The following is a 72089-nucleotide window of genomic DNA, read 5'->3' on the forward strand; positions in this document are numbered from 1 at the left end:
CACGGACTCATACGCGTATCAGGGAAACCATGACCTCTAGGGTTGGGATGAGAGCTGGTTCCCGGGATAGTGGAATATGTCTGAGATTTGGTGTTTTATTTTTAGTATGGAGATTTCAGGACACGCTGGGAGTGGATCCGGGTCAGGATCAGGAGCAGGAGAGGGAGTTCCGGGTGGGTCTGTACAACCCGAGGTTGTCAGCCAGATGAGTACGCACGAGTTGGATGCGAGGATTCGTGAGATCCTGCATGATGAGGTTGCTGCATTGTTTCGGGCTGAGCTGCCGGAGTTGTTTGGGTTGATCAAGACCGCCATGGTGGAATATTTTGATGAGCGCTATGCGGCTCTCACGGAGACGGCTGCCGCAGCGGCTACCGCAGCAGTAGCAGCGGCAGGGGGAGGAGCCAGTAGAGGTTTTCAGTATCGGGACTTCGATAATACGAAGCCTCCCACGTTTGATGGAGTTCAGGATCCGATCGTTGCTATGAGATGGTTATCAGATGTGGAGGGATGTTTATTCACGTGTTCATGCCCTGCTGATCATAGGGTGAGGTGTGCTTTGAACCTGTTGAGGCTCGGAGCAAAGGATTGGTGGAGATTAACCACGGGGTCGTACTCGGATGCGCAGAGAGCTGCGATTTCATGGGATCGGTTCAGAGAGATGTTCAGCACTCGTTATGTTACGCAGGTCGAGAGGGAGAGGTTGGCTCAAGAGTTCTTGGAGCTGAAACAGGATTTGGAATCGGTGACGGAAATTACCAGGATGTTTACTGAGAGGGCGATGTTTTGCCCTGAGTTCGCTTCGGAGCAGGCTCAGATGTCCCGGTATCTGAGTATGCTAAAGAGGGACATCAGACAGTTTGTCCCGGTACCTGGCACGTACGCCCAGCGTACATTGGCCTTGACCAAAATGGGGAGTTAACCCAGTACGCGCAGCATACCAGGGTGTACGCTTAGCGTAATAGCCAACTTTATCGGGACTTCATTTGTGACTTAATCCATTAAGTATTTACGTCCAAAATGTAGATCCAGGTCCTTTAAGACCTCCTAATCCATAAAGTCACAAACTTTATGTGCTTGCATGCATGATTGGGGTCAAAACATGATGTTGGTCTTTTTAACAAGCTTTATGACCATCAAACAGTTGCATGGTTGTGGCTTAACCATCAAGGTCTGATTTTTATGACTTATAGTGCCTCTAAGAGCCCAAAAGGATAGATATTATGGTCTGAAATCATAAAGATGCAAGAAGCCTTAACAATGGAGTCCAAAAGTGACCTTAAACACCCCCACAAACAAATCTAAGCACACAATGGCCAAGTATAGAACTTGATACCTCAAAAGAGTTAGAAATGATGCCAATCTCCTGGATCTACAAGCTCTTGGTGGATCCTTGCTTTTTCTTCAAGCTCATTTCTTTTCTAATGCACCAAAACTACACCAAGGTACTCTCAATTGGCTTCCAAATCACAAAGACACATAAATAGGGGTTAGGGTTTTCGTGGTGGCTGTATAAAGATGAGAGGGAGGATGGACCAAAGGCATAAGATCCTTTATATAGGGATCAAACCCTAAAAGTTAGGGCTTTAGAACCTACGCATGTGCGCGTACGCGTATGGCCTCCCCGCCCCAATCTCTTGAGTACGTTGCGTGTACCAGGCATGGTACGCCCTGCGTACTGCCTTTCTTAGCCCAAAACATAAAACCAAACAATCCTGGCCCAAACCAACAACCCATTAATCAATAAATCAAATAATATTAATACATGTAAATCCCGGATGTTATATATGTGGTTCAAAATAAACTAATACACACACGTTTGCACAATAGGTTGCATTTCTTGTACCTTTTATCATGTTTTTGTATATTATTTTGCATATTTTATCATGTGCACATTAGGTTGCATATCTTGCACCTTTTTATCATGTTTTTGTATATCATTTTTTATCATTTTGTCCTGTACACATTAGGTTGCCTTTTTTTTTTTTTGGGGGGGGGGGGGGGGGGGGGCGAGGGGAATGACTATTGAGGGTAATTAACTTTTGCGTTTGTACTCATTTGGTCCCTTTCCTTTTTTTGTATTCAATATACCATCGAACTTGTTGTTTGTGTTCACCATAACCCTTTTGACCGGATTTTGACCTGTGATAGTCGGTCAAAGGGTTATGGTGAACACAAACAACAAGTTCGATGGTATATTGAGTACAGAAAAAAGGAAAGGGACCAAATAAGAACAAACTCAACAGTTGGTTATCCTCCTGAGTCATTTTCCCTTTACTCATTTACAACAAGTCTCACATCATCTCCTACTGATATTAATAACTTTATGATATTCATTCTTGCTTCTCTTCAAAACATAACCCATGAAATGACACTATTTATACATGTACATCTTTGTAATGCACTTGAATATTTATTAGGGGAATCTTGACTTAGCAGGCGTATTTCATGACTACATTTACAATTCCAATCGAATGATTTATAGTATCATGAATTCTAGACAATTCTACATACGAGTGGAATCACAAGTGCTGTGATTTTTGAGTTTACTTAGTTTTAAGATGAATTCATGGGATGAGATACAACATCAATATGTACAATATCATGCTGCTTTTGCAGACATATCACCATAATATACCTTGAGGTAAACGTTTATGCTGATAAATATACCTCTCATACACAACCATATCCTTTTGAAGAGATGTGTTGACAGCTAACCACAGTAAGCATAGCATAGACCATGTTTTAACGAAGTTACCCCTCTGAAACGCTCTTCATATACGTTATAGCTAAAGAAGGTTGTAGTCTTTGATAATTTTGCAACTTTAATTTCATTAAACTTTTTAGGGAAAATGACTCAGGAGGGTAACCAACTATTAAGTTTGTTCTCATTTGATCACTTTCCTTTTTTTTTTGTACTCAATATACTACTTGTTGTTTATGTTCACCATAACCCTTTGACCGGCTATCACAGGTCAACAGGGTTATGTTGAACACAAATAACTAGTTCAATGGTATATTGAATAGAAAAAAAGGAAAGGGACCAAATGAGTACAAACGTAAAAGTTAATTACTCTCAAGAGTTATTTTTACATTTTCTCATGTTTTTGTATATCATTTTGCATATTGCTTTATACATTTTCACTTCATAATCTTGCATTGCATTACACCTTGGGATTATACTTTAAATTTGGTTACGAGTTACTTTTGTGTGAAAATTTTTTAATTATTGACGCGTGATGCAAGAAACGGAGCTTAGAATGAAGAAAAAAATTTAAGAAAATAACAAAGAAAATGTTCGAAATTTAAGTTTTTGAAGGAAAAATGTGGATAAAACAAGGAAAATAATTTGACACAGCCATGTCCTTTTGACATAGCCATATCACTTGAAGAAATCATAATAAAACATCATAATTTGGAATAACACGCACCATGTCACCTTTTGATGTTTACATGAAATGGTCAGGTACCATGTAACTTTTTAGGCATAGCATGACAAGGTTATACCCGTTTGTTTTTTTTTTTTCCCAAACATGGATTATTAGTTTTTTAAGTGCTATTTTCAGAAAAATTAAGTTGGTGGAAGTGGTGTTACACTTGTCATGCTCTATGTAGGCACCACTTAGATTTGTCACACCCCTTTAAAATTTTATCATTTACATGGTACAAGTTGCCATATTTGCCATGATATTTTTTTAATTAATTAATTTAAAAAAAAATTAAAACATACTACTTTTTTAAGACTAAAATTTCATTAACTTAAAAAAAGCACACACTGACACTTAAAAAACAAAACACATTTAAAATTAAAATATTACACACTTAAACTTAAAAAACATAACACACTTGAAATTAAACTAATACATACTTAAATTTAAAAAATGTAACACATTAGGAAAAAAAACTTAAATTAAAAAGCAACAAGTTTAAATTTGAGCAAATTTTGGGGATTGACTCATAATTTGTCAAAACTCAACAAACGGAAAATCTTTGTTAGTTTCAACACGGTAAGCTTTAAGAGCATTCTCTAGCAAAATATTTTCATTTTTACTATTTTCAGCTTCATGCATCGCCCTATGAGACAAAATGTTAAATTGAGTTGTAAGTGTGTTTGTGTGCCTCCATTTGGAGTAGATTTCTTCTTTACCTCGAGGAATTAGAGCTTCGCGGTTGTATTTTTCGGTGACTCTCCTCCAAAAGGCTATCATAGGGAGGTTAATGTGGATTGGGTCTTCCGTAACATCAACTCATGAACGAGCTAACAACATCTCTTCTTTAGGGGACCCAACACGAACAACACGAGCCATTAGCGATGAGGTTTTGAAGAAGATGAAAATTAGGGATGTCAACGGGGGCAAACGGAACGAGGATTGCATCCCTACCCACTCCCGAATTTTCCAGCCTCCCCACCCCCATTGTGTTTCCTCGTCCCCGATTGATTTTGAGATTTTTTTATTAGGCTAAAAGAAGTTGTCTTATGAGCTTAAAGAAACTATTATTTTGGGTTAAAAATAATTATTTATAACATAATTTTACATGCAAAAAACAAAAATGTTATCACATTTCAAAATGTTATAATAACAAATAATAGAACATGATTTTTTTTTTTGTTGACTCAAAATCCTTGCTAATATTTATTTTATATATATATATATATATATATATATATATATATATATATATATATATATATATAATATTAACGGGCCCCGACGGAGGTTCGAGATAGGACTGCCTATCCCCGTCCCCGCTCTTGAAATTTAAACGGGGGTTAACCTCACCCCCGCCTCGCCCTCGATTATTCTACAAAATATCCTCCATATGGGATCAAGACCCCACGGGTTCGGAGTCCCATAAGACTTTTTGACATCCCTAACGAAAATAAGAAATTTAAGAGAATTGAATTAAAAAAAATTGAAATAGGGTAAAGAATGAATAATGACGATGATATTTATAGTTAATAGATTGAGGGTTTAAAATTTGAAATTTTGAAGAAAAAAAAACAGTTATATTTTTTAAATTGAGTAGTTTTTTTTTAAAGAATGTATTTTTTGAAAAAAGGAATTTGAGTTAATGGGTAAAAAAAAAATCATTTTCTATCTTATCGGTAAAACATCACCGAGTTGCAGGATAAGATGCCGAAGCCACTCCAATGAGTTTCGAACCTTATTTTAAGGTGGGACAAATTTCTAGTCTAAGAAGTCTTAGTTTATCATGGTACATCTTTTTTTTTTTTTTTTTTTTTTTTTCAATTTTTATCTTATTATCTTTGATCGACAAAGAAGGTCATTCTTGTCTTTTGAAGACAGTTTAAAAACAATTACCAGAACAAATGTTGCAACTTAACAAAGATCACATTCAAAAAATGTACAAGAAACTCGTTTGATATTATCTTTACATGTACATATAATGTCTAAAACTTTGTAAAGTTTCTTCATCATCAACTTTTAGTTTTGTTAAAGCTCTTCTTTCTATTCTTCGAATCCATTCTTTGCTTACACCATACAACCTTCCAATTTCTTCAAGTGTCTTCCTTTGATACCCTTTAAGCCCAAATCTTAAAGCCAACACTTTCCTCTCCCTACTGTCCAAATCTTTCATCCGACTATATATTTCATTAATCATATAATTCTTCATTAAGTTTTCTTCAGGAGTCATTGTTGTCAAATCAGGTGTACATTCCTACACAAAAATGTTCATTTTTCAAATCCCATATACATTTCAAGAATTTTTTTGGGTATTTTCTATTTTTAAACATACGTACCCAAAACTTTGCATCAATACCCTGTCCAAATGGTTGATTGATGGATCCAACAACTCTAAGGCATTTGTTAGCAGATTCAATCTTAGCCAATGAAAGACCCGTGAATTTAGCAATCTCACGAGCATTTGGGCATCTTCCATCACCATTATCGAGTGCTTTTCGAGCTTTTTGTATCCGACTTATAGCCTTGCTCATTGTGAACTACAAAGACACAAAAAAAGTGTGAATTCACAACTTCAAAAAGGAAGAAAAATGATAAATGGAAGAAAAGAATGACATACAGGAATTCGTATCTCTCTAGCATGACGTGATAGCAACATTAGCAATGATTTTTTTATCCAATATTGAACATAAGTTGAGAATTTGTATCCTCTACTTCGGTCAAACCGTTCTGCACCTTGAAGAACACCAACATTTCCTGCCTAAAATTCTGTAAGCAATCTTTATTTTGACTGAATCGATAAAATGACAAAACTAAAAGTGCTTTTCTCTACTTTTCCAGTTTTCGATGCAATAAAATAAATTAATAAACAAAGAAAACCTGGATTAAATCTTTGAAGGCTATTCCTTGACCATTGTAATTCTTTGAAAGATAGATAACCAAAGATCGTGTACTTCTCAAAAGCTCATCCCTACAACACCAACCGAATTGCAAGTTTTCAAGCAACTCTTTCTTATCAACTCCTGCAGCTTCTGCCCAACTACTAAAACTAACCATGGGCCCCACTTCTTCTAAAATCATTCTAATCCTCTCCAATTCAGCAACCATCTGTATATTCATTAAACTAAATGAGAAACAATACGGATCAAGTTAAAGGGTCTGGTTGATAACCTCTGAATGGAATCATTCAGAGGTCACCTTTGAGTCATTCAGCATTCTGAATGGAATCAAAGGCCTCTTAATGGTTAAGGAACCCTACCTTTCTTAACCATTAAGAGGTTGGAAATTGGAATCAATCAACGATAAATGATTCTATTTTATCAAACAGACTCTTAACAAATAGGTTTGGGACTAACAAAATGTGACATTGAAAAGTAATCTATTGGAGTTTGAAAAGTCAAACCTTAACACCTTGTGATAGCTCTGCTTCGTTTCTAGTGAATTTGAGTTTTCCAATTTTAGAATTTGATGATCTTTTTGAAGAAAAGTTGACACGTCTTGAATTTTTACGGGTGATGGGATGTGAGTGAAATTCCACCATGCAGAAATCATTGGCTTTTGTTGATGTTCGTTCTCTTTGTGACTTTCTTTTTATCTTTCTTGTAGATGGGACAATGGGCTTGACAGTTTTTTCGGTTATAGAGTTAGTTGGAAATGGGTGTTTGGGTATTTGAGAGAAAGAAGTATGCAAAAACTTTAAAGCTCCAAGCTTTTCTAATTGAAACAATATGTCTTGTTCTAGTGTTACCACATCTGAATCAGCAAATGTATCCTCCAATGCAACAAGATTTTCCAAGAGTAATCTATATTGTGATATCTTGTTTGCTTGTAAGCTTGTAAGGAATGTTAATTTATCCTCTCGTAACAAATTTTCAACATTCTGAAAGATCAAATGATAGAGTTAAAAAAATCAAGAAATAAGCATAGATTATAAAGAAAGGTTTTAAATTTTGACATTTGAGGTGTCAAACACACTAAATTCAACTTCAATAATCTACATGAAATTGTTATAACGCGACAAGTTCTTTGATAATTAGCATCAAGCTTCATGGTTACTACATATAGGAAGATATTGGTGTTGATTAATTTCTATGTAAGTATCGATATTGACATTAACAACTAGTATGTTTGACCTCAGGGTCAACATTCGTGCGATAAAATGTAAAAAGGAAACATTTACATTGCGGGTTTCGGAGTAATCAATGTCCAAGATTCGGGAAGTAGATGAACATGTTCTTCCACTAATAGGATCACTGTAAGAAGTCTCGCTTTCCATTGATAGAGATGCCCTCGCTAAATCATAATGGATGTCTTTGCTTTTAACTGTCGAAACAAATTCAAAGGTTGCAAAAGAAAGTAAGTACCAATCGAAATAGAAACTGGAGTGTTAATTACCAAATTATATGAAAGCAAAGAAGTAAAGAACTAAAGATACATCTTCAAGATTAAACAGCACTAATTCAGTCATGAATTGAAAGAGTAACCATTCAAATAATGGGCAAAAAACATCTCCTTTCTAGGGCACAACAGCTAATGACGAATTCAAGATCGTTGTGTTTCAAATCGGAACGATGAAAAGCTACTGCGATCGAAGATTATGATGTGCGAAAAGGAGGAAACATTGAGGTGATGGATGCTTACAGGATGCATATGTGGATGACAAAGATGGCGAGTTGGAAGAGAGACGAGGTTGAACAGAAAGAACCCATTTCAAGTTGATCCTGAAACCCACACCCATGGTGAAAGATACATCAAAAGAAGAAGAATCGAAAGATGGAATTGATAAACGAAGTTGGTTTTGTTTGATTTTTTCAAGGCGTCAGCTCTTGGCCACTGGTTCCCCATCTCAATGTCATACATTAAAAAAGGCTTCCAAAGATTTTCTGACTGGCTGACTGCCGCTTGATAAAATATCTTGGTTAACGAGGAAAAGGATGATTGTGCATTGTGGCATTAGTGGTTGTACGTTTATTTTTAATTTCGCTATACAATTACCGACTTTTGGTTGGACCCGAAAAAACAAACGCAACATCAACAACCTGTTATTGAAAAATGACCCAAAAAAAATGTAAAATAGTTTTGTTTTGTAATTGTTTAGTCTTTTATTTATAAAATAAGCCTTTATATTTGATTTTTTATAATCATGAAACCTAGAGGTGAGCATTTGGACAGGACCTGACCGGACCGACTCTACTTGAACCGGACCGGTTTCGGAGAATATTGTGGAACGTGGACTGAACTGGATGAGACTTACCAGGTCTAGGTTTATGTCCGGGTCCAAGTCCGGGTTTTTCGGTTATTGGATCCGTTTGGACCGGTACAACTTTATATACATACGGTACAACCTGTTAAAACGCGTTTTTGAGTTTGATACAACTCGTTAAAACGAATATGTTGTTGAATTTGATACGCTACAACTCGTTAAAGTAAAAACTTTTTTGGGTTTGATGTGGTGCATCTCGTAAAAATGAATACGTTTTCGTTTATTGTATCATTTGGACCGGTCAAACTTTGATTATTTATATTTTATACCATTTGTTTGAAGGATTGTAACCTATTGAATATAACACCAAAACAACAAAATTATAGTTTAAAATCAATTAGAAAATCAAAATTACACACTGAAAAAAACTGCATGTCAGTCCGATTTAAAACAAATAAAATATGTTTGTTTAATGAATTTCACAGAATACAAAAGTTTAATTTTTTTGCTGAAATGCTGAAATATTTCAGCTTTGATATCTCATATTTGAAGCATTGTAACTCGTCGAATATAATATCAACAACAACGAAATTATAATCTAAAATTATCTACGAACTTTAAATTACATGTTAGAAAAAACTGTATGTTAATCCGAATGAGATATGTTTGTTTAAAAAATTTCACAAAATACAAAAGTTAAATTTTTTTTGTTGAAAAGCTAAAATATTTCACATTTGATACCTCATCTTTGAATGATTGTAACTCATCAAATATAACACCAAAACAATAAAATTGTAGTCTAACATCATCTACAAATTCTAAATTACATGTTGGAAAAAATCACATGTCAATCCGACTTGAATGAGATATGGTTGTTTAAAAATTTTTACAAAATACAATTTTTTTTCAAAAATAAGTCAGTCCAAAACCGGTTTTTACCTGGAACCGACTGGACCGGACTAGTTTTGCTGAAATCCTAGAATCGAGAACCAACACGGGGGTCCAAAATAACGGTCCGGTCCGGTCCGATTAATCGGTCCAAATGCTCACCCCTAATGAAATCTTTTTGATCGGTTATACCCAGATTATCGCTCAGATATGATTTTCCCTTTATATTGGTGAAATAAATTACACATGTGGCGTCCATATGGAAGATTACGTAGATAGGGACATATTACACCCATATTAATTAAGATAATAATGCGTAATTAGGGTTCGTGCCTCCATTACGTCACTCCACTTCCAACATTCATCTCAAGCTTCTTGAATCACAATCGCAATAAACCATATGATAGAATATGCAAATCCAATCTTGGATGTACATTATAATGGCACGTTTTCACTTACCCTATTGGTGTATTTTGATGCAACCAGAGCATCCATACAATACATGGGTGTATACGAGTTCCTTCCCCGATTTCATCTATTTTCTTGAAAAATTATTAACGACAAGTGCAAAGATATGTATTAATTATTGTCTACATGAAGCAAGTTTGGCTGAAGGATTGCATGTCGTACAAAATGAGTGTGATTTTAATGAGTTTCTTGAAGCTGCCAATGGAAATAAGAGATTGGATTTGTATGCGGATTACTATCATGAACCTTTGTTTGATTGGATTCAGGAGGAAGAAACAAACCTTGAAGATGATGTTGTTTCTTTTGATGACGTTGACTCCATTTTAGAATATGGTGATAAAGGTGAACATGAAGACGATGATGAAGTTATATCTCTAAAAAGAAACTTCAATGATCACTTCTTAAACAAACTTTATCCGGTAGAGAATGATAGTTGGTTGAAGAAGATGAGAATGTAAAAGGACCTATCTACCTAAGACATGATCATACTCAGGAATGGAACAAGATGAAGCCTCAATTAGGTATGAAATGTTATAGTAGTGTTGAACTTAAATACTCTCTTAGTTGTTATGCAGTAGCAAATGGTTATGACATTGGATATGAATAACAAGTATAGGCTAGTAGTTAGGTGTTGTAAAGGAAAAAAAAATCCAATATGCCCTTTTAGATTGTGTGTCTAACATCCCAAAATTACAATAAACTTAAACTTTTTTTAAAAAAAAAGTTATTTAATATGAAGTACAAATCATTTCACAATTTAAGCAAAACCGTTATCTTAACTAGAAACAACCTTAACAATAAATTTAACCATGTTCCAAAAACCAACGGTCGAAAGCAGCAGAATAATGTCAATCAAGTCAACACCCATAATAAAACATCAAGTCGACGAGTTGAATGCCCTGACTCGTCGAGTATGAACGAATTTGGCCGCGTGTCTTGGGTGACCAACTCGACGAGTTGGAGTTGGAGGATGAAACCCTAATTTCCAGGGTTTTGCACCATATTTAAAGGGTCATTAGCCTCCCTTACAGCCCCCTTGAGCTCAGAAACCCTAAATCGTATTTACTCTCCATATTTGTGTGTTATGAGTAAGTTATGATTTTTATAAAATCATTAATTCTTACCACCGTTGGGCTTGAAAATGAAAGTCAAAACCGACCAAAACAACCAAAAGGGAAAGTTGCAGTACCTGTTGAGATTGTCACATAGATATAGAGAGGGTCTAGATTGGAGCACACACGAGGAAGTTATGATTTTTTTTTTTAAAAAATCATTACTTTCACGTCAAGTACGTGCCTCCGCGTGTTGCGTACCCGACACCGGATTCAGACAAATTGTGAGTGACGTGGTTGAGTAGGGAGGTGAGACGTGGGGACACGATGTTTGAGTGCACGCCGCGCATAGGAAATACACGACGCGCACCCCTAAAACTTGACTATAAATAGAAGGTTGTGTCATTTAGTTCCAACACACCTTCATTCACTTCTCTCTTTCTCTCTGGTCCGTGTGCTACCTCGTGGAGCGGTCCATGGAGTTTTGATCTCGTCTTTACCGTACATTAACGGTTTCAAACCCTAGAGTGAGTTCACGATCCCTATTTTACTGTTTTAAATGTTTTTAGGGGGAATACATGCTTATCAAATGGTTTTATAATAATATTTATTTTATAAATGTCAAATCATTTTACAATAAGTTATATACATTAGGATAGTATAACTATAGATACTATGTCTAGTTTTAAGCTATGATCTTATGTTTAAAGGTTATAATGCCCAATAATCTAGGAGTAGGTGTTACCTAGATGTTATAATGGTCAAATCCCTATAAAACCTCGATATCTAGGAGTTATGCTAGACAAGATTTAGGAAATGCACAATACTTAGTTGTTACTCTGCCAAAATATCATGTTAAAATAACCATAATTAGTCATATATATATATATATATATATATATATATATATATATATATATATATAAAAGGGAAATTGAATAATTTAACAACTTTTGTTTTTTTTTTTAATTATAACATTTTTTTGGCAAAATAACCACATATTCTGGAATGGGTTGTTCCGAAACTAATTCCAGATTATTTTCGGGTGGCCCGACCCATTTCATTGGGCCCGAAATGCCTATTCTGGAGGCATTGTATATGTTATGGATTAGGATTTTGAATTTCAAAAAGCGGAATATAATTTGAGGCGACAACTTCCTTCCAGAAAGGTGCATTCTGATTCCGATGTTTCGACTCAATATGAGTGGGGTCTTTACCTGGAAAAAAGGCTTTCACTATAGAAAATTCTCAAGTAGATGTTCCCTGAAATGGTTGCTCTTTCGATTTCCGACGTTCTGACTAGATACAACGTTCCGAATCGATTCCGACATGCAACTCCCATCTCTGACACGCATCGACACCCATGTCTGACATGGAAGATGAGCACTATGACCCCATTATTGTAGGGTATGTTTTTCATTTTCTGCTGTTACTTACTGTTCCAGATGTAGTAAACCACCTCCATAATGAATTAAAAATGTTCTAGTGTTTAAATTAAAGATGACATTATTGTAGGACCAATTGAAAAGTAGTTTAGATATGTAGTTATTGTTGATTTACATCGAAATGTCGTGTTCTGGATCTTAAAATGTCATTCCGGAAGGCTCCAGAACACGAATAACCATTCCAAAACACGATGAACGCATCCAGAACATCAAGAATAGGTTCGGAATATTGGTCATTTCCATTTCAGAATAAAGTGCTAACACCGTTTTTTATTTGTGCAACACAACATGATTGCTGATGCATCAATTATACTATCGTGTAAACCTAAAATCGGTGGTGAAATCTTTGTGACATTCAGAAACAGGACCGAATGTGAGACTATATTCTGGAATACATGTTTCGGGAGGTGGTTAGACATTCCTAATGTAGAGGAGATGGTTTTTGAGATTGGGGGTTACGAGTTGTCTTTTGGGAAGAAAGAATTTTGTCTCATCACCGGCTTCCGGTTTGGTGACTATTTTCCTGCTTCTACATCCGGTACTGCCTTTCGTTCCCGTGACTTTCCTATGGTCCCGAAGAATGTCTTGGTCAAATTAGACCACGCTAAGAAGGTGTTTAGAAATTCACTTAATGAGTTATCGGGCGAGGATGCAGTCCATATATGTCTTCTATATCTATTAGATAAGGGTTTCAATGGGCGTTTGACTAAAAAGCCTGTTACAGAAGAGTAATTCGTTTTGCTATCCAACCTCGATGAATTCAATAGGTATTATATCATCTATTTTATAATTAATGATTAATTAATTACTTATCATTACTAATATTTTTTAGCAATTAAATTGTTAACTAATTTTTTATATGACAGATATCCATGGGTGAGGATAATTTAGGATCAATTGTACAAACAACTACATACTGTATTCAATAAGGCTGAGAAACTTATACATCAAGGTGAACCGAAAGAGAACAAACCTCAAAAATTGACTTACACCCTTTAGGGGTTTTTATATGCTTTTATTTTTGTTTGCTAACATCTAACTATTCTTCATTTATTTGTTTGCTAACATTCAAATATGGCTTTTTAAGACTTTTCTGGTGAGCAGTTTATTTGGTACCCGACAATAGAATGTAATCCCTGGGGCTGTTGCATGGTTACTTTATTATTAAAATATTTATTTATTTTATAATTTGTGTTTATTTATAAATTTATAATTTTGTTAACAGGATAATAGACTCGTATCGAAGTTGGAGCCAACGGAAAACGATATGCTTGTTGAAAAGTGGGTTGTTAGCTCGGCATGGATTGATTGCCCTTATTTTCACGACCCTAAAGTTCACAGGGCACCTTCCCTAACACCATCACCTAAAAACTCCCCTACCCATGAGCATTGAGAAAAGAAGGCATGGATAGATGATTCATCTCACCCACCACGACCACCACCACCGCCCGCGGACCCATCAATTGACAAGGACTAAATTATTAGTGACTTGCAGAACGAGGACAGTCAATTGAAAAATGAGGTCTGTCACTGTCGCGAACAGTTGCGGTCTCAGGAGGAGCGTGTAGCAGAGCATGAGGCTACTTTAGCCTTGGTTCTAAAACTTATCAATAAGACTCCCGGAGACAGTTTTAATTATTTCATCGTTTATGGTTGTTATGTTTTTGCATCGTTTACAATTATACATTATTGAACCATATAGGGATACTACAATGACAATGAGTTATGGGAGCATGATTATGTCTTAAGCAGCCCCCAAAAGCCGCTAAATGTCGACCTTGAACAGCCGCTGAATGTCGGCCCTAAGCAATAGTCTCCGATTATTCACCCTTCGGATGTTACATATATTCTGAGGGATGATTACAAAACACCAGTGCAAGAACCTATTAGGCATTCTAAACACCAAAAGTTATATTCATATGGTATAAGTCGCCATGGATACAAATGAAGAGGAAAGGTGTTACACGACAACAACCAACATTGTTGGACAACCTTGTAGATCCAACTGTACACATTGTGTATAAAAAACGGGATGGTTCACTGTTGTGTGCTCATAATTATCTGATTGGTTTTTCTACGCTTGAGTTTTGGACACGCTTATATGCGGACAGTCATGGAGGATGGTTGTCATGTGATGTAAGTAATATAATTATTTGATTATTACATACTAAACTTCTAATAATAATATTTGCTTTACTGTAAAAAATTAATTGGCAGCACATTATGGTGTGGATCTTATTGTTGCTAGAGCGTAGGCGGAGGATGCTCGGTGGATGGTGGTGCCGTCAACTTTCAACATCGATGCATATCACTAGAGTGACATGGCTAGCAGATCTGTTTACACAGGTTGGGCAGAGTGTGATACAATATAATTTTGTTTGTATTACATTATCTGAGTATTTATATACTAATTAATTATTTCTAACCTTTTTGTAGCTTTACATCCCAATCAACATACCACAAGCTCATTGATTTTTGGGTTCTTTGGATTTGAAGACCTTCAAAATGACTACATATGATAATCATTGGAAGGGCGCTACTATTCGGAAAATGAGGATTGCTTTATACATCTGAGAGCCCGCATCCACAAACTGCTAATGGGATTATTCAACTACTGGGGTACCGAGCCAATATATTCAATCCCACTTGCGAGCTTCAAGATGACCCTGGAAAAGGCCCCAAGCGTACCACAACATATTGCCAACAGAGGGTATTGTGGGGTGTTTTGTGTTGGTTCCTGGAGGCATTGATCATCGGAAAATCGATTTATATAAAGGGTAAAACTAGTCCATGGGATTTGGGTTATCGTAAATGACTAGCGGAAATTTTTTGGGGTACAGTGACAAAGATAATTTAAACATCGTATTTGTAATATCACCTGTTGACACATCTTTTATTTAGTTTATGTATTTATTAGTTGTTTGTTAATTTTAATTGCATTTTATATTTGAAAAAGGTATACATCTTATAAAAAACAAAATTTATACATTTTATAAAAACAAAACTTATACATTTTGTAAAAGCAAAACTTACGCTAAAGAAAAACCACATGTTACACATAAAAAAAAATCTAGGTAACTGTATTTTGGAACCATTGTCCGGAGCAAGTTGTTCCGGAGAATGGGTTATTTTTCAAAAAAAAAAAAAAAGTTTTGGCCATTTTTGTCAAAAATGCTATTTATATATATATATATATATATATATATATATATATATATATATATATATCATTTGATGGTAGATACAAAGATAGTGTGTGTGTGTGTGTGTGTATATATATATATATATATATATATGTGTGTGTGTGTGTGTGTGTGTGTGTGTGTGTGTGTGTGTGTGTGTGTGTGTGTATATATAGAGTCAAGATCAAATAAGAAGAATTTTTTTGTCACATCCCGAAACCGAAGGCGGAAACATCTCGGGGTGGAGGTGACTTCATGTGAATATCATAACCAATGTACATGGTAAGCGAAGTAAAACACAAAACATTACATTAAATTACATAGATTTCATTACATCAGTTGAAAAGTAGAGTGTTACAAGTTTTCATAGATACATAAGTTTAAACAAAAGAAAGACGTAACTTCCATTCGCTCCGTCTTCTGCAAAAGGACGCGTGGTGCCTGTCTAAGTAGAACCTGAGAATACAAGCATTTTAAAAATCAGCATAAAGCTGGTGAGTTCATAAGCGGTTTTATTTTGTGAAAATGTACAAGATTCCTTTTGGTTTCTGAAAATGTTACGACCCAAGAAAATCCCAAATTTTCTTATGTAAAAAAAACAGTTTAGTTATCATTTCGTTATTTGATTCTTTTACGAGTTGTTACGTTATTCCAGAAAAATCTCATATTTTCCTAAATGTTTTAGTTATCATTTCTTTATTTAATTCGTTTACGAGTTGTTACGTTATTCCAAGAAAATCTCATATCTTCCTAAGTGTTTAGCTGTCCATTTGATACTTAATTAGTAGTTTAGATTTCGATGTACTAGTAACTACCTTACTTATAGTTTTAGTTAAGTATTATGTTATCTTAGTTATCCTACATTCGATTGTTGATTATCTGCTATACTTAGAGGTATTTTCGAATATTTTGATTCACTCAGAAGCGCATATTAACAGTATTTTCGAAGTTCTGGTGATTTCCAAAAGGGTACCTTAGACGTGTTTTTAGTACAAGTATTACTTGTACTTTGCTTGTATTCCCCCCTGAAAACAGTGAAAAACATTGAAAAAAGGTAGGGGTAGGAACTCACCGGGCGAGAAATGTGTCAACGAGGATGCTAAACGTCGGATCAAGGATTGAAAACGTGCGAGGTTCCTATGTAATGTTAAATGATACACAAATGTATCTAATCAGACTTTAAAACACTAATCAGATACGATTATACACTCCAAGACGCGAAAACACTTAAAATTAAGTGTTTGGAGTGACCCGGGTGACATTTATGGACATGAATGGTTTGGATATGGAGTTTACTCTCCAAGAGTAAACTCTAAGGAGTGTTCACGGCCCTAAACACCACATCCCCATGAGTTTACGGCCGTAAACTCATGGTGGGGTGTTCTTATGTGCTAAATGGCCTTAAATCAAATGAGAGGTGTTGCTAGGTTTGGTTCTAGGGCATTATCAAGGAATTAACTCAACCATATGGACTAAATGATGAGTTTACGACAGTAAACTAAGTGTTTACGGCCGTAAACTCTCACCCACATCATTCTTAAGTGTTTTGAAGGTCATTGATTTATCACAAGTGATTCTACTCAATTTTACAAGCCAAGGGGTGAGTTTAGGGCATCAAACAACCCATTTATAGGAGTTTACGGCCCAGGAACCCATTCTTGGAGGGTTTACGGCCGTGAACTCCTTATGGAGTTGTTTTAATTAAGTTTAAGGTCCCTAACTTGTTTGTGGTTGCTTCTAGACTTTATTCCAGGGCTTATGAGGTGTGTAAGTTGCATTTTAACACCCAAAAAGGAGTTTACTCCCCATGAAATGGTGTTTACGGCCCAAGCTTGTTCTTGGGCAGTAAACTCATGTTTACTCCTCAAATGTTGAGTTTAAGGTGTCCTAAGGCCAATCCAATAAGTCCTTAATCCATATCTAAGCTCCAATGGTGATTTGGAAGGGTTTTGAGTCTCAAAAACACCATTTATATGTGTTCACGGCCCAAGAGTGTTCTAGGGCCGTAAACACATGTTTGAGGTCCTAATTCATGAATTGAACTCAAAATTAAAGGCTAAGGATGATGCACAAGAAGCTAGGATGATTACCATGGTGTTTTGAAGCTTGAAATGGATGATTTTTGGATCAAATTCTTGAATCGAGGAGAGAGGTTAGAGAGAGAGTGAAAAGGCTCCAAATGAGTCTTAATTCACTTTATATATGGTTTGAACTTGATACACGGTGGAATTCTACCCGATACTGATGTTAATCGAGGCTTTTGGTCGCACCCGATTAAGTTGTCGTTACCCGATATGGTCGAAACTAAAAATTTTCTAATTACTAGTTTGGGGTGTTTTAACATGTTTCCAACATGTTTGGATACTTACAAGGTCAAATAAAAGTCTTAACTTAATTGACCTAATCCAAAAACGAAATCGGAATAATTCGATTAAAACGAGTTTTATGGACGAAACGGGTTGCGGCGATGGAATAACTTCGGAAAATCATAATGATATTAAGCTTCATTTCATACTGGAATCATAGGAATAACACACCCAAAGAAAGCACACCACTTTATCAGTCAAAATCGTGTGTTTTAAGAAACGAAAACGTACCGAATTCAAACTTGGTGGTAGGGTTTGCGAACAAGATCGAGTTGCCGGAGATTCTCCAAGGTGTTTTATGTTCTAAAAGGATAAAAAAGGAAAAACAGAAGAGACCTGTGGATGGCTTTGTCCTATGCGAACGAGAAGAGATTTATCAACTCTCTCACATCAAGATTATTTGAGTGGATTCTTGCAATGATCCGAGGTAATACAACCAACGATGTGTTGATGTTAACATGTGACCAACTCCCTTGTTATGCAAACCATTCGAATAAAAAACACCAAGATAAGGAAATAAAAAAAAATATCCAAAATTCCCTAGAATAATAAAAAAAAAAAAATCCAAAACAGTAAGAACGAATATAAACTTATTAAAACAAGTGTAAAGTTTGTGAAGGAGCAAAATACCTTGACACGTGCAGTATAGTGACCAGCTCCCATGTTGCCATAGTGATTGGCCAAGGCTCCAAAGATCCAGTTTTTTAGCTGCTCGTCTTATCTCTTTGCATTGAGGGCAGAACCACATGTATTCAGGTATCAATGGTTCCTCACGCAGGAAACCTTCTGTGCAACTATAAATACTCACTGCTAATTCTGCTTGAATTGGTAATGACAGATACATGAATGGATCAAATGTAACAATATCTTCTCACATGTAGGACAAATCAAAATCGACTTGTATTTCCCCTGTCAAAATATAAAAATAAATACTTAAACATTGTCATTATAAGTTTTTTTTTTTTAAAGTAAACTCACTTGGAAAACATCAACAATTATTGAATCGTTGCGAGAGATGTGATTTGCCCAGTATTCATCAGCAACTTGTTCATCGGGTCGCCAATCAATATCTTTCGACTTGTAATAAGGCTTCTGTTTGACCCGGTTCAGATCTTCATGAAGTCCATCCAACAAAAATGCAAGAAGTTCCTGACCCCACATAAAAATACAACTCAACATATATAAATATATTGACCTCAAAAGAACTTCAATCTGCTCCTTGAACACCAAATTTTCCTGAAACATATGTAAGCAAAAATTACAGAATTGCCCTGTCATTTTCTTTGGGAAGGGAGAAAAAGGCTTGCCTTGTGAAGGGTAGCTGCTGCTTCACCAGCAACACGTTCACTTATGGAATTCTCCAAAGTCTCAAGTACCCTCATAGCATGAAGCCCAACATCATCAATGCTTGTAGCACTTGTCATTTCTGTCACAAACAATTCAACCTATTCTGCACCACTTTTAGGGATGTTGTCATTATTAGTTGATGAGTTGTTCTCCAAAGAAGCAACACCTTCACTCTCAGTAGAAGAATCTGTGGTTTTAATTTTAATTAATAAATGAATCTTGTTTATTAAATATACCAAAAAAGAAAGTTCATAACAATAAAGACACATAATTTCCAAAACTCTATTTATTTGGCAATGGAAATGAAAAGAATTACTTTTTCATTTACTGCATCTGATTGCATGGGTAAACCTGAGATCCCATCCACATATCCAAGACAGAGTTCATTGAGACTCTTGATGGCAGAATCCAAATCATTTCCACTCCTTTCTAGTGCTTTCTCCAACAGTTGAAAACACAGTTTGTTTCTTTTAAACTGAAATTCATACACCATAACATAGAATAGTATTAATGTGATTTGAAGTTTGAACAACACTAGACATCATACATCACAATCCACAAATATTATAAAAGGTATTTAAGTGAAGTGGATCTGATTCAGGCCAGATAACAAACACATACAAAGACATTATGCATCTCAAATGCCTCCATGGGAAGGAAGTTGTCTGTTATATTGGTCAAAAGTCACAATGGTTCATTAAACATTGTGATGATTAGTATGTATATATATGTGTATGAATTGTATTTGTAAAAGTAACTGATGTGTGATCAATAAAGATAGTATTTACTTCACATAATCTCCCCCCTCTGATTAGCGAATGTTCCTTTATCTCTTTAATTTGATATTTCTCAATATTCGTTTACCTCTTTAATTTGATATTTCTCTAACAGGAATCATCTAACTCACTTGAATATAAACCTTGTGCGTTATATCTATTAGCAATGTTATATATTTTGGAACCATATTGGATATGAATTATCATTGTGGAGAAAAAAATCAAATATCACACAGAACCCTAACCCTTAATTCACTAATTCAACAGTGGGATTAATTTTGTATTTACGGGAAGATAGAGAGGAAGAAGATGAATACGAAAGTAAATACGTACCGTTGAATCTTTTTCTCCTTCTTCAACCTTCACTTTTGAAGAACTTCCACCTCTTCATCCTCTTATCCTCCTCCCACACAGAACAAGTGAGGATGCCAGAGCAGTCAACCATGTTACGTAATTGCTTCACCGCTGGGCCCCATCGTGAGTTGTAGCAGGGCGTTGTCAATGTGAAGAGTCACAGACCCCCAATCGTCGGTTCTATGAAGCATTTTGTGAGGTCCCCCATCGTGAGCTGCAGAAGAGAACGTAAGAATGAGGTTTAGATGAGATCGTCGCTTTAATACCCAAAAACATCTTCTAGAGATGGAGACAACCAAAACAGCTTCAATGGCATTTGGAAAAGGGAGGTAATGCAATAAATAATGCATCAAAGGAGTTCAGAAATACCAGTGCCATGAATTCCGTAACAAACGGAGTCGGGAAGATCAACAAAATGACCCGAGATTGACCCATCTGGTAACAACGCTATTGATGTCATTCCTTCCACTTTCGACTGTTCATCCTCCACTTCCTCTACTGCTACTTCTTCACCATCTTCTACTTTTTCTATACGTTCCATCAAAATGGAGGTAAAATTATACAAGGGTTTTTTTCTTTAGCATCAAATTTGACCTAACCGACCATTACCCAAAGTAAAAGAAGTAATACTTACGAGAGTGAGATAGAAAAAATTAGGTTCGGATTTAGGAACCCTAAATCATTGGCTCAAATTGATAACTAGGAGGTAAGAACCCCAAATCCTCAGCTCATTAGGGTCGAATTAAAAGTGTAAGAACTTGTTGGAACCAAGAATTAGGTTTTTGGTGGAGGTGATGGATAGAGGAATTGAGGAAGCTGTGGATGAAGACGAAGGCCCTAATTCAAAGAGGTAGGGAATTTTTGGGATGAACAGGTCGGGGTTAATTTTTTGGATTTCATTTTCCCCCTAAAAATGCGTGTTTCCTAAAAAAAAATATAAAGTGATATAGTTACCCGACGCACATTATTTGATAGGTGCCATCCGTATTTTTTTTTCTAACACTAATTTAGGGCGCGCAAAAATGCGTGTCCTCTATTCTTCAAATTTTGAAAAACTAAAATTAATTTTTAGGGCACGCACAAATGCTTGTTCTCTATCATTGTGTGTCATTAATTGCACGTCGTAAAAGACTATTTTTCTAGTAGTTAATCGACATCCTCTTTCTTCTTGTAGGGCAAAACCGCAATTCCTCCTGATTTCGTGTGTAAACATTCGTTTATAAGAATTGACTATGCCACATAATTGTTATTTAGTTGTTATTTATGCCACATATGCTTCCACATCAACAAAACATGTAGAGTGCGTTCTAAAGGACTTAATGTGTACATTTTAAAAAAAGTATAAGAGTTTATTTTACAAAAAAAAATATAAGTACTAAACGTGTAGAAAACGAGAACTATATTACCCTATTAGGTCATTTTCCCTCATATTAACTGGTCAACGAAAATTAAACGGGATAAAAAAAAAATAAACAAATTTTAATGTGCTATATTTAATGGTTTAAAACTTAAAGATATTAACTCAAGAAAAACGAGTTTGCATAAGAGATAATAAACACCCTCAGGTAAATTGACTGATATAAAAATAAACATGTAAAGATATGATCAAAGTTTTTCAATTTGTTTAATGTTTCAATCCGACACTATTCTTAGATCTAGTTTTGGCAGACTAAAGTTAAATTATATTATGTATTGTTGAACAAGTTGGTAAAAATATGTATTTTTAGTAAATTTTGGACACATTTAAATACATATATATATATATATATATATATATATATATATATATATGTTGTATATGTAAGTAATCCTTAGTGGGATGTGTCTCCTTTATGAGAGCTTCGAAACAATATATATAATGTGCCTAAAATGAAGTATGTGTGAATAAAATAATATTAATGCTAAACAGTTGAGTACGTAGAATAAAATTTGGCAAAACCATGTGAGTATAGGAATATGTCCTACATTGAAGGAAGAGTAAACTCTCAGTAGGTGTATAACCATGGTAGTGTAAGAATTTAGAAGCTTGTTTGTGTGGTTTTGCTCCAAGACTTATGTAAGTAGGGTGCATATTGTGGATTTCGCGGGGTAAATGCACCAAACTTCTATGTGAGTGGGCCCTGCTGACAGAAATGCATTCATGAATTTGCTAAATTTAATTTGTCAATTTATGATTTAATTGTGACAGATACAATGATCACTACCGACAAAATACTCTCTTCATACATATGAATTTTCTGCCAACATTTTTCTGGCAAGTGGTCATCTCTGGTAGTACACCTAATTAGGTTGTTGTATCCTAGGAATATACAACAAAATTGTTTAATGGAATCGTGTCAAACACGAGCACCAGTCACTTCATGTTAATTTGTTTATTTACAACTTCGTCCTTGGAGACTTTCTCACAAGAAAGATTGTAATGTTATGATTTTCACCTCATTTATTTAATTTTAAACACAATTTTATAACTATATCAACATAAGTCTTATTTTATTACTTATAAAATATCACCAACGTTACTTATGTCCAAATTGTCAAATTCAACCCGTTTAAAGTTCAAATGCAAAACTAATACCAAAACACACACCATAAACCAAATGTAAATGCAACATCATTGACAAGTCTCGAACTAGTATCATTAATAACATAAAACTAAGTAACTACTCCAAAAGAGTCTCAACCTCACCAAGCCATCGAATCAAGCTACCTGTTCCAATGTAAGACCTAAAACAACAAGCAAATAAACAAGTGCCATCATTAACATGAGTCAATACCAAATACATCTGTATGGAAACAAATATACTTCATACGTTATGTTTAGTCATGCAACCAGTTCATCCAAATCAACATACATTGATTATAATTATTAATATATAATGCATATATTAATATGGACATTCTTTTCATCGCAATAATTATTATTTATTTTCTTTGCTATAATTACTTTTAATATCCTTAACTAACTAGAGTCTAAAACTTCACTAACACCCCATAGAAAGACCATGTTATCTATTAACATGACATGGCGACCCAGTGCACCAAATGCGAAGTGACTCTCACCCGCAACATTGTCCCTGGTTCTCTGTGTTCATGAATCCAACTTTACATGTAAGATCATGATGCATTGTCGTTAAAAGGTGGTACTATGGCACTTCCAAACACATACCCCCCAAACATGATGCTTGATACGACGTCTTCGAGTAGCCAACATCACTCCAGTCCTCGTATACCAAGTGCAGCGAAACCATGTTTTGAAATGGTTACCTAAAAAACCACTCGGCATCGACTTGGCTTAAGCTCTTTTCCTCCAATGATATCCTTCCACTACACCATCTAATAGCGCAAGCACGTACTTAGGTTTCTACCCTTTTACCCCACTATATGTATTCCCCTTTATTTTAATTAATGTTATAATTAATTAACTCACTCGAATGATTCATACACACAACTCACCATTATCGGTATGTAATCATTCTTGTATTTTATTTATTATTTCAAGGCATATTACATCACATGTCATGCTTCAAAGGTATATACTCAAAATTGTCATATAACATCATATTAAATCATGTGAAGAGATGCACCTTTTAGAAACAAAGTTTTTAACATGCATTTCCTACCATCATTTAAACATGACAAAACAGAAACATGTCATACATAACATTATATTCTAACAACATAAATAATCGTCACCAATAGCATGATCCTAATACTCTTTTATAATGCACAAAACAACCATTTTAAGGATTATAGCATACAAAAGCTTCCCTAAATAATTTGTTTATGCATTACTTCATAAAATCATATTGTAAACATTACATAATCTTAAATTATAAGACACCATACAGCAATTAGACTATGCATATGGATTAGAGCATGAAGTGTCCAAACATGTTGTAACGTCCAATTGTCACAAACAATTATTTTTTTTATTTTAAAATAAGGTTAAATAATCATTTACATAAAACCAATTCATGAAAAACCATTTGTTCCAAATTATAGTTATTTGAAAATCAGATTATTACAAATAATGCAACATCTCTATGATTGTTGATGATTGTAAACAGTCACGCCTTTGCCTTCCCCACGATCATTAGTGGTACCTAAAAAACATTTAATCCACAACTATAAGCCAAAGCTTACCACACACCACAATATACATACAATGCATGCACACATGAACCTTCATCTATCTGGCCAGTCTCGCAAGGCCTAAAACATGTCTGGATCACTCTCCCAAGCCTACAGTATGACTGGACCCCATACTAGGCCTACAATACACTTGTGAGACAACCTGAAATTTTTTGCTTTGAAAGCCTAGTCAATCAACTCAATTGAGTGTCAGACTCATTTCAAATAAGTTCTAGCCTTGTTTAAAGTCATTCTAAGGAGTTTTAGCCTAGTACACTTAAGGAATGAGTGCTAGGAAGTACCTGTTAGAGACATTGTGCAACAAATCAAGCCTTAACCCCATCAAAAGGAGTTCACAGCCACAACACTTGAGTTTACAGCCGTAAACTCAAGGTGGGCCGTAAACTCCCTCATTAAGGTCTCATTCCCTTCATTTCCTTTCATTATTTCACTTTCACCTCAAGAACTTCCAATTCTCTCTCAAGTATCATCGAATCCATCATCTTAGATCATCAAAAGTGTAAGTGTTCTTCCTTTAGTTTATTGTTAATCCTTCTTAACTAGCTTCTCCCTAATGATTCATCCATGGAAATCAACTTTTCTTAGATCTTCAAGAAACACCAAGAACACACACTAGTGTTCTTGGATCTTAATCACCATTTCAAACCTCTATATCGTAAGTACTCTCTCCTTAGCTTGTTATATAGTTGAAACACTAGATCATAGCCTTAAAACTTCATCAAACTCATCATCAAAGAGAGTTTACGAACATGAGTTTACACCCTGGCCGTAAACCCTTGAAAGTGTGGTGTTTTGAGCCTTAAACACTTCTAGACCCTTGTTAACCCTTAGACCACTTGAACCTTTGAAACTCCTTGCCTTTATGATCCAAGGTGAGACCATTTGGAGATTTTACGGCCATAGGGTTTATGGTGTGGCCGTAAACACCTCAACACCCTCCAAAACATTGGTTTTTCTCATCCTTCTGAAGAGCAATGGTCCCTCAAGTTTCCCTAGCATTCAAATACCCTCTTATGCACATTATCATGAGTTTACACCCTGGACCTAAACACCGTTTCTTGGCCTTAAACATCCCTTAGTCCAATCACATGTGATTCCAACACTTGGTCAAAGTGTTTCCTAGTCCCGTGAGGTGTTTCCTTGCATTTGGTTGATTCCAAATGCTATTTTTATGTCAATATATGCCATTATATGTTATTTAGGATTCGTTAAGTCTCGGGACTTCATTCGTGGAGCTTCTCATCCTTACACACATATTCGTTTAAATCACCCACATCAGGTGAGTTCATACACCGTAATTAATATTTTAAACTGTTTTAAATGTTTTAAGGGGGGGGGGGATACAAGTTGAACACAATGATAATTGTGTTAATGTTTGTTATAAATATATTTCAAAAGATTTCTTATGTCTTTTATAAGTGGTCAAAACATTTCAAAAGCTCTTTTCAAGTTATGTTACTTTCTAGTTTATGAAAACTCCATTTTTAAAGTACAAGCATAACTTAGTAGTAAAATGAGTCTTTTCAATAACAGTTCAAGTAAAACATTAGTAAAATATAAAGGGTATAGTTCAGAGGTTCAATTCATACTAGATACAATACACGATAACAGGAAGAACATACTAAGATACTATAACAGAACGAACATACTAAGTTGCTATGGCATGGAACTACTACATGATCTAATTATACCAATGAATCACTAACTCTTTGTTCTAAACAAAAGGTGATAGTTATATTGGGTATACATGATTACATAACTTTAATGTGGATTACACGACCTAGCAACTAGTTTGCGGAATTCACGTTTGGTTACCATAATCTCTTGACAAGGAGAGCATATAGTATGGGTACTAGCCTTAACATTATGGCCTTAATAAAACAAACATGTTTTAAGGAAATCAATACGCCAGGTTGTCAGTTTAAAAGACAACTGAGTACTTTCATTTTCCCATTACTTTCATAAAGTGACAGTTCCACTTGAAAGTTAATGCAAACTGTTTTCGAGTCAAGATAGTTATAAACTAGGGAAAACTTACATTTTACAAACGATAATCAGAACAGACGAGTCTAGTACATTCAGTAGAAAGGGACCATAATGCTAACCTTATGATTTCTTAATGTATACATCAATGGATATATACTAATAGGATCCGACAGGTAATAGGATGTGTGTTTTCCGCTTCATTTCCTTCCTTGTTTGGTTGTGGGCTTAGAGCGGATTCACCCAACCTATTATCCATTCGATCTTAGTTATATATATGTTTCGTATATATTAAGTCATCATAATGGGTACCAGGTATGGGTCAGTTCATAGGACACTAAATGAATGCACATTTTTCTAGTACAAAACATACTTTCCAAATCAGAACTTTTGGTATACAAAACTAGAAACTTACCAGTAAAGGGTTTAATCCATTTTTATTAAACCAATATAACTTAAAGGACCTTAGGTGATTAATTATATAATACCTTAGTTTATACATCAGGGTTATATATAATTAATACCCGATAGATAGTTAGATGTGTGCCTTTCGCCTCATTTCCTGTTCCTTTTTTGGTTGTGGGCTTAGGGCAGATTCACACAAGTAACTATCTATTCGATATTAGATTATATGTAGCTAGTATAAACTAAGTGACTATAGAAGGAACCACTGTGATTAATATTTTGTTGTAAGAAATAAAGGGAAAGGATCTTTTCATCAAGTATAAAGGAGCTATTACAGTTAACTCTGTGAGTATCAAGTGAATACAACAGGGTTATATACAACAATGATCTAACAACCAATGGGATATGTGTCATCTGCCCTATTTCTTGTTCCTTGTTTGGTTGTGGGATTAGGGCAGATACACACAGTTGATTGCTTGTTTACTCTGAGTTTTATATAACTTGTATCCATTTAGTACTCATAGAAAGGATTCTAGAGTCATTTTTACTTATCTTTCATCAAAGCAGGAAATATAGGATTTTCTGGAGAAACATGCGAACTTTTCTAAAACATAACTTACAATTTACCAAGCTTTCTACAACTTACTTACATCACTAAAATCTTATGAACTCACCAACTTAATTATTGATAAACTCTTTCAAATAACTTGTATTATCAGGAAACTAGTAGACAGGTACTCGCGTTGGGAATTCAAAAGATGGAGCAATATAGCTTCAAGTCTTGTTTTGTTATTTGCTTATGTATTCTATGTTTTCTGAACACACACTTTGTAAACACTTTCTTTCTAATGAAATGGTTGTTTATTTACTTTGATTACTATGATGCATGTCTTGTGATACTAAACATGACGTCCTCCACCCGAACGTTTCTGCCGTTCTGGTTTTGGGGTGTGACAGATTGGTATCAGAGAATTGTTTATAGTGAAATAAGTATATCAACCAATAAAAGATATACAACTATAAATACAGTGGGGCTTAAGTGCTCTGGATAATAATATATTTTAAGAGTGTAACGATAAGTTACAAAAATACACCTACTTGCTTATACATGCATACATACTAGAACAAATATCACAAGAGGACAGAACAAAAGTATTTAAAGGTTGAATACTACGGTCAAACCTGAGCCTTTATATAATCGTATCTGGGATCAATATAATTTGATCAATTATATTCAATTGAGATGTGACCGACATGTGCTTGGGAGTGATGTGGTGTTGCAACGATGTTAAAACTTACCTAACTCTATACAAGGGATCTCTAGACTAGAACATGAAAGTTTGAATACTATAGGAGTATTCTATGATACTATAACACGAAACAATAAATAAAGCCTACATACAACCCCTAGGGTACTCCACTAGAAAATTACCCACCTACAGGTACTAACCAACATACCACTACTCTCATATCCTGACATATATGGATATACACTGCAACATATATTATAACGTGAAAAATCACGTGAAATGCAGACCCGGGAATAAAACAATGTTCTTACTCCTTGCATCGATCGCCTCTGTGAACCAAGTGGCACCAAATACAAATAAATCCCAAATCAATAATCGAAGTCCTTCAAGTTTGACCTAAAGTCAAACATGTCAAAAGTCAACAGTCAACGGTCAAAAAAAGTCAACGGTCAACCAAGTCAATGCACACGATGATGTGGGGACCTCTTGGCCACGACGTAGGAATACCAGGACAATATAGTCATGAAGCAGAGAACCACCACGTCGTGGCAAGCCCATTGTTACATCGTGGGAACTGGCAGATTTCCATATTTGTCATTAAGTGCTTAATCCTTACAGATCTAAGCCCAAAACTTCATATCTACTTCTTTTCAATGATTTAATGGATCATGTATCCAATTTATCCATTAAGACTCCATTATAAGGCTAGATTTACAACCATAAGTCCATTAAGTTCTTAATTGGACCAAAACTTGTGCATGGGATCAAGATTTATCCAAACTAAGGCATTATTCTCACTCAATAGAACCTATGGACCATTAGAGATCCATAACAAGATTCGGAGTTCCTCAAAATCCAATAGCATTCATAGAAAGAACCAAAACCACCCAAAAATGACCTCAAACTTGAATCTAGAAGAAGATGTGTCAAGGTAAGAACTTTATACCCCAAGTAGCTTAGAAAACTAAAGAGAATGATGGGTCCAAACCAAATCCTTGCTTCCTTGCTTCCTCGTGAACTTCCTTCTTCTCAAGCTTCATCAAAATCCAAGTAAGAAGCTTTAAATCAATAGAACAAGCTTTCTAATCCTCATGGAGGCCAAGTTTTTTACTGATGAGGAGTTAGAGGCTGAAGATGATTTCATAATCCTTGAGATTAGGTGCTTAAATAAGGAGAAAACCCTAAAAATCATGGTCTTGGGTTGTATCAACTACCATGTTGTGGCCTTCCTTTTTCCACGTCATTGCGACCATCCATATGCACATTTATGCATTAGAAATTCCACGTCGTGGCACAAGATTCTCCCATAAATCTTACCTCTAACCCCTCTAAGCTCTCATATGATCCATTTTGGAAAACGAGTCTTACACACATGCTTAAAAAACCACAAGAAATGACTCACATTTAGTCCAAAATAAATAAGTTAGGAACTGAGGAAGTCAAACTATATGAAAAGCACGTCGCGCTTACGCAACATACAACTTCCCGGATGTATGACCTTTGGTGTTTTAGATCGATTTCTGACTATCCATATGTGGATTTTAACTAAAAAGATGCTTACACGACATACACTCTAACTACTAATCAGGGTAATAACCCATAAATAATGGTCCATACTACATTCCATTATGCCAAGGGTAAAAGACCATTTTACCCTTCCCCTACCTGACCAATCTAACCTTGGCCCAAACCCATAACGAGCTAAGGCCAAAATGGCCCAAAAGGCTTTTTGGCGAGTATGCCAAGCGTACACCATGCATACTCCCATCGTACTAGACTATCACTGAAAGGGAACACGGGCAAAATTTGTTACGCCGAGCGCACCAAGAGGGTACGCCCAACGTACTCGTCAGATGTCCAAATCCTGCTATTAAGCTCTTAATGCTTAAAGAGATTTCATCCAACTCAAAGATCTCAATATAAGGAACATCTTAACTAACAAACTCGACTAATTGATGCCTTTGCTTGGCTCAAAGAAGACCAAAACCAAATTCTAACCTTCTAACTTCATATTATGAACAACAAATCATGCATGGTTGAACTAAAGCCATCAATATACTATTTTTATGCATCAGGGACCTCGGAACCACCAAGATATACTAACTTAAGATTTTGGAGTAACTTTTTACTCAAATAAGTTTACCCATGGGACCAAAATATGCCAGAACCCTAAGCTAACTAGATCTAAGAAATGAATCATCAAGGTTTAGACTTTATGCCTCCGAATGGATGATCAAGATGAACAAGGTCTGGATCTACAAGCTTCAAACCAACCAATGATTTTCCAATGAGCTCCTGTTTCTTCAATATGCACCAAAAATACACCAAATCACTTAAAAGGCTCAATACTCTCTCAAATGGGGCTAGGGTTTCGAGGGGACTGTTTTGGGACAAGGGAGACTAGTGATGAGAGAGGCCTTAAGGTTATAAGGTGTTTAAATAGGGTCCAAACCATAAAATTTAGGGTTTTGCATTCTACATGAGTATGCTAAGCATACTTATACGTACGCCCAATGTACGAGATGGAATCCACAATCAAATTAAATGACTTACGCCCAGTGTAACTATCAATTACACTTCGCGTAATGGTATTTCATGTAATAAAAAATTATTTAAAACTTAAGAAATTTACCTAGGAACCAAGCGTTACATATTAGTTAATTAAACTATTAATTAATTAACAAAACAAGTCGCTCAAATAAATATATTTTCAGATATGCTTCATTTTTATTCTTGCGTGTAACCCAAAAGGACACTATTATTTTTAGAAATATTACCAGACTTTGTTATGACTATGGACACTAATCTCCATTAATACGAGTTTGTGATTGAGATTGAGATTTAAGAGTTTAGGATTATGTCAAGGAGAATTTTCAATTGGCATTTTTTGAAGAAATGAAATTAAATTATGAAAATAAGGGTTTTTATACGTCTAAAACTATAGGTCCATCAATTTCACATGACTTTGAAAAATAGTAAAATACCTGCGGAAACTCAGAAACTGACAACTTGTTTGTGTTTTTCACATGGTTGACATTTTCACACCCCAACTATTAAACTGATGTCTATTTGGGTCTATTGCGTAAATTTAAGTCTTGGAACAAGCTTCTGAAAACTAGTTACTCTTATATATATATATATATATATATATATATATATATATATATATATATATATATATATATATATATATATATATATATATATATATGGCGAATCCTCGTGCATTGTGCGGAAATATAATTATATAGTTAAAATAATAACTCTTAAGAAATTATTAATTAATATTTCTACTTTGAAACTAATATTAGTAATAAAGCAAACATATAATTAACATATTAGTTTTATTAAACATTATGGTTTTAAGTTATGGTGATGTATATCATTATTTCATGATTTTATAAACTGCTCAAAGTTATCTAAATATTATATATATATATATATATATATATATATATATATATATATATATATATATATATATCCAAAGATTCAACAAAATTAATTTTTTAAATCTTTATATTTAAAACTACTAAGTTTTAAGTAATAAATATATATAAATTAAAAACTCTTGAGTTGTGGTGAGAGTTTCAAATGAATATATTATTTGGAATTGAAAACTTAACAATAATATATCAAATTAATAAGGAAGATGAAGAATTATATAAGTTATAAGTTTCAAATCAACATGGTGTTAATAATATGACCTTTATTATAATTATAATAATAATTATATATATATATATATATATATATATATATATATATATATATATATATATAAAAGATATTTATCATATAAAAATTGATTTTGATGTATCATTTTAATCCCTTTAATTCTTACACATATAAATATATAATTTGTAATTTATAACATACATATGTGGATATATACGTTAAACAAATCATATGTAATATATATTTTCTTAAATATCATATGTAATTTTTGTTGTATTAGGACGAAAAAAACACTTTCATATGAAGAACATATCACGATAAGTCAATCACGATTACATATATAATATTAAAAATGATGTTATCTTTTAAAAAATTTCTTGTAATTGTAACATCCGGATTTTACCAGGTATAATGTAAGTTTAATTGTATTATTTTGTAAGAGGGACTCGGCGAGTCAGGGCTCAGACTCGCCGAGTAGGGACGCGGGATTGAGCGAAGGTGCGCGCTTGGACTCGGCGAGTCCAGGGTATGGACTCGGCGAGTCTGCGCTGTGTTATGGAACCCTAAATCCCCGGGTTTGTGGCCTATTTAAGGGGCCTTATGGCCGTCATTTGCGCTCATCCAACCCCCAGAGTGTGTCCCTAGAGTTCTTGAGCGTTTGGTGAAGGATTGAGAGCAAATCTTGACCTTGTGAGTGTTGTTTAGCAAGAAGAAGGAGGCCCTAGGCAAGAGGAAGCAAAGGAGGTTGCTATTTCGTGGATTTGGAGCTTGGATCATCACTCTAGAGGTATTATTTTCGGACCATTTTCTGTTTGGTGAAACTTGATGCAAGTTAGGGCTTAATATGATCATTTATGGGGTGATTTAGTGCCCTTTGGTTCCCTCTTTGAGTTGAGACCATGGATCTGGATCCATAGAGGTCCAGAGGGCCTCACTCATCAAGCTTTATGGGTGGAAATGGAGTCCTTGGCCTTGTGTTGAAGTAGTAGAGTCAAAAACATCATTTGTGATCATGTAGAGGTTATTTATGCATCAAGATTGTGACTTTACGTGCTAAATAAGCATGGGGGGACTGGATCTATGGATTAGTGGACTGGATCTGGCCTTTAGAGCAAGATTGAGTCAGTGCATGGCACGGACTCGCCGAGTCCGAAGAACAGACTCGGCGAGTAGCTTGAATGTTGCACGACCACTCAGCGAGTGGCCTCGCCGAGTTGGGATGAGTGAACTCAGTGGGTCAAGGGGGAGTCAGAATGGACAGGTGGACCGAGTCAAACCGGACTCGCCGAGTTGTTCTTGAGACTCGGCGAGTTGAGTCGTGGTGGCCCCACAACTCGTGCCAGGTGGAGCTCGTCGAGTTGGGAAAGGATGCTCGACGTGTCAAGAGAGGATTCCAGGGAAATTGGTGATTGCGCTCAGACTCGCCGAGTCGCTATAGTGCACTCGCCGAGTCCGGTCAAGTTGACCGTTGACCAGCGTTGACCTAGATTGTCCTGTTATGGTATGGTCAACCCTAGTTGGGAAAGTGTTAATTAGAGATATATTGTGCTATAGGGGGATTTCAGCTCGGCAGATCGAGTGTTTAGCGATTTCAGGGTTACGGTTTACCGAGACACACGAGGTGAGTCTTCTCACTATACTTTACCTTGAGTAGGTAACCAGAGTTATGTGATAGAGTAATTGTATGCTATGTATGTTATGTGTTGTACTGCATTACTTTATATGTTTGATGTTGTGCATGTTTACAGAGTTAGAACCGGAAGGTTCACAGAGTTAGAACCTGAGGGTTCGCAGAGTTTGGGTGCACGGACCCACAGAGTTATAGCCTCGAGTGGCTAATATGTGTTATATGTAGTATTTTGGGAAACTCACTAAGCTTTGTGCTTACAGTGTTGATGTTATTTGTTTCAGGTGCTAGTGACGACCGTGGGAAGGCGCCGGCTTGATCCGTACACACACGTTTGGAGCTTGACATTTTGATCTTGGGATTTTGTAATATCTTGTTGAACAATTAAAAGGGGTTGTTTCTATGAATATTGATGAAATTATGCTTTTATAAAAATCAAAAAATTTGTTTGAAAAATCAGTGTTACAAATTGGTATCAGAGCCTTGGTTTGAGGGATTCGGGTACACCTTCGGGGGTATTTGAACTCAAACTGAGGAAATGAAGAGATATTTTCAAAATAAAAACCAAAATTTTCTAAGAGTAAAGGGTTTTCCAGGAAGAAACGTGTGTACGATCAGTCAGCGCCCGAACGGTGAATTCCCAAAATATCTTTTGTTATGTAATAACTATTATTGTGATGTGTGTGCATGCTAGAGTAGGCTAGGTATTGTTGATAGGGCTAGAGTGGCCTGTTTTGTGATGCCTTAGCTTAGGGAATGGTGAGCTGCTATGAGACGCTGAGAGTAATTAGGTAGCAGCTAGGGTTTTGTGTGAGATCTGTTCAGAGAGATTTAAGTATAATAGAGTACTTGGGGACTGGGATCCGAAGAGGACGATTTGGGGTGTGTACCGAGACGGTGTGGACAGTAGTATTGGGCCCGTACTACTAAAAGCACCGGAGCGGTACACAGTTCAAATAAGAATCTGGGGATGCCAAGAATCAAGGAGGGGTGGATTGTTGAACGTAAGAGTGTTCGAGTGAATTCTAATTATCGCATGTTGTATTTCAGAGGTTGATCATGGTGAGGACACGACACATGCCGGAGGATGCCGGATCTAGTGATGAGGACATTCGACAGATCATTCATGAGGAGGTGGCTGCAGTCATCAGAGCCGAGATACCAGAGATGTTCGGGTCCATTAAGACCGCTTTGATTGAGACGTTTGACGAGCGCTATGCCGCTCTTTCTGAGGCTGCGGTCGCAGCAGCTACCGCAGCGATTGCTGCGGCAAGACCCCAGGGAGGTGATGCGATGTTGTTCAGGGAGTTCAGCAACACCAAGCCACCAGAGTTTGATGGTACACAGGACCCGGTGGCAGCTATGAGGTGGATATCTGATATGGAGGGATGCTTCTTCACTTGCTCGTCCCCTAAGCATTTGAAGGTTCGGTTCGCGCTGAACCAGCTTCGCTTGGGAGCGAAGGACTGGTGGAAGTTTGTGACTGGGCATTTCACACCGACCGAGCTTGCGGCAGTGACCTGGGAGAGGTTCACTTCCATGTTCCGAGATGAGTATGTTCCTCAGGTGGAGAGGGAACGTCTGGCACAGGAGTTTCTGACCCTCAAGCAGGGTACCGAGTCAGTTACAACGATTACGAGGATGTTTCAGGAGAGGGCGATGTTTTGCCCTGAGCATGTATCCACCGAGCAGGCACGTATGAGCCGTTATCTGAGCATTTTGAGACGGGATATTCGGGAGTTCGCTGCGAACTCCTCGTACCGGACATTTGCCGAGCTTCAGGCAAATGCTCGGAAGAGGGAGATTGAGCTTGAGACTCAGGCCAGGGAGGAGGCGGAGTCTATGGGGAGGGATCGGCGGCCGGCACAGTCCCAGCCGGCAGCCAAGCGGGCCAAGCCCGCTGATCCCAGACCCGGGAGCCAGAAGGGCCGCACTTGTGGGAAGTGCGGCAAGGGTCACGATGGCGCCTGTCGGGCAGGGTCTTGCTACAAATGTGGCAAGGAGGGGCACATGGCTAAGGACTGCCCCAAGGGATTTGCAGTGTGCTTCCACTGCAACCAGACTGGACACCGGAAGGCGGAGTGTCCGCTGCTGCGCGGAGCATCTCAGGGGTCTGCTCCCGCCGCCATCAGAGCTACTGCTGCAGAGAGTCGGCCCGTGAAGGCCGAGGCACCGAGGGCTCGGGGGAGAGCCTTCCAGCTGACTGCGGAAGAGGTCCGCGCCGCACCCGACGTTGTGGCTGGTATGTTTCCTTTTCATTATTGTTTATGGTATTGAGATATTATGCTTATATCATGCTATGCTTAGGTAGCTTTCTTGTGAATTCTGTACCTGCTTTAGTGTTATTTGACTCGGGTGCGAGTCGATCATTTGTGTCTTTGGCATTTAGTCAGCGTATCAGTGTTAGTCGTGGAGTATTGAGTCGGCCCCTGCGGGTTTCCATAGCCGCCGACAGAGTGATTTGTGCTACAGAGGTCTTCCGGGGATGTGTATTGGAGATATTCGGGGTCGAGTTTCCGATCGACCTGATTCCGATTGCGATGGGTGATGTTTGTGTTATAGTGGGCATGGAATGGTTGAGCCGATTCGGTGCGGTTATCGATTGCGAGCGACAGTTGGTGACTGTACGAGATCCTAGTGGGGGAGTTCTTTCAGTATACGGCGAGGGTACACGTTCTGGATCAGCCTTTTGTTCGGCTGCTAGGGCGAGGCAGTGTTTACAGCAGGGCTGTAAGGGTTATGTAGCGTATGTGATGGATACGCGAATGATCTCCGAGAGACCGAGCTCTGTGGAGGAAGTTCCGGTGGTGCGGGAGTTTCCAGATGTATTTCCCGAAGAGTTACCAGGTGTGCCTCCCGCGAGGCAAGTGGAGTTTGGCATCGATTTGGTTCCGAGGGCCGCACCTATTGCTAAGGTGCCGTATCGCCTTGCGCCTCCAGAGATGCAGGAGTTATCCTCGCAACTTCAGGAGTTGCTGGGGAAGGGGTTTATTCGGCCGAGTAGCTCGCCGTGGGGAGCACCCATCTTGTTTGTGAAGAAGAAGGATGGCTCGCATCGCATGTGTATTGATTACCGGGAATTGAATAAGCTGACGGTCAAGAACCGTTACCCGCTGCCGAGGATCGACGATTTATTCGATCAGCTACAGGGAGCATCTTGGTTCTCCAAGATTGATTTGAGGTCGGGCTATCATCAGGTGAGAGTGCGGGACGAGGACGTCCAGAAGACAGCATTCAGGACGCGTTATAGGCATTATGAGTTTGTGGTGATGCCTTTTGGGCTCACTAATGCCCCGGCTGTGTTCATGGACCTCATGAACAGGGTATGTCGGCCGATGTTGGATCGGTCGGTGATTGTTTTCATTGATGATATTCTGGTATATTCGAGATCTAGTGAGCAGCACGAGGAGCATTTGAGGGAGGTGCTTGGGGTTTTGAGAGCGGAGAAACTTTACGCAAAGTTCTCCAAGTGCGATTTCTGGTTACGGGAGGTCCAGTTTCTGGGACATCTCGTTAACCAGAAGGGGATATTGGTCGATCCGGCCAAGGTTGACGCAGTGATGAGGTGGGAGGTGCCGAGGTCACCTTCTGAGATACGGAGTTTCCTCGGGTTGGCAGGGTATTATCGGAGATTTATTAAGGATTTCTCCAAGATTGCGGTTCCACTCACCAGATTGACCCGGAAGGGTGTGGCATTTGCATGGGGTCCCGAGCAGCAGACCTCCTTTGAGACGCTTCGCCAAAGGTTGTGTGAAGCTCCAGTATTAGCCCTTCCGGAAGGTATGGAAGGTTTTGTGGTATTCTGTGATGCATCGATCCTAGGATTGGGAGCGGTATTGATGCAAAGGGGTCATGTGATAGCTTATGCATCGAGACAGTTGAAGCCTCACGAGACGAGGTACCCCACACATGATTTGGAGTTGGGGGCAGTGGTGTTCGCCCTCAAGATTTGGCGGCACTACTTGTATGGGGTTCGTTGTACGATTTACACGGACCATAAGAGTTTGAAGTACTTGATGGATCAGCCTAACCTAAATATGCGGCAGAGAAGATGGTTAGACGTGGTCAAGGATTATGATTGTGAGATCTTGTACCACCCGGGCAAGGCTAATGTGGTAGCCGACGCGTTGAGTCGCAGGGCGGAGAGTACTCCCCTGCGAGATGTATGTTTGAGATTGACCGTGATAGCTCCAGTTCTGGACGCCATTCGTGGGGCTCAGGCCGAGGCCGTGCGTCCGGAGATGCAGAAGAGAGAGCGGGTTGTTGGGATGGTTTCTGAGTTTATATCGGATAGTCGAGGCCTTATGACTTATCAGGGCAGGATCTGGGTACCGTTTGTGGGCGGTACCCGTGCTACATTGATGGAGGAGGCTCATAGATCGAAATTTTCGATCCACCCCGGGGCCACGAAGATGTATTTGGATCTAAGGAAGGAGTATTGGTGGCCCTGTATGAAGAGGGATGTAGCATGGTTTGTCGAGAGGTGTTTGACCTGTCGAAGGGTAAAGGCCGAACACCAGAGACCGCATGGCAAGTTGCAGCCATTGGAGGTTCCCGAGTGGAAGTGGGAACAGATCACTATGGACTTTATCACCAAATTGCCGAGGACTGCCAGAGGAGTTGATGCAATTTGGGTGATTGTGGATAGATTGACAAAGAGCGCTCACTTTCTTGCCATCAGTGAGAGTTCTTCAGCAGAGAAGTTGGCGGAGGTTTACGTGAGGGAGGTTGTATCTCGGCATGGGGTGCCGATCTCGATTATTTCAGACCGCGATGTGCGTTTCACTTCCCGTTTTTGGAAGAAATTTCATGAGGAATTGGGTACTAAGTTGCATTTTAGTACCGCATACCACCCCCAGACCGACGGTCAGAGTGAGCGGACGATACAGACACTCGAGGACATGCTTCGAGCTTGTGTATTGGATTTTGGGGGTAGTTGGGACTCGTATTTGCCTCTAGCGGAGTTTTCCTACAATAACAGCTATCATTCGAGCATTGGTATGCCACCCTTTGAGCTATTATATGGTAGGAGGTGTCGGACTCCCATATGTTGGGGAGAGGTTGGGCAAAGGGTAATGGGCAGTACAGAGATCGTGAATCAGACGACAGAGCAGATACAGCTGGTCAGGCAGAGGTTAGTGACCGCTCAGAGCCGGCAGAAGAGTTACGCGGATAGGCGCCGGTCCGAATTGGAATTTCAGGTCGGCGACTTTGTTCTCCTGAAGGTCTCTCCTTGGAAAGGAGTGATCCGGTTCAGGAAGAGGGGCAAATTGGGACCCCGGTTTATTGGCCCATTTCGTGTGATCGCCAGGGTGGGCCGGGTAGCCTATCGACTGGAGTTACCAGCAGAGTTGGGACAGATTCACAACACTTTTCATGTATCGCAGTTGAGGAAATGTATAGCCGATGAGTCGGCAGTGGTTCCACTTGAGGATATTCAGGTTGATGCGAGCCTGAATTATGCGGAGAGACCAGTGGCTATTAGGGATCGGAAGATCAAAGTTTTGAGGAACAAGGAGGTACCTCTAGTATTGGTTCAGTGGCAACATCGGAAGGGATCAGAGATGACCTGGGAGCCGGAGGATATGATGCGGGAGCAGCATCCGGAGCTGTTTTAGAGCGGGACTTCGAGGGCGAAGTCCAGTTCTAGTGGGGGAGAGTTGTAACATCCGGATTTTACCAGGTATAATGTAAGTTTAATTGTATTATTTTGTAAGAGGGACTCGGCGAGTCAGGGCTCAGACTCGCCGAGTAGGGACGCGGGATTGAGCGAAGGTGCGCGCTTGGACTCGGCGAGTCCAGGGTATGGACTCGGTGAGTCTGCGCTGTGTTATGGAACCCTAAATCCCCGGGTTTGTGGCCTATTTAAGGGGCCTTATGGCCGTCATTTGCGCTCATCCAACCCCCAGAGTGTGTCCCTAGAGTTCTTGAGCGTTTGGTGAAGGATTGAGAGCAAATCTTGACCTTGTGAGTGTTGTTTAGCAAGAAGAAGGAGGCCCTAGGCAAGAAGAAGCAAAGGAGGTTGCTATTTCGTGGATTTGGAGCTTGGATCATCACTCTAGAGGTATTATTTTCGGACCATTTTCTGTTTGGTGAAACTTGATGCAAGTTAGGGCTTAATATGATCATTTATGGGGTGATTTGGTGCCCTTTGGTTCCCTCTTTGAGTTGAGACCATGGATCTGGATCCATAGAGGTCCAGAGGGCCTCACTCATCAAGCTTTATGGGTGGAAATGGAGTCCTTGGCCTTGTGTTGAAGTAGTAGAGTCAAAAACATCATTTGTGATCATGTAGAGGTTATTTATGCATCAAGATTGTGACTTTACGTGCTAAATAAGCATGGGGGGACTGGATCTATGGATTAGTGGACTGGATCTGGCCTTTAGAGCAAGATTGAGTCAGTGCATGGCACGGACTCGCCGAGTCCGAAGAACAGACTCGGCGAGTAGCTTGAATGTTGCACGACCACTCAGCGAGTGGCCTCGCCGAGTTGGGATGAGTGAACTCAGTGGGTCAAGGGGGAGTCAGAATGGACAGGTGGACTGAGTCAAACCGGACTCGCCGAGTTGTTCTTGAGACTCGGCGAGTTGAGTCGTGGTGGCCCCACAACTCGTGCCAGGTGGAGCTCGTCGAGTTGGGAAAGGATGCTCGACATGTCAAGAGAGGATTCCAGGGAAATTGGTGATTGCGCTCAGACTCGCCGAGTCGCTATAGTGCACTCGCCGAGTCCGGTCAAGTTGACCGTTGACCAGCGTTGACCTAGATTGTCCTGTTATGGTATGGTCAACCCTAGTTGGGAAAGTGTTAATTAGAGATATATTGTGCTATAGGGGGATTTCAGCTCGGCAGATCGAGTGTTTAGCGATTTCAGGGTTACGGTTTACCGAGACACACGAGGTGAGTCTTCTCACTATACTTTACCTTGAGTAGGTAACCAGAGTTATGTGATAGAGTAATTGTATGCTATGTATGTTATGTGTTGTACTGCATTACTTTATATGTTTGATGATGTGCATGTTTACAGAGTTAGAACCGGAAGGTTCACAGAGTTAGAACCTGAGGGTTCGCAGAGTTTGGGTGCACGGACCCACAGAGTTATAGCCTCGAGTGGCTAATATGTGTTATATGTAGTATTTTGGGAAACTCACTAAGCTTTGTGCTTACAGTGTTGATGTTATTTGTTTCAGGTGCTAGTGACGACCGTGGGAAGGCGCCGGCTTGATCCGTACACACACGTTTGGAGCTTGACATTTTGATCTTGGGATTTTGTAATATCTTGTCGAACAATTAAAAGGGGTTGTTTCTATGAATATTGATGAAATTATGCTTTTATAAAAATCAAAAAATTTGTTTGAAAAATCAGTGTTACAGTAATTTTGTTGTTAAGGATAATCCAACCAAAAAACAATAGAAACTAAATATAATCAAAATACAGAAACTACAATCAACTAAATAAGAAAATTGGATGGTTGAATCTATAAAAATAAAAATATTACATAAATATACATTTAACTACAAAGAAAAAAAAGCTCACATCCATCTTTTTTGCTCAAACAGAAAAACTCATATCTGTTTTCTGACTCTTTTTTTTCTTTAACACCATTTAATCGTAGAAACTTTATGATAATTCTTTAGTTTTCTTCAATCAAAATGGTTTTCCTAACAATGAAGACTCACATTGATATTACAAGCAAAACATTGATGTTTGAAAACACACATTTAAGATTGAGTAATATACACAAAGCGCATAAAAAGATTATAGTAAAAATTGAATATAACGAAAGAACATAAAAGATTAATTTGTGTTACTTGAAGTTTTTTCGACTATGTTTCGATGTAAGCTTACAATTTTAAAAGTTTGATTTTATATATTATTAGTGTAATTTAATAATTTTCATTATATCAATTACTTTTAATTGTATTTTTTTTTTTAATATTTACTTCATATAACTCAACATTACTTTTTTCATATATGAAATATAATGCAAATTATTAAATTACTGTGATAATATATCAAACCATATAAATAAAACTTTTAAAATTGCAAGATTACCTTGAAACTGTTGGGTTTTAGCCATAAGAACTTTCCTATGTGCGCATGCAAAACCCTATTGCTTGGATCTAGGCTTTCTAATAAACATGCTTTTGAATCCAAGACTTCTAATGGCTAATTAGGTTAAACAACAATATTAAAACAGATCTAGAATCATACCTTTGAATCCCTTGTTGATCTTGTTTGTCTTGGAGCTTCTAGAGTCACAATTGTCACTCCTCTAATGGCTTACAAACACCAATAGCAAGCAAGATGATTTAGGAGAGAGGAGAGGGGAGGAATTCGACCAGAGGTTCCTTGCTTTAGGTTGTGTGTCGAATTCCCTCATCCATAGGGGCTATTTATACTATTAGACTCCTTAAGGGCTTCACCCTAAACCCTAATTGGATAATCTTCTCTTAAGGCTATCCAAATCCATTCCATAGATAACCCTATGGACGATTTTGAGCTATCCTAAAGCTCTTAGAATCCGTCCAAGGTGTATCCTAATGGATTTATAGTCTAAAGTCTAACTATCAAACAATTGACAGTTTATACCCTCTTATTTAATTAATCTCTTTAAGTCACCAAATTAATACCAATTAATTTATGACTTATATTAATCAAATAGTTAAATATTATTCCTTATAATATTCACTTTCTCTTAATAAATCATCCTTCAAGTTGCTATGGTGAAGGCAACCCAAAAGGACCATGCACCACCGAATATAGTTATAGCCTTAGACACTATTCCAACAGTCTCCCACTTGGATAAGTCTAGTAACTATACAAGTACAATACGGTTTGCAATCGTAGCTCTCAAAGACGCTGTCAACTCTGATCTAATCAATCTTGTCCTTTAGATAAGGGATCGTACAGTCCTCTGTTAGATATCATGCTGACAATCCTATGGAATGGTTAGTCTAGCATTTATATTTCTCGATCTTCGATTTATTTGACATAGAACTTAATCGAACACATCAATTCAGTTCTGACCGGGCCCGGCACATAAGTCAAATCAAATCATCGAGTGGCCAAGATATCTCTTCTATCCTCTTAGGATAAAATTTACAGATAAACTTCGACTTATATGCATTTACTTATTCATTAACCAACTATACACAACAATGCGTTTTATAACATCAAGTTACTGATGCGTTTTCGCATTATCAATGCACAATCAATTAACAAATAATAAACCATATATCTAGGTTTTAAGACCATATGATATTATCGTCTTGCGATCACCTTTTATATCGTATTCCATAAAGTGATTCCAGCAAGCGCGGGTTTATTCCAATGCTCAAAACCAGTTCATAAGCACTCATGAACGTTGCAGCAACCCTTGCTATGTCTAACACCATTTAGACATTCTACACACCAATTCATGACAATCTTCATTCATATCTACTCCCAATATATGAACGATTGTGGACCATTTGAATAATTCGATTATTCCTAATAAACTCAATTATTCTGGAAGTCAAAACATGCAAAGTGAAACAATAGTTAAACAACTAACATGTGACAGTAACTTTACTCATAAATAAAACTCCTTTATTTAATCATCAAATGTTAATTACATTTATCTATTATACGTTTCTAATACTATCTAATCTATACTAATATCATCCTTCAGCCCAATACTCCTAGCATGCTGCAAGTGCTTAACCCTACTCAGTCCCTTCGTAAGCGGGTCTGCTGGGTTATCTTCTGATGATATCCTCTTCACTACGAGTTGTCCTTCTTCTACACGATGTCTAATGAAGTGATATTTTCTGTCGATATGTCGAGATCTACCATGATCCCTCGGTTCCTTGGTTAAGGCAACCGCACCTTCGTTATCACAGAAAATCTCCATGGGCTCCTTTATGGCCGGCACAACTCCAAGATCACCGATGAAGTTCTTCAGCCATATTGCCTCCTTCGACGCTTTGCTCGTTGCGATGTACTCTGATTCGCACGTTGAATCAGCTACGGTTTCCTGCTTGGAACTTTTCCATGTCACTGCTCCTCCATTTAGGGTAAAAACCCAGCCTGACTGCGAACGATAGTTGTCCCTGTCGGTCTGAAAGCTGGCGTCACTATACCTTCGTACCTTCAAGTCATCACTCCCTCCAAGGACTAAGAACCATTCTTTCGTCCTCCGAAGGTACTTAAGGATGTTCTTCACCGCAATCCAATGTGCTTTGCCAGGGTTCCCTTGATATCTGCTAACCATGCTCAAAGCGAAGGCTACATCAGGGCGAGTACAAGTCATAGCGTACATGATTGAGCCAACTGCGGAAGCGTATGGTACTCGGCTCATTTCTGCTATCTCAGCTTCGGTACTCGGACTTTGAGTCTTACTCAACTTGGCATTTCCTTGTATCGGTAGTTCTCCCTTCTTTGAGTTTTCCATACTAAAACGTTTTAGTACCTTCTCCAAGTAAGTATTCTGACTAAGTCCAATTAGTCTCTTACTTCTTTCTCTTACTATCCTTATTCCCAAAATGTAAGAAGCCTCTCCGAGGTCCTTCATAGCGAAGCACTTCCCGAGCCAGGACTTAACCTCCTGCAGAGTCGAGATGTCGTTTCCTATAAGTAATATGTCATCGACATATAGAACGAGGAAGCTTACTATACTCCAACTGGCTTTGACATATACACAAGATTCGTCTTCGCTTCGTACAAATCCAAACTCTTTGACTTTCTCATCGAAGCAAAGATTCCATCTGCGAGATGCTTGCTTAAGTCCATAAATGGACTTCTCAAGCTTACACACTTTATTCGGATGCTTCGGATCCACAAACCCCTCTGGCTTAGCCATGTAAACATCCTCAGCCAACTTTCCTTTAAGGAAAGCGGTCTTGACATCCATTTGCCAAATCTCATAATCATGAAATGCGGCAATTGCTAGCATCACTCTAATAGATTTAATCTTCGCAACTGGTGAGAAGGTCTCATCATAGTCAACTCCGGGAGTTTGAGTAAATCCCTTCGCAACCAATCGCGCCTTATATGTGTGTACGTTCCCATCCACGTCGGTCTTCTTCTTGAAGATCCACTTGCACCCTACGGTCTTACGTTCGGGCACGTAATCAACCAAATTCCAAACTCGGTTATCGTACATGGATTGGATCTCGCTATCCATCGCCTCTTTCCATTTCGCAGACTCTGGGCCTGCGATGGCTTCCTCATAGCTATTAGGTTCATCAAGATTTATTAGTGTACCATCACTAATATACGTGTCCCCTTCGGTAGTAATATGAAAACCATAAAACTGGGGATGAACTCTAACTCTATCGGAACGTCTAAGAGGCAAGGATTCGTCAATCGGTTCAACCGGAGTTTCCTCCTCGGGTTGAATGCCAGCGGTAGAGGTTCCTTCATCTATCGATTCTTGAATCTCTTCAAGTTCGATTTGCCTCCCACTGTCTCCTTGGCTTATGAGTTCTCGCTCTCGGAAAACTCCTCTCCTCGCAACAAAGATAACATTATCTTTCGGTCTATAGAAGAGATATCCAAAGGAAGTTTGCGGGTAGCCGATGAAATTACATCGCTCACTTCGAGGTTCAAGCTTTTCGTGAGTATCTCGTCTTACGAAAGCCTCGCAACCCTAAACCTTGATATGTGCCAACGAGGGAGCTTTCCCCGTCCACATCTCGTGAGGTGTTTTGGCAACCTTCTTAGTAGGGACTCGGTTAAGGATATGGGCGGCAGTCTCTAAGGCATACCCCCAAAAGAAGATAGGTAGTGAAGCACGACTCATCATAGAGCGAACCATATCCAATAAGGTTCGATTACGCCTTTCTGCCACACCATTTAACTGCGGTGTCCTAGGAGGCGTCAATTGCGAAACTATTCCACACTCCTTGAGATAATCGTGGAATTCAAGACTTAGGTACTCTCCTCCTCGATCAGATTGAAGCATCTTGATTTTCCTGCCCAATTGATTCTCCACTTCATTCTTGAACTCTTTGAACTTTTCAAAGGTTTCTGACTTTTGCTTGATTAAATAGATATACCCATATCTACTATAATCATCGGTAAAAGTCACATAGAAGCGGTTCCCATCCTTCGTGGTTGATCTAAAAGGTCCACATACACCGGTATGTATTAGGTCTAATAGTCCTTCACCCCTTTCACAAGTACTCGTGAAGGGTGACTTAGTCATCTTTCCAAGTAAACAAGACTCGCACGTGTCATCTTCCCTAAGGTCGAATGACTCCAACACTCCATCCTTTTGGAGTTGGGCTATGCGTTTCTTGTTGACATGTCCAAGACGACAATGCCACAAGGATGCTTTATCCATGCTAGTGGAAGAATCAATATTCAAAACATCATTTCCTAAGTTATCAACAATCATAACAGTTTCATATATTCCATTACATGGTATAGCTTCAAAGTAAAAGACACCATTTAGATAAGCCAAAATAGAACCATTCTCATTATTAAAAGAAAATCTAAATCCTTGTCTATATAAACCATGAAATGAAATGATGTTTCTAGCCATTTCTGGCGAATAGCAACAATTGTTCAAATCTAAAACTAAACTATTCTTAAGCACTAAAGAATATACTCCAATCTTGGTCACAGGCGACGATCTTCTGTTCCCCATGATTAGATTGATCCTTCCTTGCTCCACATCCCTACTTCTTCTTAGTCCCTGCACATTAGAACAAATGTGATAACCACAACCGGTGTCAAGAACCCAAGAAATAGCATGCTTAGAATCGTTAGATTTGATTGCATATATACCTGCGAAAGATGGCTTGATCTTTCCTTCCTTGATGGCTTGCAGGTAATCCGGGCAGCTTCTCTTCCAATGTCCTATCTTGTGGCAGTGGTGGCACTCTGCCTCCTTCGGGTTAGAGCAGGGCTTAGAGGGATCAACTTTGGTCCCACTAGAAGAGGAACCATCTCGGGCTTTCACCTTTCGATAGTTATTTGAAGAAGCTTTCCTCTTCTTTCCCTTCCCTTGACCAATAGCCAAGACAGGAGCAGCGGATGGATTGGGAGTTGGTGCAACAGACTTGTCCTTGAAATTGCTCTCAGCAACCCTCAAGAGACCTTGGAGTTTACTTAGAGTGACCTCCTCTTTGTTCATGTGGTAGGTCATCCTAAATTGATTGTACATCGGAGGCAAAGAGTGAAGCACCATGTCGATCGCCAAGTCTTCGCCAAAGTCAACATTTAACTTGCGAAGGCGGTCGACATACCTTTGCATCTTTTGCAAGTGCATGGTAAGAGATTCTCCATGACTCATCTTGGCGGAAATCATGTTAGTGAAGATCTCGTAACGCTCTTATCTCGCGTTTTGGTGGTACCTCTCCAACAAGTCTTGATGCATTTCGTATGGATACATATCCTCGTAGGACTTTTGGAATTCGGAGTTCATGGTGGCGATCATGATGCAATGTACCTTCGTTGCATCTCGCTCATGAGTTTCAAAGGCGGTGATTTCGGCGGGAGTAGCAACTTCGGGGTTGATTTTCTCGAGCTTCTCATCGAGTACATACTCTTTATCCTCATAGCGAGCAATGGTGCGAATGTATCTTATCCATTCGCCAAAGTTCGTTCCATCGAAGGTGACCTTTTGGCAAAGGCTCATCAACGTGAAAGAACTAGCAGCAGCGTTGTTTGCGTTTGACATCTATAGAAAGGACAAAGATTGATTAGAATAAGAATCCCTAATTATCACCCAATAAGAAAAATTAGGGCTAGGATCCAACAATAACATTTACATACTAGAAAAGGGATGCCGTAATCTAACATGCAAATAAATTGAAGGTAAGTGAATGACGATTCACTAATTCTCCATCACAAAACTTAAACTTTTAGTCCTAAGTGTTTTTGAGAATTCCTAGATTCGGATGAGATTCATTGAACTATTCAATGGCATGTTTAAATCTTGATATGCCCCTCTTGTTTGTGACTGGGATGCCGAGGATCACAAAGCGGGTGTGAATTACCATGCAAATTCACATGGTGCCTTCATTGTAACGATCACCTATTCGATGTGCCGGTAAACCACACACGCTCCATCGAACTATGATGAACAATGAATCACCCTTTGCCACCTTCGCTTAGAACCAATTAGTGTGCCGGTAAACCACACACGCTCCACTAACATCTTAGCAAGGTGCAAAGTGTAATTTCATGGGATTGCATCAATTCACTTTTCCTAAAGTAACTAAGATTGGGAAATTAAAAAAAAAAAAGTTTTAGTTACTTCGTATTTCTTATTATACTTTTAATGAGAGGATGAGGTTGCCCTATCCTACCCGTTCGGCTAACGACCCTCCACCAATCAAGCGAGCGGTGGGTGTGAGTGTACACCCATTAAGCACCATTTTATAGGCCGCAACCTTATACCCACCTTATAGATCGGCTTCGTGAATGAGGCCTACTAGTGGTAAGACTAGCATTTAGTTATACATATATATATTAATCTAGTAATATCATATAAGTATAGGGTTGCATTTTAAACTTTTTCAAAATCTAGGGTTTGAAATTTAAGTTGTCTAAATTAAAACTTTTAATCACAAATATAGATTTCAAAACTTTAGGGTAGGTTCTAAACATTTAAAACATGAATGATCAAATAACAAATAATTCCAATTAACAATTAATATTCTAATTATCTTTATTTGATTTATCTTGATTTCTTTGAAGATAATTACCAAAATAGTTAATTATTATCATATAAGGAAATTAAATATTTTATTAGATGATAAATATCTTTAATTAGATCAAGATAATAGTCATATTTATCAAAAAATCGGATTTACATTGATCTAATATGATTAAGGTAAGTTTCCATAAGATAATTATGAAAAAATCCCGAATCTGGCCATTCCTGACGCCTGGACTCGCCGAGTGCACAAAGGGACTCGCCGAGTCAGGCCTACTCGACGAGTCCACCTTGGAACTCGACGAGTCAGTGACTCAAAACCCAAAAAATCGAATTTTGCAGGTTTGTTTCAGTTAATCAAGCAACAATTTAAAGAAAACCAATCTAGGCTCTGATACCACTGTTGGGTTTTAGCCATAAGAACTTTCCTATGTGCGCATGCAAAACCCTATTGCTTGGATCTAGGCTTTCTAATAAACATGCTTTTGAATCCAAGACTTCTAATGGCTAATTAGTTTAAACAACAATATTAAAACAGATCTAGAATCATACCTTTGAATCCCTTGTTGATCTTGTTTGTCTTGGAGCTTCTAGAGTCACAATTGTCACTCCTCTAATGGCTTACAAACACCAATAGCAAGCAAGATGATTTAGGAGAGAGGAGAGGGGAGGAATTCGACAAGAGGTTCCTTGCTTTAGGTTGTGTGTCGAATTCCCTCATCCATAGGGGCTATTTATACTATTAGACTCCTTAAGGGCTTCACCCTAAACCCTAATTGGATAATCTTCTCTTAAGGCTATCCAAATCCATTCTATAGATAACCCTATGGACGATTTTGAGCTATCCTAAAGCTCTTAGAATCCGTCCAAGGTGTATCCTAATGGATTTATAGTCTAAAGTCTAACTATCAAACAATTGACAGTTTATACCCTCTTATTTAATTAATCTCATTAAGTCACCAAATTAATACCAATTAATTTATGACTTATATTAATCAAATAGTTAAATATTATTCCTTATAATATTCACTCTCTCTTAATAAATCATCCTTTAAGTTGCTATGGTGAAGGCAACCCAAAAGGACCATGCACCACCGAATATAGTTATAGCCTTAGACACTATTCCAACAGAAACATGGTCGAAAAACCTTCAACCAACACAGATTAACCTTTTTCTATTCTTTCTTTATATTCAAATTTTCCTTATGATCTTTGTATGTGATTTGTGTATGATTTTTTATGTGATTTGTGTGTATTACTCAAAACAATTGACAATTTTTGTAGTAATAAAAAATTAAAAACCATTAAATTATAAAACCTTTCATATACCTTATTAAATTGAAAAGTTAACGATAATACATCAAATTAATAAGGAAAAATTAAGAGTTATGTGAGTTTCAAATCAATATGGTATTATGAAGATGATATTTATTATAATTATAAGAAAAAAGATTTATATATATATATATATATATATATATATATATATCAATTAAATAATTAGTCAAATAGCAAAAGTTAAAGAATTGGAGATTTCAAATGAATATAATTCAAGATACATGGTTTATCTTGAATAATATTCAATTGAATGATCTCCTTCATAATATACAAATAGATAGGAATAGACAATATACCATCATTTCTAAACATTAGTATCAAGTGTTAGATAAAAATCATAAGAGAAAACACAACACAAACCTCCAAATATGAGAGCACAACCTGCATGTCAAAAAAAGAGAGAAACAAATGAGTTTAGAGCCAATATATTTGGAAGAGACATGATCTATTTTATTCTTCACGAGTATACATCTAGTTATAGAGCATTGTGTTTTATTTTGGTAAAGAAAACCCCCCGAGAGATAGGATATCCAGATAGGCGTTTATGGGAAAATAAAATAAAATAAGGAAAGAGTTTATGGATATGGGCTCTTATACTTGCTTCTATTAAGTTCCAAATATTTTTATTAAGTCATACAAAAGAGTGACTTAAAGTTGAAAAGACTTTGTTCAAGTTTATAACAAATTTCACGCATTATTATAAAAAAATCATATCCTGATTACCATTGTTGGAAGATAACCGATTTCTTCAACTGTTCATATTTGAATCATAAATATTTTAACTAAAAACTTTTGTAAAAAAATAATACTAATATTTTAATAGTAAACAACTGTATGAAAGTTTTTTTTGTGAGAAAAGAGTATATATATATATATATATATATATATATATATATATATATATATATATATATATAATGTAAATATTACTAATTAACAAATATAAACAAGGTTGTAGAACTCGTTACTCGGTACCTGTTCGGCCGACTACTGAGTAGCGAGTACCCAGGAGTACTCGGGAGTACTCGGATTCGGTAATTTATGTAGAAATATTTTTAGGGAAATTATATATGTTAAAATCATAAGTTAAAATCATAATTTGTTAGAAATATATAACAAAATTAGATACATATGAATACACAAAAGCTAAAAAACACATAATAGTCTCACTTCGTGAATAATTACTAAAAATTTAAGATATATATGTCGTAATAATCACATGTGTTTGTATTAAATAATAAATCATTAAGTATATTATACATATTAATCATCGAGTTGACCGTATTTTACAACACTTCTCAGCTCAATAAGGAGCGATCGGGGAGTACTCGGGATTCTGTAGCTCGCTTCGGTAAGGGGCCGAGTAGCGAGTACTCGGAGGAGTAATCGGCTAACTCGGCGATTTTTACAACACTGAATATAAAACATTTTTTTTTTGAATCGGCAAATCTAATATACTCCTAAACTAACAACACCTATTTCACCTATGTCCACGACGTGACTTGAACCCTCAACCTCAATGAGGAAGGGCACAACCTGATACCGTTGGGCTATAAACCTTTTGGTAACAAATATAAAACATCATTTATGTTTCAAATCAATAAGGTTTAAGAAAACAATTTACCTAATGACAACATTTATAAGTGATAAATAGATAGATAGATTTGAGTTGATTACAAAAATGATATTATACCACAATAAGACGAAATGCTTGGCTTTCGCAAGATTTAGCAGGAAAAAAAAAAGAATAATTAGCACCTTGAGAGAGTAATGGATGATGGATAGGAAGTTGTTATTTAACCTATATGACACCATATTACAAGATATATCTAACCCTAAACTCAATCCCAAAAAGAAGTACAACTCATCCCCAAATTATATAAGTATAACCAAACGCATCATAAAATGTCGTGAATTCTGGAATAATTATGAGTCATGGCGTATACACATAAAGATATATGTGATGAAATTTACGTTGATGCCATTATATTTTACAAATATCAAAACTACCACCCACCCACAGACCCACGTTGCAAAAGGAAGTGCAGGTAAGGCTACTTGGTTTGGATATTATTATTTTTTGTCTTGCGATATCACCCCAAGTCACAATATGCGACAAAAAAGGTAAAAAAAGATCTTCACGATAAATTGGCGAGATAACTAATTTGTCGTTTTATGGGTACGAAAGTGGACACGTGGAGCGTGATGGTGATATTTGGATAAGACGAAAGGACAATACAATATTTCCAGCAGTTAGATTATGTAGGACCTAGTTTGGATTAAATCCATACCGTCAGTTACGCTCCTCACAGACCGTCGTATTATCTACTCCCTTTCTGTATAGTTAGCTTTTAACTTAACCATAGTTAACAAGTCGATTTATATATCAGCTCCCTGATCAGAGAACAGAGAAGACAGGAAGAAATGGTGATCACTGGAAGAGAAACCCTTAATTTACATCAGTCAGTCGGCGCCGGCAGCCATCCATGGGAGATGATACTAGAAGTTCCAAGCACGAATGCCTTCTTGCCGTTCTCCGGTAGCTCCATGAACGACGACGGATCGGCCATGTTTGAAGAGTTAACTACGATGCAGCTCCATCACCTCCTTTCGAACGTGGAAATGGCGGAATATGGTGATCATGCTTATGAGGTTGGGGAGGAGTGCGGCGATGTGCAAATGGACGATCAGTTTTGTATGTATGAGTTCAAGGTGAAGAGGTGTGCACGTGGGAGGTCACATGACTGGACTGACTGTCCGTACACTCATCCCGGTGAGAAGGCTCGCCGCCGTGATCCACGTAAGTTTCATTATTCCGGTAATCCTTGTTCGGAGTTTCGCAAGGGGTCGTGTGTGAAAGGCGACTTATGTGAGTTCGCACACGGTGTGTTTGAGTGCTGGCTCCATCCGTCGCGCTACCGTACTCAGCCGTGCAAGGATGGCGTCCTGTGCCGGCGGAGAATCTGCTTCTTCGCCCACACTCCTGAACAGCTTCGCATCGTGCCGCCGAGTCACCATGTGTCGACTCACTCGAATCGTCCCGAGTCGTACGACGGTTCTCCGCGTAGACTGATAACAGATTCGCACTTCGGCTCGTCTCCAACTTCTACTCTGTATTTTCCCCATTGCTCAACGCCAGCGGATTCGCCGCCGATGTCACCTGTATCGGCTCTTGGGCCCAACCCATTCGCTGACCTTGCTTCCTCGATGCGGAATCTGCAAATTGGGAAGGCCAGGAGATTGGGGATGAGTCTGATGAATGGATCGACGTATAGTTCAACGCACATTCCATACGCTGTCCGACCGACTCCATCGCGTCCGTCGCTGAAAGCATTGGAGGTATGGGAAGAGGGTGGTGCGACGGAGGAGCGGATGATGGAAAGGGTGGAGTCCGGTAAAGGGGTTAGAGCTCAGATTTACGCAAAACTCAGCAGGGAGAACTCGCTCAGTGAGTCGTGTGGTGTGTGAACTCGGCATGTCAATTTGACCTTTAATTAATGTATATATATTTACTATTCAGGATTTAGGATGAGGATAATGAAAGTGGAATATTAAAAAAATATTAAATGGCTGTAGATCGTAGTGCCACGTGGATTTTCTTTTTGATTAAGTAATGTCGCTTTACTTTCAACTCTTTTTCTTATGTATGAAACTACCTAGTTAACAAAATGGCGCTTATACTTTATTAGTCTCATAGTCTGCCTATTTAAACATAAATTTTAGTTTTTTTCTTAATCGGCAATTTTATTAAATACAGGATATGAATTTTAATTAAAATACAAAATGCTGGAATGTGTAGAAGATCCAGACTCCACAAAGAATGGAGGAGGGGATGTGTCATCGTTGGACACTTGGTCTAATCTTATATGTCTTGTGAATTAAAATTTTAATATATTTTGGACTTATATGGTATTCCTATAAGTGGATAAGTGTACTTTCGAGTTTGAATGTGAGGAAACACTATTTAAGAGGGGAACAAAGTGATGGGTTTAAATTTGGTTTATTTGTTTATTATACCATTTAATTTGTTATTCCTATTAATCTTGAGGCTGGTTATCATCTGCTTTATCGGTTTCCTTATTTAAAATATTTAATTTATGGATGACATGGCGTATTACGTGGACCTAGAACACATTTCATCATCGTTTCTCTTTCACCGCTTTCTCCTTAAACTAGGGTTCATAAAATTGAAGACAATAGTTCACTCGAAGATTAGGGTTACGAAAATGAAGAGAATTGGTGAATGCGATAAGAAGATGGCCTCCGATTTCATACGACATAAGTATTTGACAGTTAATGTACATTATAATGGGTTGTCCGCACCAAAACCATTAGTGCACTTGAGTGGTGTTGTTTCAATCTGAGATGTTGATTTTGGTGCAATGGATCTCAAAGAGTTTCTTTTGTTTCTTCAAAAGTTGATTAAAGGTAGTTGCAATAATGTCTATTACTGCACTATAAATGAACTATTGGCAGGAGGTATTATGAGAACTGGAATGATGCTGATTTAATGAAACAAATCCTCCATAGTGTCTTATTTACTTCTAGAACATCATAAAAATGAATTTTTGGACATGCATGTCCATTGCATGTCCCAAACACCAAATAGAGCACAAATGAAGGAAATGACACCAAATCTCATGCAAGAGTTCTAAAATTCAATCATATTCCAGATATAGCAACTATACTATTCAAAGGACACGAGAGATCCATAAAGTTGACAATTTTATGGATTTCAACCACTACATCATTTTGTATATGAAAGATTAAGCATAAAAACCTAGATCTAAGCTTATGTACTCATAAATCAATGAACTTGATACTCATAAAAGATCCAGGAGGTGTGAAAATGCTTGATGGAGTGTAACACTTGTTCCAGGTATTACTTAATTTATTTAAGATCTAGGGTTTTGGTGTGTGGACTCATCGAGTTGGGGGATCAACTCGTCGAGTAGAGGGCATTTCAAGAACGTGGGATTTACACCCTACTCGACGAGTAGGCGCTGCAATGATAAAACCTTATTTTAGGGTTTGCACCCTATATAATCTCCTTATGAGCCTTGAGGCTGACCTCCCATCGGCCTCCAAACCCTAAGAACGTCTGTGTTAACCCTAATCCCCATTCGCTTCCATTTTGTGAGTTAGAGTGACTTTTGAAGCTTAAGAAGAAGGAGATAGTGAGAAGATCCAGCAAACCAAGCACCCATCCTTGAGCTTAGTCATCTTGTGGACTGTTGTAAGTCTTCAAGACTCGATTGTTATCAAAGAATATGGCTTGATCTTGAGTTTACTCTTCATTTCCCACCTTTCTTGTTGAATGCAAGGTTTGCAACTTTATGAATCTCTAGAGCAAAATGGTCCCAAGGTGGGCTAGATCTGGCCTTTGGTTGAGCAAGGACATCATGCAAGGGTTTTGGGGCATATTTCCCTATTTTTGGCCATTTTGACCTAGGGACATGCATTGGACATGCATGTCCATAAAGCCACCATCTTTGGAACGTTTTAAGGACTAGGAACCTTTCTGGAAAGGATGGATTTCAGATCCTTAGAGTTTTGGACCAAATGGAAAAGCTTTGGAGCTTCCCAAAATTTGAAAAGGGCCTTAGAGCATTTGGAACGGATCTAGAAGGTAAAGTTGGAAACTTTATCCTTCTAGACACTGTAGGGCTTTAGATCTAAGCCATGGAGTCCCTGGATTCGGTGAATCATCACAACAAGCAAAAAGGAAGGGGGACTCGGCGAGTTGCTCTAAGAACTCGACGAGTCGGATCAAGTTTCCCCGCCTTCTTAATATCAAGTGAACTCGTTGAGCTAAGGAAACAACTCGGCGAGTTGGATAGGGTTTGATCAGGTTGTCTGGACTCGGTAGGAACTTGACGAGTGGTTAGATGCACTCGATGAGTTGAGGTCAGCATGGATTGTTGACTTTGACTTTGTCCAAGGTTGACTAGGGTTGACCTTGAGGGTAATTCTGGGATTCTAACAAGTCTATCTTATGATGTTTACAGGCAGTTGAGTGAGAGAAACATGTGGGACATATCTGGTTTTAGCTTGTCAGTTCAGCATTTGAGAGAGGTGAGTCTTCTCACCATATTAATGGGTCTAAGGCACCAATGCCGGCCCATTTTATGTTATGTGGTACACTTGCGTTTGTAGAGGTATGTGGTATGCTAGTTATTGTATGTTATTGCATGGAAGACCCCGGGGGGAGCCCGTGGCAGTTGGATATAAGACCATATGGGGTAGCCCATGGCATTCCCAAGTAAAGACCATGTGTGGTAGCCCATGACACGATGGTGTAAGACCCTGGGGGTAGCCCACAACATCCTCACAGGTTTATGTATGTGTATGTAGTGTGTTAGATACTTATGTGATGTGATATGCTAGGTTGATTATGTATGTTATTACATGAAAGACCTCGGGGGGTGGGGGTGGCAGTTGGATATAAGACCATGTGGGTTAGCCCATTACATTCCCAGGTAAATACCATGTGGGGTAGCCTATGGCATGATGGTGTAAGACCCTGGGGGAGCCACGACATCCTTACAGGTTTATGTATGCATGGCTTACGTGGTAAGTGTAGCTTTATAGCTAATATGATATGTGTTATGTAAATTGTGTGTGAGGTATGCTCTGGGGGGACTCACTAAGCATTAGCTTACATGTTGTGGATTTTTTTCAGGTACATCAGATCTTAAGGGCAAGGGCAAGGCGTGATGACATGATGTGCACTCTCACACATGCATTTTACGGGACACTCTGATGTTTTAAATAAAGTTGTAATGAATGTGGATTTAAAAATAATTGTTTTGGGATTTAATGGTTTATGGAAATGTGTTTGATTAATTAAAAATGAAAAAAAAAATCTTTTAAAATTTTGGTCGTTACAAGTTGGTATCAGAGCCTTGGTTTGAGGGATTCTAGCACACTCTTTGGTGTGTTAGGACTCAAACTAAGGAAATGGTAAATTGTTTTCAAAATAAAATGAAAAAGCTTTTAAAGAAAGGAAAAGATGAGAGTGCAACGTGCGTGATCAGACGAGCCAAGTAAGTAGTTCCCCAATGTGTTAGCCATGTTATACTAATGTTTGAGCTTTGTTAATCATATGGAAATTGCTATGTGTATGCTTTTAAAATTGTATACGGTTAGGAGCTTATAGCCTCAAAATGATTGATTTGTTCTTATTTCCTGTTCCTCGTTTGGTTGTGGTCCTAGGGTAGAATCTTTTATTCGAAAGTCTATTTTATCCTTTTCTCTGTATAATTTGCATGCATAAAGGCAACCGATTATGATTGGTATGGGTAGAGCAAATCTTAGAACAACATAGTATTTGAGAGGTGCGGTAGTCTGTGGAATGTTATTTATTTGGGACGAATTGAAGTTGTTAGGTAGAGCATTTGGAAAATTACATGTAGGTGTGGAAGGTAGTATTGAGACCGTACTACTGAAAGCACAGGACCTGTACTCGAACCAATGTTACATCTGACGACTCCAAGGAGTGCCAACGTGGGAAGATCCCCTTTATGAGTATTCTGATAGTTTTAATTTATGACATTTCAGTTCAGCATGGTGGTGACACGATTTAGAGCAGGGGGATCAGGATCGGGATCTGGATCCCGGGCAAGATCAGGTGACATTACTGATGTCGTTGATGAGAGGCTACGCGAGCTTATTGTAGCCGAGGTTACTAGGGGCATCCTTGACGCTACCCCAGTCATCTTTGGGACAGTCAAGGAGGGTATGATGAAGATTATGGAGGAGAGGCTCAGGGCATTCAGAGTCGAGATGTTCAAGGCATTCAGGGCGCCAAAGTTTTTCGGGGTCAGGGACCCCATTGTTAGCTGACGTTGGGTGGCGGATATCGAGAATGCCCAACACACGAGTTCTTTCCCGGATGCGGCAAAGGTGGGATTTGTTTCTTGCATGATGAGGGACAGGGCCTGAGATTGGTGGGGTGAGGTTACCAGCCAGGTGGGAACAACCGGTGTGGCTGAGATGACATGGGTCGAGTTTGTCTGGCGGTTTGATTTGGAGTTCGCACCAGCCATTGAGGTGTATAGGATGGTGAGGGAGTTCTAGGAACTCCAACAGACCAACGAGACTGTGGCAGAGATCACCACCAAGTTTCGTGAGCGAGCATTGTTGATCCCACAGTATGTTAATGATGAGGATATACGGAGGACGAGATATTATTCCATGCTAAGAGATGATATCCGAGAGTTTGTGAGCTTTAGAGGGTGCAAAACCCTGAATAGAGATGGTGGAGAAGGCCCGGGAACGGGAGATGGAGTTAGACTTCCGGGCCAAGCGGAAGTCGGAGCAAGCACAGGCAGTGGTGGGTCAGGCTAAGAAGCCTAATACCTCAGATACGTCCAGCAGGGGCCGAGGCCGGTTGGCAGGTGTGGTAAATCGCACAGTGGGGTTTTGTTGGATTAATGTCTAAGTCCATAACTATAATTGGTAAGACTTGACCCGACCCGGCATGGTCCATTTGGGTTGCATGGCATCATGCACTTGGATAGACTATAATGAGAGAAATAAGACACTTATGGTTATTAATATATTATAAGTTCTAGTATATTAATAATAAGAATAATAAGATTATTTAATTAGTATTGATCAAGAATTAATCTAGGATTAATTAAGTGATCAAAAGAAGACTAATTAAATATATGGGTTGATTGTGTAAATCATCCATACTTATATAGTGGGCTAATGCTCCATGGATTATCAAGTTGGGCCAAAACCCATATGATGCTCCATGGATGCTCCATGGTGTATTTGAACCCATGGATCCAAGGAAATGGAAAGTCATGACAATTAGGGTTTACCCTAATTGTAACACTATATAAAGATATTATTCTTCCCAAAATCGGTCACTAGATTATTCTAGAGAGGGCTAACCGATTTCATGAAGTGTTCTAGTTTCTCTCAAGTTATTCCAAGTGTATTTGGTGTTGTGTGAACCATTTGAGGTGTCACACTTGGGGCACTAAGCACTCAAGCTTCATGAAGACAAGCACTATCAAAGAGGTATGTATTCTATCTTGTTATATCCATTATTTTGTATGCTAGATTAGGATAATACCTTGGATGTTCATATTTGCATGTATAATAGAGAAAACATAGATCCAAGGTATTTAGGGTTGCATGTACACTTAGGAGTGTTAGAATGCTCATAACCCAACAGTGGTATCAGAGCCTAGGCTTGTTTTCTTGTTATACCTGCAATAGAAGCTGAAAAATCGAGTTTTGATGCTGTCAGCCCAGCTGACTCGCCGAGTCCATAAAGGGACTCGACGAGTCCAAGGCAAAATGCATCCAACTCGCCGAGTTGAGTTCATGCACTCGACGAGTTGGACCCCAGACATCATATTTTCGAGGTTTTTGGCTAGAAATGGACTAGGAACATTACCCTAAGTTGTTTTTTGAACTTATAAACTTGTTTTTAAATGTGGTAATGTTCATGCTAATCCATTTTCAAGATAATTGTCAATAGATTCATGTTTTGTATTAGTTTAAAGGTTAGACTAATTACATGAAAAAGTTTGATTTGAATTATCTTGTTCTTATGAGTTGCTTAGATTAATAGAAAAGTTGAGTGAAAAAAGTTGTTTTCAATCCAAATTAATCTAAGAGTTGAGTATAAAATGTGTTTGTGTAACTTATCCTTAAGTTACATGAAGAGTCACATTAAAGACTCATAAAACTCATAAAGTTGGCAAAGGTTACAAAAAGATGAAGAGTCTTGTCCTTAAGTTATGGAGGTTCAAGAGTCACTTCATTAATAAATAAATAAATAAAATATGTAACCTTAATTAATTCCATAAGTTATAAAATAAAGAAAAAATTAATTCTTTATTAGTTTAAAGTCTTCCATAATTTGTCCACAAGTTATGGAACTTGAAGAGTTTTTGGATTAAAACTACTTTAAATACATAAGTTATGGAATTAATTAGTTTTGAATAGTTTCAAAACTTGCCCTCAAGTTTTGGAATTTGTAAAGTTTTCTCTTATGAATACTTTAATTCCAAGTTAGCCCTTAGAATTTTAAAAGTTAAAATTCAACCCTTATACTTTATAATATTATAAGTTAATAATATATACATGTATAAGAGTAAAGTCGGTCTTACCGCTAGTACGCCTCATTCACGAAGCCGGTCTATAAGGTGGGTATAAGGTTGTTGCCTATAAAATGGCAACTTAATGGGTGTTCACTCTCACTCACCGCTTGCTTGACTGGTGGAGGGTCGTTAGCCGAACGGGTTTGACAGGACTATAATTCTCCCTTCATTAAAAGTATTAATGATAAATACTAAGTAACTAAACTCTAAATAATACCCAATCTTAGTTACTTAGGAAAAATGTGAATAAGGTGCTAATCCATGAAATTACACTTTGCACTTTGTTTAAGTCGGTTAGTGGAGCGTGTGTGGTTAACCGGCACACTAACTCGTATTTAACAAGGTAGGCGAAGGGTAACTTAATGTTTATCATAGTATCGGTGGAGCGTGTGTGGTTAACCGGCACATCGATTGAGGGATAAACACTTAAGGGTACCAAGTAATTTGCATGGTTACTTCACACCTTGTTTTGTGATCCTCGGCATCCCAGTCACAAAACCTGAAGGGCACACTCGAGATTGAAACATGCCATTGAACAGTTCAATGAATCTCAAAAGATCTAGGAGTTTCAAAACCAATTAAAACCTAATAATACATTTCATTTATCTTGGTGGAAATTGGTGAATCGTCATTCACCTACCTTCAAATTGTTTTATAGCTTGGATTACGGCATACCTCTTCCAAGTTATAAAATAATTTGTTGGGTCCTAGCCTTAATATTTCATATTGGGTGTCATATTAAGGACTCAAAGATCAACTATCTTGAATATCTCCCATAACATGTCTGAATTAGACATTTATGATCTTCCCAAATCTCTTGAAACAAGCTTTCCTAATGAAGATGATGTCCCATGGATATCATACTTCTCTCTCCTCCTCCAATTATTCTCCCTACCCCACAAGTTCTTTAAAATTTTAAAGTCACTCGAGCCCTATTGGCAAGGCAAGGTCTTGGTGTGGTCACATCTTGGAGATGTAGTCACATATTGACAAGCCGGGAGAGTTGGGTGTCAAAGTCTTGAGAAAGTTGGTGGTTCAATCACTTTCTAAGTCACATAGTGAGTTCCTTTGGGACACCTATGAAATAGACTATGACAAGACCCTTAATGATCTTATCTATTGTTAAGATCAACTTCCTGAAACTTTATGGACATTGACAATGGTGACACTGGAAATACAGAAAAAGCATTCTCTTCCCAATGGAAAGGGATCGGCCATAGTCAACTCGGTTGAACAAATGGTAAAGAGAAAAGCTAAGTCTGTAATAGTCCTGTGTACCATTATCAAAGGGTCCATATGTTTATATTGCCAAAGAAAGGGTCATTAGTTGCAAAGCTGCCTAATTTACCTAAGGATGTTAAAGTCAATAAGATTGACTCTACTTCAGGTAAAAGTCCACAAATCTAACTCTGTTAAGTTTCTATTCTGAGATTCCTGATACATGTTGTGACTGGGTCACATGGTAATGTTTTAAGAATCAAAGAAAAGTAAAGGAACTTAAAGAATATGCTGAATCTGATCGCATAGATGGATTTCTATCGCGTAGTTTGAAAAACAACCGGATTCTTGAGCTAATTCTTAGGAGTTATGAGATATTGCTAAGGAATAGATAACAACAAGTTTTCATATGGATTGTAAGGATAAGTTTTTCCGCATAGTTTTTAAAATAAAAAGAAAATTTTGATTTTATTTATTTTAAAATATCCTTACAATGGCATTTGAGGAAAAATTGTTGCTTATACGATTCCATTAATAGCAAGAGTGGAAATATGAAATTGATTCTTTCATTTGTGGTAATGTCTAAATTTACCAAACAAGGAAACATTCTCATCATCCAAAGTCTCAATTGGACCGGGACATGGAATCATGCAAGTTGTATAACATGATGGATGAGAACTTTCAAGTATTGGAAAAATTAAGACTAATTACTTATTCACATGGATGTGTGAGTCAAGTAATGGACTAAGGGATCGAGTACATAGTCATGTGCATTGATTAAGTCCACCACAAAGGATATAAGGATATTCGTCATATTTTACTAGAGTTTAGTAAATATGATTATACTTACAAGCTTAAGTGTAACTCTGAGACATTGGAAAAGGTTCCAATGCATAGCAGAGCGGATAAGAAGAATCAAATTAGGCAGAAGGATAAAAGTTTCTCAAATCTGAAGAGATGGGAGAGTACTTTAGTATCAGTTTTGTGATCATCTTAATGATTAAGAAACCATATCAAAATTAGTTCTCTAAGGAAGTCTTAGTGCATTCTTATGACTAAGAAGAAGGGATCTTGAAATTGTTGAAATGGTTAAATCAAGAAGATGAGTCATACTTCGTTCCAATACAAGTCTTAGAGTCATACTCCAAGATTGTAATTTGAGTGACATGTCTTAAAGAAGGTTTAAAACACTTGACAAATGTAAGAATAAAAGTTCTCTACTCTTGTACATTTGAAATTGGTAAGTTGTGATGTTTTGGATAAAACAAAGACCAACTTCGGCCAATTGTGTGAAGTGTTTGTCTTGATTAGAATCCACACTATCTCTTGAATATCTGACAAGAGAGTCTTATATGTCAAGAGGACAGTGGGAGTCTTAAAGGTCTTGAAAGTCTCAAGAACTAATCAAGAATGAAACCTAAAGTTCTTCACTAGCACACGACTTAAGGTTTATAACCTATCGTGTTGACATATTCTGTGCCCATTCTAGTTAAAGTTGGCTTTGCATATGAGTTCTTAGAGTTCTCAATGTGTTGCACAACAACTTGGAAGCAATGGTAGGCCCTTGAGCTGCCAGGTGGCAAGAAATTAAGATTGAGTTCAATCCATATGGTTTTGGATTTGTCATTATCCTTGTCTTGTGATTATGGTTTTGACAAATTCATATGGGTAGGAACTCATACACCATTAAATCTAAGTGTCATAAGGTTTCTCTCCGATTCATGAAAATGATGGTGAGGAAACACTTCCACTAAGTAGATTTTAGCTAGATAGCAATTGTGATCTCAAAGTTGTTAGTGGAGCGTGTGTGGTTTACCGGCACACTAACCTGGACTTGTGAGAAATGGCAAAGGTCAAAACAATCAAGACTATGATTACGGCATCCCTTTTCATAGTTCATAAAATTGTTTTGACACACCCATAAGCTATCTAAGGGAGGTGTATGTTTTTGATAAAGTCTTATCAAAACAATCTAGTGTCAGAAATCTGAACTTTGGTCAGAAAGTCAATAAAGTATTGATTTCTAGAAGTCCAGCTGATTTCTGAGTACATGTCAAAGCTAGTGGGAGCATAAGTGTTATGCTAATAATCATCATGTTAGTGGGAGCATGATAATTATGATAAGTATTGCAAGCTAGCAATGTTAATTATAGAAAACAAAAGCTTCAACTGGGAAAGAGTTGTTTTGCTATAATTAAGGGAGAGGAAATTATACTTCATCTCAAATCTATAAGCTTAGATCGTGAGGTTTTAATCATTTAGTCAAGGATATATATGAATTTCTTGTTGGAATGGCTCAACATAAGGAAATTCTGTATATGGGTCCATTATTTGCGTTCTTAAATTCGATTATGATTACGGCATCCCTTTTCATAATCTGAATTATGAGAACTTGGCAAATTGAAATGGAAATGTTATAGCAAAAGACTGGTTTAGTCTTTATGTGAGACATCATGAATCGTGTCCCATATGCTTCAGATATAGGATCGATTACATGTGCTATATTCATCCTTTCTAAAAATTTCCCAATGCCTGGGGCATTAAGAAGGAAAAAGGTTTAGAACTGGATATGACTAAAAGGATTAAACAATTGTCGAGGACAATCTAAGGTTTACCAAAGATTGGTTGCTCAAGGACAGTTGGAAGTGTAGTGATAATTCTGGAAGGACCATATTGACATAATCTGTAAGGAGGCAACTCTTGTTCAGAAATGATAGTCAAAATGGATCTGGAAATGTTTCAAAGTCAGAGATTTCAATCTGTTTAAGATTAGGAAACTTAATGCAAGAAGGATGTTTCCAAGGAGTTGATCTCCTTTGGAATACTCTGTAATGATTGTTGCCAAGTCTTTGTGAATTTGTGCATAATCATTACAAGAGAATCAATGCATATAAGTTTAGAATCTAACAGATTTCAGTAAATGACATGAATTTGGAATTCTTGCATTTGCAGTAAGGATTGTGAAAAAAGAATCATTGAAGTTATGTTCAATTGATCCAGTTCACAAAGTAAAGATCATAGACAAACATAGTATGCATACTTGGTGTATGGCATGACTATTGTTTAGAAAACATAGTGTGCATGCTTGGAGCATGGGACAACTATTGTTTCAAATTCAAGAATAATGTTGATAGCTGAAACAATATACAATGAATAATGTGTAATCATATGGTGATAAATAAAAGGAGTTTTATTTATATTCATAAGTTCTGAAACCATATTGGATTCAATTATTATTGTGTTTCACTTTGCATGTTTTGACTTCCTGAATAAACTAGGTTATTCTTCCGGAATGACTAAGTTATTCAAACCATCCACAGTCGGTCATATGTTGGAAGTAGATATGAATTAAGACTGTCATGGGTTGGCTTGTAGAGGTCTAAGTTGTTGGACAAATGGCTACAACACTCATGAGTGCTCATAAGTTCTGAGTATTGGATTCAACCCGCGCTCATTGGAATTACTTCATGGATTTTATCACGAGTGATCATGAGACGATAATATCTTATATTCTTCAAACCTAGAGATATGAGTTGTTACTATGAGTTGGTTGTACATTGATTGCACGAAACTGCATTTGGTAACTCGGTGCTATAAAACGTGCCTTTGTGTATGATTCAACAAGTAGTAGAACAAGCCATATGAGTCGAAGTTTATCCATTCCTTTTACCTTCGGGATGAAAGCGATATCTGTGGGCCCCTCGATGATTTGATGATGACAAATGGAAGTGCTCGGCCGGGCCAGGACTGATTTGATTTGTTCAATTAGTCAGTCGTCATAAATCGGAAATCGGGAAACAACTAATGGACAGAGAGAATGATTATAATCCATGTCTCAGTCCATATGATATCTAGAATGGAGGAATATATGATCCCTTATCTAATGGACAAGTCGTTGACAAAAATCAGAGTTCATCTACAAGGTCAGAGTTCGACAGAAGCTTTTGAGAGCTACGATTGCTAGTTGGTTCCTGAAGTCATACGCAATAATAGTTTTAGACTTATCCAAGTGGGAGACTGTTGGATTAATGTCTAAGTCCATAACTATAATTGGTAAGACTTGACCCGACCCGGCATGGTCCATTTGGGTTGCATGTACACTTAGGAGTGTTAGAATGCTCATAACCCAACAGGTTTGTCGGGCAGTAGGGATATCAGGATGTTACTCTTGCGGTCAGTAGGGCCATTTGAGCAGGGATTGCCCCAAGAAGGGCTTGATATGTTTCCACTGCGACCAGACTGACCATAAAAAGGTCGATTGTCCGAGGTTTCAGGGAGGGGGAGGAGCGGTGGCAGTTCTTGCACCCACTACAATGAGGATCACCGATGGCCGCCCTGCTAAGGCGGATGCCCCGACGGTGAAGAGTCGTGCATTTCAGCTGACTACCGAGGAGGCTCGGGCAACGCTAGACGTTGTGGCTGGTACGTGTCTATTATTCTCTATTCTTATTATTTGTATGACTTATGTGTACTTTATGCTTGTATAGGGACCTTTTTGGTCAATGGTATGTCTACTCACGTCTTGTTTGATTCGGGTGTCACCCGATCATTTGTGTCCCTTGTGCTTAGCAAGAAGTTCTGGGACGCGCCGGGAACTTTGGATTCCCCACTCGAGGTAGATATTGCAGATGGCCGCACTGTGAGTGTTGCGAGGGTGTACCAGGATTGCATCCTAAATGTGTTGGGCAAGAGGTTTCGTGTGGATCTAGTCCCGATACCGTTGCGAGGGCTAAAGGTGATTGTCGGGATGTATTGGTTGGGGGCCAATGGGGTCATGATTGATTGCGAGCGCCAGTTGGTTAGGGTTCGAACCCCAAATGGGGGAGAACTGGTTATACATTGTGAGAGACCTCGCAGGGGCAAACTCTCCGTTCGGAAGCGAGGGCTAGGTGATTTTCTACAGCAGGGATGTACAAGATTTATGGCCTATATCTCAGTTACAAGGGTTGAGGCCACAACGGATGTGGGCTGTGTGCCGGTTGTACAAGAATTTCAGGATGTTTTCCCCGAAGAGTTACCAGGAGTGCCTCCGGAGAGGCAGGTGGAGTTTTGAATTGATTTGGTGCCTGGTGCCACTCCGATAGCGAATGCACCATAGCGGTTGGAACCGCTCGAGATACCAGAGTTATCGACACAACTTTTGGAGCTGCTAGACAGAGGGTTCATACGTCCGAGCAATTCCCCGTGGGGAGCACCGATCCTGTTCGTGAAAAAGAAGGATGGATCACACAAAATGTGCATTGATTACCGAGAGCTAAACAAACTAACGGTGAAGAACCGTTATCCATTGACAATGATTGATGATTTGTTCGATCAGTTGCAGGGTGCGTCTTGGTTTTCCAAGATTGATCTTCGGTCTAGGTACCATCAGATGAGGATTCGGGATGAGGATATACCGAAGACGGATTTCAGGACTTGGTATGGGAATTATGAGTTTGTGGTGATGCCGTTTGGGCTCACCAATGCCCCACCAACGTTCATGGACCTCATTAACAGAGTGTGTAGACCGATGCTGGATCGGTCGGTGATCATTTTTATTGATGATATCCTGGTCTATTCTAAGACTAATGAGTAGCATGAACAACATTTGAGGGAAGTACTGGAGACCCTGAGGGCGGAGAAGCTTTATGCAAAGTTATCCAAGTGTGATTTCTGGCTGTGAGATGTAAATTTTTTGGGGAATATCATCAATCAAGAGGACAATTCGGTTGATCCAGCCAAGGTTGAGGTTGTGATGCGGTGAGAAGTACCAAAGAATGCATCAGAGATTCGTATCTTCTTGGGTTTAGCGGGCTATTATTGGAGATTTATTCAGGATTTCTCCAAGATTGCTTTGACATTGACCCGCTTGACCAAGAAGAATGTGACTTTTCAGTGGGGCACAGATCAATAGTTGGCTTTTGAGACCTTGAGACGGAGGTTATGCGAGGCTCCGATCATTGTGGCATTGTCATCTTGGACATGTCCACAAGAAGTGCATATGTCAACTCCAAAAGGATGGAGTCTTTGAGTCATTTGACTTAAAGTCAGATGATAGTTGTGAATCTTGTTTACTTGGAAAAATAACTAAGTCACCCTTCACTGGTACTTGTGCTAGGGGTGAAAGTTTTATGATCTCTGATGTTTGTGGGCCCTTCAGAACCGCCACAAGGGATATTAACAGCTTCTATGTGACTTTTACTAATGATTACGGTAGATATGGTTATGTCTACTTAATCTAGCATAAGTTAGAAACCTTTGAGAAATTCAAAGAGTTTAAACAAGAAGTGGAGAATCAGTTTGGCAGGACGATAAATATGCTCCGATCCGATCGGGGTGGTGAGTATCTTAGTATCGAGCTCCTTGACTATCTTAAGGAATGTGGAATTGTTTCACAATTGACACCTCCTAGGACACCATAGCTGAATGGTGTGGCTGAGAGGCAAAATCAAACCTTGTTAGACATGGTTCGTTCCATGATGAGTCGAACTTCGTTACCAATCTCATTCAGGGGTTATGCTGTACAGACTACCGCCCATATCCTTAATCTAGTCCCTACCAAAAAGGATGACAAAAGACATCATGAGATGTGTACTGGGAAAGTTCCAACTTTAGACCACATCAAGATTTCGGGTTGCGAGGTTTTCGTGAGGGGCGAGACTCACAACAAGCTCGAACCTCAAAGTGAGCGGTGTATTTTCATCGGCTACCCACAAAAGTCCTTTGGTTATCTCTTCTTCAGACCGAGTGACAATGTTGTCATCATGGCAAGGAAAGGAGTCTTTCGTGAAAGAGAGTTCATTAGCCAAGGAAACAGTGGGAGGTAAATTGATCTTGAATAAATTCAAGAGTTAAGCGGTGAGGGAACCTCAAACACTAGCAATCAACCTGAGGAGGGAACTCCTGTTGAGCCGATTGATGAGTCCGTACCTCTGAGGCATTCCACTAGAGTTAAGAATGCACCTGAGCATTATTATGGTTTCCATATTACTGCAGAAGGTGATGCATTTATCAGTGATAGTACACTGATAAATTTGGATGAACCAAACAACTTTAAGGAAGCCATGGCAGACCCTGAATCCGTCAAATGGAAAGATGCTATGGACAACGAGATTCAATATATGTATGACAATCAAGTTTAGAACTTGGTTGACTATCTATCTGGTCGTAAGATAGTCGGGTGCAAATGGATCTTCAAGAAGAAGACCAACATGGATGGGAATGTACACACTTATAAGGCAAGACTGATTGCGAAGGGCTTACTCAAACTCCGACAGTTGACTATGATGATACCTTCTCACCAGTAGTGAAGATTAAGTCTATTAGGGTTGTGCTAGCCATTGTTGCATTTCATGATTATGAAATATGGCAAATGGATGTCAAAATCGCTTTCCTTAATGGAAAGTTGGCTGATGATGTTTACATGAGTCAACCATAGGGCTTTGTCGATGCAAAGTACCCTAATAGAGTGTGTAAGCTTGAGAAATCCATCTATGGATTAAAATAAGCATCTTACAGATGGAATCTTTGTTTCGATGAGAAAGTCAAAGAGTTTGGCTTTTCGAGGAGCGAGGATGAGTCATGTGTGTATGTTAAGGCTAGTGGCAATATAGTTAGCTTTTTGGTATTGTATGTGGATGACATAATACTCATAGGAAATGACATCCCAACCTTTTAGGAGGTTAATTCCTGGCTTGGGAAGTGTTTCACTATGAAGGACCTTGGAGAAGCTACATATATCCTAGGGATAAGGATATTAAGAGACATGAGTAAGAGACTAATTGGACTTAGTCACAGTACCTACTTGGATAAGGTGCTAAATAGGTTCAGCATGCACGATTCCAAGAAAGGTGACTTACTGATCCAGAGTAACGTCAAACTGAGTAAGACTCAGAGCCCGAGTACAGAGGCTGAGATAGCTGAGATGAGTTGAGTACCGTATGCTTCCACTGTACGATCGATCATGTATGTTATGACTTGTACTCGCCCTGATGTGGCCTTTGCCTTGAGCATGGTCAACATATATCAAGGGAATCATGGAAAGGCTCACTGGACTACGGTAAAGATTATTCTCAAGTACCTGCGGAGGACTAAGGACTGGGTCCTTACCCTTGGTGGGAGTGATGACTTGAGAGAAGTGGGGTATAGTGACGTTAGTTTTCAGACTGATAAGGATAATTTCCGCTCTCAGTCGGGCTGGGTCTTTACTCTAAATGGAGGAGCACTTACTTGGAAAAGTTCTAAGCAGGAGACAGTATCTGATTCAACTTGCGAATCAGAGTACATAGCAGCGAGCGAGGCGGCGAAGAAGGCAATATGGCTGAAGAACTTCATTGGAGACCTTGGAGTTGTACCAGCTATAAAGGAGCCTATGGAGATTTTTTGTTATAATGAAAGTGCAGTTGCCTTAGCCAAGGAACCAAGGCATCACGACAAATCCAAGAACATTGACATAAAATACCATTTTATTAGACATCGAATCGAAGAAGGAATCCTCGTGGCAAAGAGGGTATCATCGGATGAGAACCCAATAGATCCCCTCACGAAGGGACTGTGTAGGGTTAAGCATTTGCAGCATGCGAGGCGCATTGGGCTGAACGATGATATTAGTTTTAGTAATTAGATAGATTTCGAAACTTGTAATAGTTGAATGTAATTAACATTTGAAGTTTAAATAAAAGGTGTTTTTTATTTACTAGTATGGTAGTGTCTTATGTCAATCATTTACTATTGTTTCATTTTGCATGTTTTGACTTCCAGAATAATTATGTTATGGTATATCATATTATTCAAAACTATCCACAGTCGATCATACTATGGAAGTATGTATTGAAATATGACTGACATGAATTGGGTTTGTAGATTTGTCTGAATTGTATTGGACATAATAATTGTTGCTGCAACATTCATGAGTGCTCATAAGTTCTAAGTCTTGGAATCAACCCACGCTCACTTGTATCACTTCATGGAATTTATCTCGAGTGATCGTGAGACGGTAATATCATATAAGTCTTCAAACCAAGAGATATGAGTTGTTGAATATGATTTGGTCGTACATTGATAGTATGAAAGCGCATCTGTGACTTGATGTTATAAAACATGTTGTTGTGTACAATTTGATGATTAGTTAGCACAAGCATATGAGTTGGAGTTTATATGTTCCTTTTAGTCCTTGGAGGATTAAAAACGATATATTAGGCCCCTCCATGATTTTTTTTTGACCTATTTATTGTGCCCGTTCAGAACTTAATTGATGTGTTCGATTAAGTTCTATGTTAAACAAATCGAAAATCGGGAAATAAATTGTTGGATATGTAACGCCCAATAATACATCGAAAAGCCCACCAAGCCCAACTCTGGTCAAACCGCAACCACAATGAGCTCTAGAACCCTACAAAATATCTCATGCAAAATAGAAAGTACACGATACGATCCATGATGAAGAAAATAAAGAATATATAATGCAATATTAATAAAAAGAGCTAAATATACTAAATAAACTAATAAAAATAAGGAAATAAAATAAGTTATCAAATCACCCCAAGCTTAAACTAAAAAGGAAAAAGAAAGATACCATAGAACTTGGTCAACATCAGTCAACATGGTCAGAATCAGTCTTTCATGGACCCTATGCATCTTCAAAATGTTCCTCGCTTTAGAGCCATAAACCACATTCCCGAACCACTTGATGGGTGATTAGATCACGTCTGGATGTAGTCGCAGTGTGCAAGACAAAGGAAATAGAGGAAGCGCCGAGTGGGGGCACTTTAAATCACCAATGCAGATCATAATGCATGAAGGAAAGGCGCCTATTCACACACGACGTTTCCTACATTTTGCAGGGTAAAGTGTATAATAACGAAATAGGGTTTTGTAGCACAACCTCCGGGCAAACATCCGATTTCACAGGCTTCTCCTTTTTACCGTCCTTTACGCTCTAACTTCTAATTGTCATAGCCTTTTCTCACCAAAATCAAAAATAAAATAAAATTAGAAAAAATCTACTTAACCTAAATCTAAAACTAACAACTTAAATCTTCAATCTTGAACTTCTGTTATTTTGTTTTCAGTCTCTTTGTTGCTCGAACTTCTGTCTTTTTTTTAAGGAAAGTCTTGAAGTTGGATTGTTGTTCTTCTTTTTGTGTTGCTCTTTTTCTTCATTTTTCTTCTTTATTTTTGTTGCTTTTCTTTATTCTCCTTCATTGTTTCTTTTTTATGTTTTCTTCTTGTATTTCTTATTGGATGGTCTAAGGAATTTCACCATGTAAAATATGAATCTAACAGTGTTGTACAACTCGCCGAGTTGGCCGATTAATCCTCTAAGTACTCGCTACTCGCCCCTTTACCGAGGCGAGTTATAGAATCTTGAGTACTCCCCGATCAACCTCTTACAAAACTGAGTAGTGTTGTAGAAATCGATCAACTAGGTGATTAGTATATATAATATACCTAATAATTTATTATTTAACACACACACATGTGATTATTACTACATATATATCTTATACTTTTAGTAATTATTCACGAAGTGAAACCATTATGTGTTTTTTTCAATTTTTGTGTATTCACATGTATCTAATTTTGTTAAATATTTCAATCAAATTATGATTTTAACTTATGATTTTGACATATATAATTTCCTTAAATAGATAGAGGCTAACATGAACACCTAATGATCATTAAACCTCTAAAACTGAAATCTGATATATGTCCTGCGTATCCACCACATACTCTAGATAACCCGCACACCCGTGCTGAATATACAGTCTAGCCCTGGTGGCTGAACAAAACCATGATCCCACTCTGGTACCCTCGCCATAGACAATCAACTCTCCCCCACTTGGGGTTCAAACCACTAACCACTGACCCTGGCAGTCGATCATGACACCGAATCGACTAAGCCAGTCCATCCCCACAATCACACACACATTCCCCATGGGGATCGGAATCAAGTCAATTGGAAAGGATGCACAAAATATCTCTAACTCATATCCCCGGTAGACCGAAGAAGTAGAAACTCCGTGTTTTTTAGCGATAGAGACTCTCAACGGATACTCTAGCGCTCCTACTGGCACACTAAACTCCCTACTAAACATCTGAGATACAAATAACTGACTCGCCCTCGAGTCGAACAAAACCAATGTAGGCAAAGAGTTCACTAAAAATGTACCTAATCACTG

General features: G+C 38.1%; 2 protein-coding genes and 1 pseudogene across 5 annotated transcripts; 1 reads left to right on the plus strand and 2 right to left on the minus strand.

Moving 5' to 3' along the window:
- Positions 1–5333: 5333 nt before the first annotated feature.
- On the minus strand, positions 5334–8310 carry LOC145001576 (RNA polymerase sigma factor sigC-like). The gene is made up of 7 exons (XM_078960942.1): positions 8067–8310; positions 7606–7748; positions 6829–7305; positions 6306–6533; positions 6046–6186; positions 5765–5965; positions 5334–5682 (listed from the first exon to the last, which is right to left on the minus strand). The coding sequence occupies exons 1-7, from the start codon at positions 8161–8163 to the stop codon at positions 5395–5397; spliced, it is 1575 nt and encodes a 524-aa protein (XP_078817068.1). The 5' UTR covers positions 8164–8310; the 3' UTR covers positions 5334–5394.
- Positions 8311–15852: 7542 nt separating this feature from the next.
- On the minus strand, positions 15853–21406 carry LOC144999979 (uncharacterized). Of its 3 annotated transcripts, XM_078959123.1 has the most exons (9): positions 21141–21406; positions 20876–21034; positions 20486–20720; positions 19693–19851; positions 19337–19563; positions 19008–19265; positions 18660–18938; positions 18261–18501; positions 15853–16119 (listed from the first exon to the last, which is right to left on the minus strand). In XM_078959123.1, exons 5-7 carry the CDS (start codon positions 19451–19453, stop codon positions 18840–18842), a joined length of 474 nt encoding a protein of 157 aa, XP_078815249.1. In that variant the 5' UTR covers positions 19454–19563; positions 19693–19851; positions 20486–20720; positions 20876–21034; positions 21141–21406; the 3' UTR covers positions 15853–16119; positions 18261–18501; positions 18660–18839. The 3 variants fall into 3 exon arrangements, with proteins under 3 accessions (XP_078815249.1, XP_078815247.1, XP_078815248.1); XM_078959121.1 differs by lacking the exon at positions 18261–18501; XM_078959122.1 differs by lacking the exon at positions 18261–18501 and having other exon boundaries at positions 20876–21406.
- Positions 21407–51977: 30571 nt separating this feature from the next.
- LOC145001121 (zinc finger CCCH domain-containing protein 23 pseudogene) lies at positions 51978–53257 on the plus strand (annotated as a pseudogene). Its single transcript, XR_013661493.1, has one exon. The product of XR_013661493.1 is annotated as a zinc finger CCCH domain-containing protein 23 pseudogene (transcript).
- The last annotated feature ends 18832 nt before the right edge of the window (positions 53258–72089 follow it).

Source organism: Lactuca saligna, chromosome 6, assembly GCF_052625555.1.
Source record: "Lactuca saligna cultivar CGN05327 chromosome 6, ASM5262555v1, whole genome shotgun sequence".
In the NCBI taxonomy this organism is placed as follows: Eukaryota; Viridiplantae; Streptophyta; class Magnoliopsida; order Asterales; family Asteraceae; genus Lactuca; species Lactuca saligna.

What these genes read in the sequence shown, in the direction of transcription:
- LOC145001576 (XM_078960942.1), bottom strand. Translation starts at nt 8,163, where the DNA reads ATGGGTGTGGGTTTCAGGATCAACTTGAAATGGGTTCTTTCTGTTCAA. An exon ending in AGCTATCACAAGGTGTTAAG is followed by an intron (nt 6,534 to 6,828) that starts GTTTGACTTTTC and finishes ATGAATATACAG; the next exon opens with ATGGTTGCTGAATTGGAGAG. An exon ending in CTAGAGAGATACGAATTCCT is followed by an intron (nt 5,966 to 6,045) that starts GTATGTCATTCT and finishes GTGTCTTTGTAG; the next exon opens with TTCACAATGAGCAAGGCTAT.
- LOC144999979 (XM_078959121.1), bottom strand. Translation starts at nt 19,453, where the DNA reads ATGACAAGTGCTACAAGCATTGATGATGTTGGGCTTCATGCTATGAGG. An exon ending in CAGCAGCTACCCTTCACAAG is followed by an intron (nt 19,266 to 19,336) that starts GCAAGCCTTTTT and finishes CATATGTTTCAG; the next exon opens with GAAAATTTGGTGTTCAAGGA. An exon ending in TAATTGTTGATGTTTTCCAA is followed by an intron (nt 18,939 to 19,007) that starts GTGAGTTTACTT and finishes ATATTTTGACAG; the next exon opens with GGGAAATACAAGTCGATTTT.